Raw genomic sequence first — 72,089 nt, forward strand, 5'->3', positions numbered from 1 at the left:
AGGAGTACCTGAGTTCACATCTGGCCTCAGACACTTAATAATGACCTAGCTGTGTGACCTTGGGCAAGCCACTTAATCCCATTTCCTTGCAAAAACTAAAAAAGAAAAAAAAGAATTTATTTTTCCTCATTTAGAAAATGACTAATCTGTAAACATGTTTAACAAATATATATATATATGTGTGTGTGTGTGTGTGTGTGTGTGTGTGTGTGTGTGTGTTTGTGCAAATGGATGAAAGAAATAAATAAAAATATTATTTTTTTGTTTGTTTATATGTGGAAGGAGGGTAGCTTGAACAGAGAAAAGGGTTTGGGATAGATAGAGAATAGAAACAGACAGAGAGAGAAGAAAGATAGAGACAGAGAAACAGAGACAGATAAAGAGAGGAAGAGAGGGAAAGAGACTTAGAGATAAAGACATAAAGAAAGACAAAGTTAAGCCAGTTCATTAACTGGCATGTATTAAGCACCTACTATGTGCCAGGCACTTTACTAAAGATTGAGGATACAAAGGAAGGCAAATGACACTTCATTCTCTCAAGAAACTCATAGTCTAATGGGAAAAAACATGCAAACTATGGATATGCAATATATATATATATATATATAGACAAGATGAATTGGCTTTAAAGAGGATCAAGAAAGATATCTCATAGAAGATGGGATTTTAGTTGTGACTTAAACTAAGGAAAAGAAGCCAGGAAATAGATGCAAGTGGCAGAGAGTGAGTTGTGGGCATGGAAATGTTAGCAATTCCTGGCGTCTGGAGATGGCATGGCATCTGTGAGAAACAGTAAACGGATCATTGTTGCCAGATCAGCATATGTGTGGAGGCTGAAGGGGTTAGAGAGTAAGAAAACTGGAAGTGTTGGAGGGCATCAGCTTATGTAGAGCATTGCATGTCAAATGATTTTACATTTGATTCTTGAAATGACAGGAATCTATTGAAGTTTGTTGAATGGGGTGAGTTGGCAGGGTCAGAGCTGTACTTTAGGAAGATTCATTTCCATTCAGAGAGGAGGATGGACTGAAATGGAAAGAGCCTTTCTTGGGGCAGCAGGACCAATAAGCAGGTTTATTGGGTAATTGCAAGAGTGAGAAAAGGAGGATCTGCAAGAGGGTGAGAACAGGAAAGAAAAGAGGGAAATATGAGAGAAAGTTAGAAACAACAAGGCCCAGAAAGTATTTAATCATTTCAAAATATGAAGATAAACTCGAAGAAATTACAGTAAAGTAGCAGAGTTCTGCTATTTGCATTTTGAATTTAGCAAATATTTTTAAAAAAGAAAGTTGTGTATAATAGTTTTAGGCAATCTTTTTGCTGTTTAAGTAGAAGAAAGTGCTCATTTTCTGTGGAATTTGTCAAGTTCTCAATTATAAAAATGTAATAAAAAAGAAAGTTAATGAGTTCTGTTGTTGAACATGTTCAGTCTGAAATGAGTTTCATACACTTAGTTGGAAAATACAAGAGACAGTCGATGAGGCAGGACTAGGACTGAGGAGACTTTATTGAATTTTATTACCTGAAAACATGCTTCTCCCCGCCCCCCACTTCTCAATCCAATGAGACCTCCTTGTGAGCTGATTGCTTGCAGGACACAGTAGCTTGTCTAATGGATCAATTCACTCCTAGGATGAATCAAACAGATCTTTCCTCACAACTGGCTCATTACCACATTCAACTACCCAGTGCTGCTAACTCCCACCCCCCTATTACCAACTCTGGTCTCTGAAGGTACCTTGGACAGCTCTTTCAATATTTTTTTTTTTTAGATTCACAATGTGGTAACCAACTCCATTCCATCTCTAACAATTCACCTATTATCAAGATAAGATAAAAAGAAATGGATAGAAAGATTAATAATAGAAAATGAAAGTTTGCTGATAGATAAAATTACAAAAACAAACGAAATAGTTATCATGTGTCTATTGGGAAAAAGCCTATGTTCTCCAATATGTCCTCCAGATGGCTGTCAAAATTGACGTTCCTATAATTCAGGGATCACTAGGTCACTCTTCTGCAAAAGGTTCTTAAAGCTCACTATCACTTTTAGGATAAAACAATATCCCCGTCTGGCAATTAAATGATGTTGCAACATGGCTCCCACCTACATTGCTAGTCTAATTGTAAAACTACTGCCCTCTGGGTATTCTTTGTTTCAGTCAAACAATTCTATTTACTGCTCCCTACAGGTGCCATTCTGTCTCATGCCATTGGGTCTTTGAATACTGTAAGTCTTCCTGACTTCCTCACTCAAAAAGTTGAAAGGGAAAAGATTGGCAGACTGTCAACTCAGACTTCTTGTATTCAACCCCAGTTCCAGCCCCAAAACTATTTAAAAGACTCTTTGTCACTATAGTACTAAATCCTCAGTCAATCATGGCTTATAGGAGGCTCATCAAGAATCCATTTGTTAGGTTGAAAGCAGACAGGAGCCATGACCCAGTTGACAATAAACTGCCAAGAAAGACGTTCATCACACAAACATATTTGCATACATATACACACATGCATGCATAATAGCGTTGTGTTTATATGTACATCCACACAAATAGATGGATATATAGATAGATAGATATATTAGATAGGTAGACAGGCATGATGGATGATAGCTAGATAGATGATAGATAAATATAGATACATAGATATAGATAGACGATAGATACACATATATCATACATGAGTATCATACACCAACTCATGAACATGACCCCTCACATGAATATAAGTTCCTTAAGGAAAAGGCTATTTTCACTTTTTCCTTCTATCCAGAACTAGTTATGTAGTGAATTCCTCATAAATGCATACTGATCCAGTGTTTCATTGAAACACATAAAGTAACTTCTAAAAGTTATATGCAAAATTATTTCAAAGTATATAACAAATAATTTCTGAAAGATGAGTGGCCAAATACCAGTGAAGACCGAGAAGGCTTACATAATTCAAAAGTACAATGGTGGAATATGTAGAAAGTAGCAAATAAAGTTATTTAACTGAAACAAAGGATACCCCAAGAGCAGTATTTTGCAATAAGACTAGTAATGTATGTAGGAATCTTGTTGCAATATCATTTAATTGTCAGTTGAGGATATTGTTTCATCCTAGAGGTAATAGTGAGCTATAAGGACTTCTTCAGGAGAAAAGTGACTTAGTCATCCTTTTACTTTTGGAATATCACTTTGGCAACTGTGTAGAGAATAGATTGGAAGAGAAAGATGAGAGGAGTAGAAACCAATTAGAAAGTCATCATAGGAAAGAGATAATAATGGACTGACCTAAGCAGGAAGACATCTGAATATAGAGAGGGCAAAGATATCAAAAATATTATAGAATTAGAATTGATAAAATTTGGAAGCTGATTGGTTATAGGGAAAAAGAGAGAAGGAAGAAATAAGGAAGTCTCTAAGCTTACAGATTTGGAAAATGAGAAGAAATTTGTTGCCTTCATCAGAAATAGAGGTGTTTGGAGGAGAAGTGGGTCTAGGGAGATGTAAGAGAGAATAGGTTACAATTGGATGGATAATCATGATGATAGATGACATTCATTTAAAACTTAAAGGTTTTTCAGGGCTGGATAGGTGGCACAGTTGATAGAGCACTGGCCCTGGAGTCAGGAGTGCCTGAATTCAAATCCAGTTTGAGACACTTAAGGTAAGCCATTTAACCCAGTTTGCCTTGCAAAAACCTATAAAAAACACTTAAAAGATTTTTCAAAGTATCGGTTTTCATTATGTCAATTGATTCTCCTAAAACTCTGAAACAACACATCATGAAGATTTACTTGGCCAAAGTCTGTTTCTGTTAGAAATGACTTAGTAGTGGGTGCTGGGGTAACTAGGTGGCCCAGTGGATAGAGCACTGGCCCTGGAGTCGGGAGTACCTGAGTTCAAATCCGACCTCAGACACTTAATAATTACTTAGCAGTGTGGCCCTGGGCAAGCCATTTAACTCCATTTGCCTTGCAAAAAAAAAAAAAACCCTTAAGAAAAAGAAAGAAATGACTTCGTACATCATTCTTCTACTCAATGAAGTTCAGTATTGAGGAAGTTGTTGGTTTTTGATTTTGGCACCAAATTTGAATCTGTCTCAATAGAATTTCCATCCATTTTCTTTGTTCTGTATTCAAAGAAAAAAAGGTTTTAAGCATGGATTCTGAAATGGGCTCTGGGTCTATTTTCCAAAGTCAAGTCTAAACACATACAGAAAAGCTTATCATCCTCTTGCCCTCGGGAAGGTGGCTGTTTCTACCATGATAACTCTCTAAGACCATCTGCTAGGGAAAAAAGAAGTTGATATTCATGTCCATGGAAAGATCAGGAATACATGCCAATGAAGTCTTCTCACTTTGGAGAATTGTAGGGTGACATTGATTCTTTCACTCAAGAGAATACAAATTCTCCTGTTTTTGTCTTTTTATTCATTGTCATCCACCAGACATTTAGTCAATAGGCATTTTTTGATTAATATAGTTCTAATGAATATTTATATAATTATAACCATAAATCATTATGTTCTCAGTTGTTTTATTTTAGATTTTTGCAAGGCAATGGGGTTAAGTGGCTTGCCCAAGGTCACACAACTAGGTAATTATTAAGTGTCTGCAATCGAATTTGAACTCAGGTCCTCCTGACTCCAAGTCCAGTGCTCTATCCACTGCACCACCTAGCAACCCCAATGTTCTCAAATGTTAAACGACATTTGGGTTAGAGGTAGCAGTAGGATAGATTTGGATTCAGTGTACCTTGGCTCAAATCCCAGTTATTCCATTTAGTGTAAGTTTGGGCATGTTATCTAACCCCTTTTAGCCTCAGTTTCCTTTATATCTAAAAAGTAGACTTTCAATCTACATACTTCAAAAAGCCATTCCAGTTTGAAATCTCTAAATTTAAACAGTATGTGCCTTATTTTAATTTGCTCTAAAAAGATGATTTTTAAGATAAAATTATAAAACTACTCTGAAGGTTATGGTATCCTTTGTACAGAAATTTGTTCACATTCCAGGAGTTTTCTTCCCATTTGGAATAAGCTGCTGTAGATGCCACTCTGATTCTGCTTGTGTTTGCATTGGCAGTCCTATATCACCAACTTCTAAAATGCCAGGAAGTCATAAAAGGAGTTTAAAGTGAAAGATAAGCTCCAGGTGCAAAGCTGTGCCAACAGCTGGAAAAATAACATGCCATAATATCAAATATCAGGTTGAGAAGGAATCTATACCAGGAGAAATTCAAATTCAAGCTAAAGAGGTTACATCAAACAAAGCCAAGTCAATGGTCTTTGAATTACAAAATTTCAGAGCTGGATGAGTCAAGTGGTCAAACATTTGAGATAACATGCCAGCCCTCCAAAAAAAAGGGTCCTCTTCAAAACATCTGACTAGTGGTCTTTTTGTCATAGCAGCTAGGTCTACAGGTTTATAATTAGGGAATGTAAAATCTAAAAAAAATGGTTCATTCAACTTTGAGTTTTCTCTAATTGTTAGGATTTTTTGGTTTATTTGTTTGATTTATTTACATTTTTTCTTTGCCACTGTCATTTGATTGTTGGGCCATTAGAGACCAATCAGCATGTCTGGTATCTCTACTTTGTGACAACCTTAAATGTCCTCGACTTCAGCTTGCATGTGTCTTCTGAATCTCTTTCCTCAAAACTAAAGAACCCTGGGTGTTCAAGCAACTTTTAAAATCCCCTTCTCTCTTAAAAGTTCTTACAAATCTCTTCATTAACTTAGACCTAGGCCCTCTTATTTCTCTTTACTTTCAGAGGTTCTTAACCTGAGATCAAAGAAATGTTTCTAGGTTATATACACACATCAACAAATGCTTATACAAGATGGATAGATAGATAGAGGATTTTGTTGGTCCAGTGTTACCCACAAAGCTCCTCCCTAAGAGATCAATAGAAAAATAGAATTTTTCTTCCATAAAATACTTTCAAAAAATACTATTCCACTTCACCCTTCCCCTTTTTCCAATTCTCTTTTTTTTTTGAATAAGGAATAATCACATAGTCTAGTCACTAGTTTCAAAATTACTCAGTAAACTTAGGTGGTAAAATATGATGTAGTTCAATGAATCGAATCAAATCAAGAAAAACCAGCAAAAATTAATTGCCTACAATGTGTATATTTAGCATGCAATGTCGCTTTTGAAAATTTGCCTGTTTCCTAATAACATCATCCATTTTAAATAATATAAATAATATTTATATTGTACTTTAAAGTTTATACAATGCTTTTATTTTATTTTATTTTAATTGATATGGATATAAAAGTAGATATATGGTAATGAGGTTGTATCCTCTCTGTATGTATATACATATATGTGTTTTACACAATTATACATATTTTGTAAATATGAAATATAAGATAATATTCCCATGTAAATTGCAATGAGTATTTACATTCATTTATTATCTTTTAGTGTATTCCTCTCCTTCAAATACCTCAAAATGTTCCCAATCATGTCATCACCAGTTAAAATATTCTTTTTGTACAATTCCAAAGTTAGGTCATTTTTTCATCTCAGTTCTCTTTAATGTTTTTCCTGCTTTTTAATGTTAAAATACAACTTCATTGTCTCTGTTTTCTTAGAAGAAGTTTAGAGTTTGCTATTTAAAATATATTTGCAGATCTTTTCCATTTTTATTTTATTATCCTTCATTTCCTTTTTTAAAAATGCTCTTGGGATATCTTTACTAATTTGAATATTTTTCTTAGCTTTATTGTAACTGGTTTTACTCTTCACTGTTTCTATCTATTTTATGAGGTGATTTTTTTTCTGTAATTCTTCACCATCTTTCTTTTTATAATAATACTAATGAGTTTATGCAAATTGAAAAACAGTTTTGCTTTTGAATTTCATATTTTTCCTCTGGGTTAGAATACCAACTGTTTGTTGAAAAAATATTTTTAGTCTCCTTTCATCTGTTTCTTTGGGGATTTTATTTATATTAGCTAAACTTTTGGATAAAAGTGCTGTAATCAATAATTATGGCCTTTCTTTCCCACCCTGACTATGCTTTGACTTTCTAGACTCTACCTAGATGCCTCAACTACAATCTCATCCAGGAACCTCTCTCAATAACCCGAATTTCCTTGCCCTGGAAATTCTGTCTTCATTGAGGTCTTCTAACCCTGGAACATCCCTTTTTTCTTTGGTCATTTCTTCTCAGTGCCGTAATTTAGGGAGCTACCCAGGCGAGCCAACCTTCATTCCCTTCCTGTATCCACTTCTCTCCAAACTTTGATACCATGGCCCAAGTTGGATACAACTCTATTTTTGTTCCCTTTGTGTATGAACTTCCTCTCCTAGAATATTATCTCCTTGTCTTTCTTTTTATTGAATTTATATTTTCAGGACAAGTTCTTTTGTTGCCTTAGCTTTTATTTCTTCCATACATATCTCATTTTTCATAACTAGCAAGTTCTCATAAGAGATTTAGTTTTTTAGTTGAACATAATGTATTTACACCAATTCTAATTAATTCTTTTGTCAAACTACATTTGATCTTTGCTCTAACAAATCCACAATATAAGTATCCATCTGCAGACAGTTTATTCAAGAATGTTTCCCACATTAAGTCAAACATTATTTCCTGACCATAAAAACTAATTAACTTTTAAAAATATTATTTCTGGTTTTATTTGTCCAGTAACTTCTGATTATTTCCTCAAAGAAAGCATCATAATATTTAGGTCTGGGGATTGTGTATGTACTCAAGAAGTTTTTTTCTTTTCTTTGTTCTTCATCCATATTTTTCAATGTATTTTCATCATATTCACCTGCCACTGCTTTTTCATTGAAATCACTAAATATCAAAGGGTGTGACTAGCTGAGTGTATTTTACATGTGCATGTCTATATTAATGTGTGTAAATATACAGATATATGTTTGTATATGTAGAATTTCTCATTTTTGTTGGATCCTTGTGGTATTTCCCTAAGTTTTCTTTTTTTTGGGGGGGGTTTGCAAGGTAATGGGGTTAAGTGGCTTGCCCAAGGTCACACAGCTGGGCAATTATTAAGCATCTGAGGTCAGATTTGAACTCAGATACTCCTGACTCCAGGGCCGGTGCTCTATCTATTGCACCACCTCGACTCCCTTCCCTACCTTTTCAAAAAAGATTGTGATATAGGCTGCAGTTACTTGTATGACAATCTTTTTGTAACTATTTCCCAAAGTACTGCAATAAGAGAAGCTGAACTATAATGTGAAGCAATGTTTATTCTTATTGTCACTGAATGCATTACATATGAGAAATGGGTCAGGTTATAAGGAGGTAAATTTACAATTGATATACTTCCAACAAATTAGCATTATCTAAAAGTGAAATAGGCTGCCTTGGGAGGTGATGGGTTTTCCTTCAGTAGAGATGTTCAAAGGAAGTATAAATTAGCAGACAAGATTCTTGCTTGGATATGGATTAGATGAAAAGTCTACTAAGGTTGTTTCCAACTATGAAATTATGTAGTTGCTTGTCTTCACACAGGTGGAGAGCATAGAAACCCCAAGTATGTCATCAATTGAAGAGACCAAAGGAAATAGAAGCATTCCCAACTAGCCAAAAGGGTCAGTCTTCTTGAAATTCAACAGACTATTAAAAGTTAAACCCAAAGAGAAGTTTCATTCATAGAGTGCCCTGAGAGAGGGGAGGAAGGAAGAAGAGAATGTTTGCTCCAGCCCTAACCTTTCTTCTACTGGTCTGCAGTAATGAAGTAGTGACATTGTTGTCCACCCCATTTCTGTATTTCTCTAAATACTTAAGATACAATATATATATATATATATATATATATATATATATATATATATATATATATATATATATGCAAAACAGTGGGAAGAGAGGAAGAATAACTGACCTAGAATTCAAGAACCCTGGAAAGTGCTTCTGGTTCTGCCAGCACATTGGTTTCTTTGCTGTTTCTCAATATTTCTGACTTCCTGCTTTTGCTCTATATTTTCCTTATGTCTGAAAGTCTCTTTCATACCCTCTACAGGAAGCCTCCTTTAGCCCCTCTTAATTCTAGTGTTTCCAATCTTATGATTATTTCCTATTTATGTTATCAAAAGAAACACAAGAGGCATAAATTTAGCGAATCCACCCCAAATGTCACAAGGTCTATTTGTGTTTAATAGTAACTCATATAGTTCTCACAGGAAAGCCCCCTGTGGCTTGGCTCTACCAGAGTGAAGTCAGTTTGTCCTCCTCGAGAACAGACAATAACCATCAATTATCCTACGTATAGCTTGCTCTGTATATATTTGGCTGCATAGTGTCTTCTCTATTAGATTGTAAGCTTGTCGAGGGTAATGATTATCATTTGCTTTTTTGTATTCTCAGTGCTTAGAACTGTGCTTCATATAGCGGGGACACTTAATAAATGCCTAGTGATTAATTTTTTAATGGCCTTGGCCACAATTTTTTGGGCTTTCTTCAAGATGCATCTCAGATCCCATCTTCTACAGCTAGTGCTTTCTGTTGTAAATTGCGTTCCATGTACACTGTCTATGTCTTATACATACATATCTCTTCATACATTTTCAATTGCATTAAAATGTGTACATCCTAATTTAGGGCAAGGACCATGTTGGCCTTTCTTTATATCCCTATTAATACCTCAATTTTGGGCAAAAAGGAAGATTTAATAAACAAATACAGACAATTGTTAGTGAACTTGAAGGCAGGGATTTCCTTTTATCTTTTTTTATACTCAACTTTTAAATCTAGATGTTTGGCACACAGTAGGTATCTTATAAATTTTCATTAACCAATTGACTGACTCAACTTCCATATCATGCCATTCATGAAGAATGTACTTTGAACCTCTGGCTGATTCATTATTTTCTATATTCCTTAAGTTGATGACCTCCCCAGTTATCATGTATTCAATTATCATTTCTATCGAAATAACTCCTGAATCTCAATATACAAAAATTTCTGTCTCTTGAAATTCAGTCATGCATTTCCAGTTATTTAATGGATATTTCAAATTGGATGTCCTGAAGGGATCTCAAACTCAAAGCACCAAAATTTAAACTCATTATTTCTCCCCCAAACCCACATTTCTTCTGAACTTCCCTGTGACTATCAAGGACTCAGTAATCTTTTTGTTCTCCCAGGCTTCAAATTTTGGCCCTGTCCTTGATTCTTTCCTCTTATTCACAGCACATATCCAATCAATTGTCAAATCTTGTCATTTTTACTTCTACAATACTTCTTCCATCAATCCCTTTCTCTCAACTCACATGACCATCACCCAGGTTCAACTACTGAAGACCTAATTCATAAACTATTATCACAATCTCCAAAGGGGTCTCTTTCTACTGCATATTTCTCCTTTCTCTTCTCCATAGCTCCCATAGAAGCCAAATTAGTTTTCCTATAACATAGTCCTGATCATGCCCCTTCCTTCCCAGCAAAATCCAATGGTTCTCTATTCAGATCAAGTGTGAGCTCCACTCTTTAGTTTCTGAGTACTTTCACAACCTAATGGCAAGCCACCTTTTTCACTTCATACTACTACACGATGACATCCAAAGTGACCTTCTTTTTCTTCTTCCCATCTTCCTTTGCATACCTTTGTACTAATCATGTTCTAATCTACCTCAACTGCAATTTGTAGGATCCTTCATTTCCTTTCAAATTTTGCTCAAAAAGAATTGAAAATAGAAGGGATGCCTATCAGTTGGGGAATGGGTGAACAATTATGGAATCTGAATGTTATGGAGTACTAATGTTCAATAAGAAGCCATGAATGGCTGGACTTTAGAGAAGCATGGAAAGAATTTCATGAACTGATTCTGAGAGAAGGGAACAAGATCAAGAGAACATTGTACATAATAACAACAACATTGGGAGCTGATCAACTATAATGATTTTGGCTCTTTTCCACAGCTCAAAGAGTTAGGTCAACTCTAGGAGACCAGTTATATACAACACCATCCAATCCAGATGGGGAAAAAAATAACAGAATCTGAATGATACTATATTCACATTTTTAGAAAGTCTCTTATGTTTTGCCTTTCTATCCCATGGTTTTCTTTCTTTTCTCTTAGTCCTAATTCCTTATACACAAAATGACTAATAAGCAAACACGCTAATCACAAATGCAAATGCACAATTTTTAAAGACTGTTCACCACTGAGGGGAAAGAGGGTGATAGAAAAAATGTGAATATTTATTAATATTTTTCATTTATTAATATTTATTGTTATTAAATATTATAAAGAGGCAAGTGAATGAATGTTGAAAAACTTTCATAACATGCCATTGGATAAGTAAGATAAATATCAATAAAAATGTTTTCCTCATGTTATTCTTTCTAGATAAAACATTTCCTGATGCCTCCAACTTCAAAAATATTTTCCTCATATTTATTTCATGTACTTAATCTATATTTTATCCCTCCTAGACTATATGATTCCCTGGGCCTTCCTTGCTAATTCTTTGTATTCCAAGTTTCTAACAGTGTTTTTTTTATTTTGAAAGTTCTTAATTTTTGATTGATTGCTTGATAACTGTCAATGAGAGATGTCACTCTGGGAGTCTAGGAAAATAAATATTCTGAAGAGAATGTAGGCAACAACTGGAGCCTTCTCTTATCCCTCTAGCCTCCTCGAATACATAATAACACTGAGTTCTTAAATAGAGATTCAATCTGAGAGTGCAGGAAACTATCTTTTTTGGTTCGAAGTAAAGGAAGTCATTCCATGTAAATAGACATGTATTCATGGGTATTGGTGAATATGGGTGTTGGTTGTTTGTTGCCCTTCCCTCTAGAAGAGGACCAAATTCACATCACTAAGTTAGAGCCAAGTTACAGGGAGTCTGACTGTGACAGAGAAGACCAATATGAGTTTCAAATGCTCTACACAGGCCAGACAAAAATAGGCCATGTGAACACTTGGGATGGATTCTCTAAATGTGTTTCCTTTGAGCAATTTCAATTCTGCTTTGTACATAGGAAACAACACTTTCTCTGATGAGGGTATGCCATGATGGATGGTTCTGTGCCAGTTCCTCCAATATCATGCAATCAATTCCCAAGTTCTTAAGAGCAACCCTGAGAATAAACCTGAATGATGTTTCCTGACCACAATGTAGTATTTGTCTTTTGTGAATTCTCCATAAAATAGTCCTTTAAGCAAATATACATTGGCATTCAGACCATATGGCCATCCCAGCATTCTTTGCAATAGATTCTAAATCCTTCACAGTTTTATTTGAGGAAAGACTTGCGCCTGTTATCTTCTCCTGCCAGGTGATCTTCAGAATCTTCCTTAGACAGTTCCAATGGAAATGTATGGGTTTCCAAGGTTGGCACAGGGTTACTCTCCAATGTAGTCAGCACATTAGTTCTGCACTCCTTCAGTTTAGTAGTCAGTATAATTATCTTTTCTTTTCCACACATTTCTTTGGAGTAAACACTGAGCTAGCTCTGCAAGTCAATACATCAGTCTCCTTGCCAATGTGTGCCTCCCTGGAAAGAAAACAAACAAGATAAGTGAACTTATTCACAGTACTCAAAACTTCATTTGTTGTCATCAAGGTTCCATATGTGGATGGCATGGTGCTAGCTGTTGAAGCACCTGGGTTTTCTTGGTGTTCATTGGTAGAACAAAATGAGCACAAGCACCTAAGGATCAATTCATATATTTTTGCATCTCATTTTCAGAGGCTTCAAAGAGCACACAATCATCTGCAAACAAAAATCATTCACCAACCCTCCCCTTTCATTTGTAGCTTTATCACACTGAAGAATTTACCATCAAGTGAGGTAGCTGACTTGGATGTTGTAGGCTTTTTTATTGAAGGCATTTGACAACATAAACATCATGCTAAAAGGACAGTTTATTACCCTCCACTGATAATTGGGACAGTGCAAGAGCATCATCCACCATTCAGAACCCAGGCAAGAATGCCATAAAAACCGTGATGTACAATACCAACGAACCTCTCCAGGCACCCAAGGTTTGACATAATTTCCCATAAATCCTCGTTTTTGATAGTATCCTAAAGGCATGTTCAAACTGACACATAGTGACCACAAACTTCTATTCTACTCATCATTTTTTTTGAGTCATCAGGCAGCAAATACTAAATTAACTCTTTCCTGACCTTTTCAGAAATCATATTGGCTCTCAGGTAGATGACCCTCTTCTAGGTGAAGGATCATGTGAATATGTATGTATGATACAAAGAGAAAGTGAGAGAAATCTAAGAACAAGTTTCACAGTCTCCTAGGTCCTCCCTCCTTTTTTTTTTTTTTTAGGTATATCATGTCAACAATTTTATAGATATTGAAAGGATTCTCAGTGGGCCACTGAACAAAAAATTTTCCAGTCTTAGTTTGATGGGGCAAGACCCATGTCTCCAAGCTTATCTCCTGACCCTCTTTTCCTGCACCCAGATAAACTTCATGGGTTCATTGTAGGTGCTTTATGAATGTTTGCTGATCAATTGATTCAGGTACTTTCTTATTCCCATAATTTTCGCCTACCTTTAAATCTAAGTTCAGTCCCTCCATAACCTTTCTGCTTAGCTTTTTAAGGCTCCTCATAATTATTGGTCTTCCATGAATCCTTTTGGATTGTCTCCAATCCAAAGATGGAAGTGGCTTAGTATTTAATGACTTATTATCTAGTGGTGAAGGAAACCTCAGATTTCAGTTAGCCCAACCATCCCCTTTCATAGATGAAGAAATTAAGGCAGCTGCAAAATAAATGGTTTTGACTGTATTAAATTAAAAAGTTTTTCACTAATAAAATCAATGCTGCTAAAATTGGAAGAAAAGAAGAAAACTGGAAACAATCTTCACAAAAAGAAGTTCTGATAAAGGTCTCATTTCTAAAATACATAGAGAATTGCATCAGATTTATAAGGTTATAAGTTGTTCCCCAACTGATAAATGGTCAAAGGATATGAATAGACAGTTTTCAAATGAAGAAATAAAATCTATGTACAACCATATGAAAAAAAATGCTCCAAATCATTATTGATTAGAGAAATACAAATTAAAATAACAAAGAGGTGTCACCTCTCATTTAAGAAACTGGCTAAAATGAGAAAAAGGGAAAATGATAAATATTGGAGAGGATATGGGAAAATTGGGACATTGATGTATTGCTGGTGAACTTGTGAAATGATCCAACCATTCTGGAGAGCAATAAGGAACTATGCTCAAAGATGTTTATTTCCTTTTATCCAGCAATTGTGATTCTAGGCCAATATCCAGAAGAAATCACAAAAGTGGGAAAAGGTCCACATGTTCCAAAATATCATAGCAGCTCTTTTTTGCAATGGCAAAGAATTGGAAATTGAGGGGATGCCCATCAATTGAGGAATGACTGAACAAGTTATGTTATATGACTACTATGGAATATTATTGAAACTATAAATGGTCGGACTCTCGAGAAGCATGGAATTACTTAGGGGCTCTGATGCTGAGCAACAGGAGCAGAACCAAGATTACAACGTACACATTAACAACAACATTACGAGATGAACAACCTTGTAGGATGTAGCTCCTCTCAGCCATTCAGAGAGCTAGGACAACTGTATTATATTGTTTCTGTACAATGATATCCTCATCCAGAGGAAGAAAACAAAACAAAACAAAACAAAAATTTTTTCTATCTTCAGATCTGATGAACTCTATAAATATTATCTTTTATGTATTTTTCCCTTAATCCTAATTCATCCTACTGAAAATGACTAATCTGCAAACATGTTTATCAAACCTTTGTATGTACAATGCTAACCTGACTGTTCACGGCTGAGGGTGGGAAGGGAGTGTGGAAGGAAATTTTCTAACTTAGAAATATGTATGTGGAAAAGGATGAATGCTGAAAAACTTTCATCACATGTATTTGGAAAAATAAAATATCAATTAAAAAAAGAAATTAAGGCAGACCTGAGGAAGTGAAGGGACTAGTCACACTGAAATAAGTATCAAAGTCAAATAATAAACCTTGGTCCCCTGAATCCAAAATAATGTTCTTTCTACTACAGGATACCAAAACCCGAATTCTCAGAATACTTAGCTTTTGTCTCTCTCAACAGGGGAAACAGGAGGAGAGATTAAAGGCTGACATTCTGCTCTCTTCAGAGTGAAGGAATGTCATGTTAAATGTGTATCTATTCTCTTCCTTAAATATTACTAATCTAGGGCACATAGTTTTGATTTCAAGCTAACTCCTCAGCTTACTGTTAATTAATGACAAAAGGATCACCCAAATTTGATATCCAAAATTTCTCACAAAATGGCAGATCCACAATAAGCATAAATAGTTGGTGCCAAAGAAACTTCCTTTCAGTACTTGCCATTAATGTGATTCGGGGCAAATCACTTAACCTTTCTCAGTCCCATTTTCCTCATCTATAAACTGAGATAATTATAAAATTGCACTTCTCTGGCTAATTGGAAGAACCCAATGAAATAAGACATGCCCCTAATTAGGCAAACCTTAAGTTATTATATAAATGCTAGTTATTGTCTCCTGCAGAACCTGGTTTTTATAAGATGCAAATTCTCTTAAAAATGCTCCAATTAAGAATTACAAAAAGACAATGATATTGTGGAAAACGAGATTGATTTATGATATGTTCAACCTTATGCCTCAATGGGCCAAAGGTCAACATGCCACATTTTCTGAGAACACTATATGTCCTTTTTAAAAAAACATCAGTTGCTGTTGGGAACATGCTACAGTCTAATCACACATAAAATGTAGCTTTGGTTCCCCTGCAAATGAGGCAACCCTCAGGTGGAAGGTCTGCCATCACTAGAAAACTGCAGAGTAGAGAGAAAATGAGGAAATATGACTGGAGGTGAGCTCTTAGAAACCATGTGACAAGGAGGTAATTATAACCAAGTTTATAGAGAATTTCACTGGAAGGAGGTGATTCATTTTTTGAGAACCACCAGCATCCATTTCTAAAGCAAAGTTTCAAAAGGAATCAGCACTTTAAAAGAAAGAAAAACTAAATAAAATCCTGAAAAGAATATGTGAGTTAAAGCTTAAATATGTCTGTTAACGTTTTCTAAAGAAGAAGTAATTGTACGTTTTCTCTGGTGATTCACTCTTGTCTTGAACCTCGATCAGATCAATTCTTTTTCAGACAAATGACAAATAATAGGAAAAAAAGGTGCAAATTAAATGTTGTTTGTCACCCCCAAATTACCCAATCCAGCACAGATTCGTGACAAAGATAATTTTATTTTCAAGCATCCTAGAAAGGATAGATAAAGTCTAAATGCTGCAGTAGCACAAAACCCTATTGCTGAGTGTGGGGAAAAGTAAATTAAGAATAGGCAGTTGGTGCCAATTCTTTCTCTCTGTTCTTTTGCTACATGATAACGCTGTTGAAATTAAATTGATTTGTTGGAAATGCGATTTAATCCCGAGTTGCATCCTGCTTCAAGTTAAGTGTCTTAGTTGCTAATAAACCTTCAAAATTAGGATCATAAATCTAAACGCCATGGAGACTTCAAATGCCATGATCTGCCTCAATTTAAAGATAATGTTACCAAGACCCAGAAATGAAAAGTGAATTGCACGAACCCTATTGGCATTAAGTAATAGGGATAAGAATTGAAACTGAGTCCTCTAACTGCAAAAAGCAAATCTTCTGAGGAGAGAAAATTGTTTGAGAGACCTAGTTTTGGGATATTTTAGTCATCTTGTTAGCAGGGTTATCAATAAAAGGATGGTTATTTGGCCTTCTCTCTTAGACCAAAGATGTGGTAGGATTCACAGATTATATAACAGGTGTTCAAAAGGGGGCTGAGGATTATCTCTATATTTGGACCCCCCCCAGTCTTGGGCTAGGATTTGTCTCCACCCAAACTTGAGTAGAGCATAATGGATTTCTCCACCTTAGATTGAATTTCTTGTAAGATTGGATGGGGTCTGACCAAGAGCAAGAAGAGTTAATTCAATCTCACTCTCAGTAATATCCTTCAAGAGACTGAATATTAAAAGGACTTTAGAAGAAGCAGGAAACTCTGAATTTCCTTCCCCCAAATAGTTAGTTATTAATAATAATTTTAATAATTTCTCACATTCTCCTCTCATCCCATACTTTTTATTACCTTGTATATATTTGGGGCTAATTATCTTCAAAAAGGCTGCCTCTACTCAATCCCCCCCATATATTGTAGATTCCTTGAAGCAAGGTGCTATCAAGTTTTTTACTCCAATCATCTAAAATACATTTATATGTTATGGGATTGAAATAGATTTCATTGGATTAGATTGGGTTGGATAATTGCATAAGGCAAAAAAACAGAAATGATACACTCATTGTGAAATCAGAAAACCAGGGTTTTTAATCTGCTTGATACCAACTATATGACTTTGGGAAAGTCATTGTCCCTCTCTTTGGAATCTAAGAACAAAGATGTTGAGCTAGATAATGTCTAAGGTCCCTTTGGAATCTAAAATCTCATCCAATCACAGATTACCCCCAAAAATGCAGAGTTTAAATGAGATGTCAAATATAGCACGATTTCTCTCCTAAAGGAAATTAAAGTCTCAACAATCAATAGAAAAAGTATATATAGAAAGGAGATGAGTTTAGGTGAATCTGAGAGCATAAAGAAGGGTTATATTAACAATGTTGTGAGATAAACACCCTTGATGGAAGCAGCAGTTCCTCTCAGCAGTTCAGAGAGCTAGGACAAATTGGTTATAGTCGATGCAGAGGAAGAAAAACAAAACAGAGAGAGGGGGGCGGGGAGAGAGAGACCCAACCTATCAGAATCTGATGACAACTTTAGAAAAATTATCTCTTATGTATCTTTCCTCTAATCCTAATTCCTCATACAGAAAATACCTAAACTATAAACATGTTTATCAAAAATACGTATGTACAATGCTAACTTGACTGCTGTTGGGAAGGGAGGGTAGAAGGAAATTTTGTAACTTAAAAATATACATGTGTATATGGAGGAAAATAAGTGAATCAAAGAAAAAAGAAAAAAGGATCATGTACTATAAACCTGGAAAACTAAGCTAAAGTCAGATTATGAAGAGCTATTAATACACAACAAAGAAAAAAAGCATAAAGAGCACTAAATATTACATTGAAAACTATGGGTTAAAATTTTACCTGAGACACTGGTACCTGGGTGACCTTATTGAAGCTCCCTATCTAGACATCAGTTTCCTCACCTCAAAAATGAGCTATAGACTCTGAATTTCCCTCTTCCTCTAAATCAAGAAGACATCATATGTGTTTTAGGTGATAATAAAAAATTCCTAAGTTTCTAGAACAGATTGCTAATATATAATCAAGCATGTGCTTAAAGAATATCAATTTGATAGCAGGGTGAAAATAAATTGTAGAAGGGAAAGTCAAAATGTAGAAAAATCATATTGATGTATTGCAAAGGACATAATGGGAGTTCATACCTGCATGCTGATTGCATGAGTGGAGACAAAGGACAAGTGGAATAACAAGAAACACTGGCAAGATCAAAACAATACAACTCGGCGACTAACTGAAGACATGATGCAAGGAGGCTGTTGGATTGGGAATGAGGAAAGACTGTAGACTTCTGTCAGTAGGAGAAAAATATAAAAAGTGATTTGCCGGGCGGCTAGGTGGCGCAGTGGATAGAGCACCAGCCCTGGAGTCAGGAGTCCCTGAGTTCAAATCTGGCCTCAGACACTTAATAATGACCTAGGCATGTGGCCTTGGGCAAGCCACTTAACCCCATTGCCTTGCAAAAAAAAAAAAAAAAAAAACCCTAAAAAAAATAATATTAGGGGCGGCTAGGTGGCGTAGTGGATAAAGCACCAGCCCTGGAGTCAGGAGTACCTGGGTTCAAATCCAGTCTCAGACACTTAATAATTACCTAGCTGTGTGGCCTTGGGCGAGCCACTTAACACTGTTTGCCTTGCAAAAAAAAAAAGTAATTTGCCTAATTGAGAGAAGTGGAATGTCATGAAGGGAAAGAAGTATTTTTGTTCTGGACATGTTAAGTTTCATATGTACATGGGACATCCAGTAGGAGTTCTCTAATGAAAATATGGTCATTTATGAATGCAGCTCAGGAAACTAAGGCTATATCTCTAATACAAAGCAGTATTGAAACATGAGGATTTGATAAGAATACCTAGAGAAAAAAAATTAATGGGGCCCAAGAACACACCTCAAGATATAATATTCATTAGGAGTGAGACAAATAATTGAACCAATGAGTCTGAGGAGTCCTCAAACAGGTAAGAGTAGAACTGAATGTTTAAAAACAATAGAGTGTATAGAAGAAAGAAAAATCATAAACATTATAAAATGCCAGGGTGGCTAGATGACGCAGTGGATAAAGCACCAGCCCTGGAGTCAGGAGTACCTGGGTTCAAATCCGGTCTCAAACACTTAATAATTTCCTAGCTGTGTGTCCTTGGGCAAGCCACTTAACCCCGTTTGCCTTACAAAAGGCTCAAAAAAGTGGAAAATTATCTTCAAAGCATGTCCTCAGATAATGAGTTAGCTGTCCAGATTTTCAAAACTTTTGGGAGAACCCAAATTTGGCAACCTATAAGCATAGGAGTTTAATTTTAGATACCTGAGGAAATTTGGAATAGATAATTTAAAAAATTATTCATCAACATCTAGAAAAGGAAGCAGTTATTACAGAGTCACCATGACTTCATCAAAAATAGGTCATGGAAGACTACATTTAATTCATCTTTGATAGGGAGACATATATTTGAAGGAGTGAGTCTTAGATGAGAATAATGTGGATATAATTTACCTAAATGTTAGCAAAGCATTTCATATTATTCTTATGAAAAAGATGGAAAGAAGTGGGCTAAATTAATGAGTCAAATGCCATTTAAGATAAAAGCCAAGGTAAACATATATACCAAGGATACCAAAGACAGAAAAATAGCTTTAGTATACACCAAAATATCCAGAGCAGCCCTTTTCACATTATCATTAATATAATGATATATGAACTAGAAATTAAATGGATATTCATCAGTTAACTAATGGGTAAAGAAATATTCTTTCAAAAATATAAAGGAATAGTTCTGTGCTATAAGAAATGAATGAGACAGTAGAGAGAAAAATTAGAACTGATATAGAAGTGTTGTCATCCAAAATAAAATACATAAATGTCTATAAAAATGTAAGTGGAAAGAACAACATTTATTCAAAGAGACTAAACTCTGTAGTCAAAATGAATAAGCATAATTTATAAGAATATATAATATAATATGTCTTCTCCCTTGTTTGAAAAGGTGGCCAAGTTTTGGTGCAGAACTTTGCATACACTGTCAGACTTTATTGATGTATTGATTAATTGCATTAAAATGTTATTTTGCCTTTTTATTTTTACTTTTGCTTAGAATATAAGCAATTGTATACATATGTAAATAAAATTTGTAAACATCAATTGCAAAAACGTGGGGCGGCTAGATGGTGCAGTGGATGGAGCACCAGCCCTGGAGTCAGGAGTACCTGAGTTCAAATCTGACCTCAGACACTTAATAATGACCTAGCTGTGTGGCCTTGGGCAAGCCTCTTAACCCCACTGCCTTGCAAATAAATTAATTGAAACAAAGGTTTAAAATTTGAAAAAAAATGAAAAAATGAAGGGAGATTGAGGAGTGTTGAGATCATTTGAAGTGTAGCATTAGTACATGAGGGAGTTAGGGATAAATGGTCTTAATTTTTTCCAATGAAGTATAATTTGAACTTCTGTTAGGAGGGATGAGCAGTTATAGGACAGGTAGAGTAAGGCAGAAAGATAATTTGTGGAAGAATTTCTAATGGTAGTGGATGATAGAAACTATCAGAAAAGAGTAAAAGATGAGTGTGTGGTAGTGAGAGTTCCATTAGAACTGCATAACTACAAATTTGTAATGAATTCAGTCAAGGATTCAAATAGAAATAAAAACATTGACTTATTAGGTTAGGTCTGAAAAAGGAAATACAAGTAATAACAAGAGGGCAGGAAAAACAAGAGGACAGTTATTGGATGAATTGGTTAGCCATAGAGCTAGGAGCTGGAAGAGGGAAAAAGTGGAGACAGAACAGTAGTCATGGCTAAGAGAATCAGAATACTTGGCTGTGACTAGACAATGCATGAGAATAGAAAATCCTAAGGAAGACATGAAGCACAGAGTCAAAGGGTAAAGAAAGAAACTACAGATTCATTAAGAATCAAAATATAATTGCAACTTTAATTAATTAGCAATTAATAATTGGTATAAATGATGACCCAGGCAAGATACTCTATTTGGTTATCTATGTCCTTCCATCAGTCCTTCAGAGAACATAACCATGGCACAAGACTTCAGGGGTTTTTGATGTTTTGTAGGAATTGAATTATCTCCTACTTTTCATTCCCACTACACAACTTGTCTTTCCTTTTCTGGTCATATAAATTTTCAGTGATGTTTTTTGTTTGTCTTACTCCTATAATACGGTAACCAATTTTATCCACCTTTCATTTTTTTTTTAATCCCCCATCATGTCATCTGAATCTTCTGAGACCAATTCATGATTCACAACCATTACTAGTCATATAATGTTGCATATTAAAAATGGATTTCACAGAATCAGTCATTTGAAAGTAAAACTCCATGTCCCTAATTTTGTTATCCAGTTCCAATTCCACCATATATTTGAGTTTACACTATGAGTCAGTTCACTTTGTGAAATTTTCAGGAGTGGATATATTTTGAAGAAACCTTTTTTAAAAAGGAGGGGAAAAAAAACCTCTCTAAAGAGCATTTTTCTGTCATCATTCCTTGTCACAGCAGATACTTTCCTCTTCAGAGACTATTCATCTTCCTCTACTCAGCATGAAAGCCTTGGAGAAAGCCCAAGTTCTATTGAAATGGATGGGATGATTTGATTTATGACAGGAAAAAAATGGGCCTTTCGTTTGCTTTTAAGTCAGAAACATCTTGTACCGCCAAGATAAATGATGACAAGGAGTGTAGGGCCAAGCCAGGTGGCTCATGTTGTGTCCAATTAGAGATTCAAATTTTAAAAGATTGTTTACAGCAATTTCACAGGAAGAAATTTGCTATGCCCTGCCTAGGGTACCATATGCATCCATTTTGGACCGTTTACTGTTTGTTCTATTCTTTTGCAGCAAGGGATAAGATTTTCTTTTTAAGATTGAACTGCCAAATCAGCCATGTTCTCAAATGGAACTGCAGAGTCATGGATCGTTTTCTGGAGGCCACAGAGAATCAGGTCTCTAGATCAACATAAAAGAGAAGAATTATCACTCCTTCATGGAATGCCTAATTGTTTTATTGCACAGCTCAGATACAAGGTTCTTGTATTCTTTTCACCTACTCCCCTACCTCATTTCACTCATGTCCTGCTTTCAAAAATGACTTTATATTGACTCTGCATATGGCCTTAACTTTCTTTTCTGGTTCATGGAGACATCATCAGTGAAAGGTAACCTCCCTTAAGGCATTTTATTTTCTTTTACAAAATTGGGTAGATTATAATATATTTTGTTAAAGAAGGAAAAAAGGAATAAAGAAAGGAAAGAAGGAAGGAGGAAAGAGAAGGAAGAAAAGCAAAGAGGAAGAAAGGTGAGGGAAGGAAGGAGTAAGAGAATGAAGGAAAAGAAGGTAAAGAAGAAAGGAAGGAGAAATTAATTCCCTAGTTTTTATAAACTCTTGAATCAGTTCCACATATGGCTTCATAATGACCTATAGAGTAGTAGTACAGGTCAGATTTGAGCTCAACAACAAAGCCTTCCTAACTCCAGGTCTCACATTCCACCCAATGTACCATGTAGCTGAGAGACAAAATTTTTATAACTTTGTATTTTAATAAGTTTCTTCCCTCAAGAGCTTTCATTTTACTAGGATGATGGTTTATGCTAGATACATAATGAGTTTAATCATAGGCATATTATAGTAGAATCAAAGGAGAGGCTCAGACCAAGAGCTCAAAGATAATTTGTGATCGGATAGCATAATTGCAGCCAAGTGAGAGGAAGAAAAAGAGGAAAGGTTTCCTAGAGTGTACTATGTGACTTGAGTCTTGAAATAATAGAAAAGTTATGAGAAAGGAAGATGAAAGAGTAATTCTGCAAAATTGAGATCTATATAATGGCACCTGGCACATGTACCACTGTTATCTGTATATGGAGGGAGCTGAGAATTCTGTTTCTCAGAATGGGTCTTGATAATGTGTACTAATACTAATAATACTTGATAATATGGTAATATGTACTCTAATGGCGATCCCTTAGAGAGACTGTGGAATATTTTGAGGGTGCTAGCCATTGGTGAATGGTAACCATTGAAATTGGGAATTATCCCCAGGGGAAGGGCATGAATTCAAAAGGACTAATTTGACCTCAGCCATGTTTTTGGACTGTTAACCTTTAGTTCAATCCTTTGATGACTGTCTGGTAAAAGACTGTGCCCTAAGAATTATAGTCCTTTCTTTCCCCTCTGTGACACTATGAAAATGAATCTGATCCTCTTTCCTCACTATCAATGATTCTTTTCTTCTTATCTTAGGTAAAGGGGATTAATCCAGAGGCTCCAATCCTGAATTTTTTAAAAATTCAAGAAAGTAAAATTCTGAGAATATAAAGAAAGATTGAAGACAACCCTGCTCTCAAGGAGCTCCCAGTTCAATGGGGAAGACAATATTCAAACAACCACCTACAAATAAGATATCTGAAGAAAGAAATAGGGGAATGTAGAAGGTGGTACTGTGATGAAGGAAGACTAGAAGAGATTAGCTATTGTAGGGAAAATTTTCACTGCCTCCTCATTTAGGAGGAAGAGATAAAAAGGGACACCATCCCATATATGGGAGTCAACCATTGGAAATAATCCAAATAGGAGTTAGAAAATCATGTATGAGGGACATAATGGGACAAGTTTCATTGAGTTGCAGTTTATGTGCAGAAGAGTAAGGTGTAGGAAAAAAACTAGAAAGATATAAAAGTGTCAGTTGATGAGGATTATTTCAGGTAATGTCAAACATCCTAGAGGAAATATGGAGTGACCAAGTGTTAAAGAACTGGTGGAAATATGGGGAGGGAGAGAAGGAGCCAAGCACATTTTAGGAAAATCAATTTGAGAGAAGTTTGAATTGAAGTAAAGGGGGACCTGAATAAGGTAGACTAACCATCAGGATTGCAATAATCAAGCATGTAGTGATAAACTAGGGTGGTTGCAGTAGCAGAGGAAAGAAGACCTGGTACAAAAGATAGAAAGATGAAAGCTACAAGTCTTGAGAGATAGAGAAGAATAATGGATGTTACCAATATTGCGAACCTGGGGCTCTCAGAAGATAGGGAGATCCTCAAAGTAATAAAGAAGTTTAACAGGGAATAGGTTAGAAGTGGGAGAAAGAGGATAATTTCCATTTTGGACATATTAATTTTATGATGTCTATAGACATCTAGTTACAGATGGACTAAAAATGGTTGGAAAACAAGTCAAGAGAAAGGTTAGAGTTGGGCAAGTAAACCTAAATACTCTCTGCATAGAGATGATCAGAGAAATCACAGAAGCTAATGATCTCATCAAGAGAAATGGTATACAGGAGGGATGGAAATTCAGGGAAGCCTGGAGGAATTTGCATGAACTGATGCTGAGTGAGATGAGCAGAACCAGAAAAACCCTGTACACCCTAACAGCAACTTGGGGGTGATGTTCAACTTGGATGGACTTGCTCATTCCATCAGTGCAACAATCAGGGACAATTTGGGGCTGTCTGCCACCCATCTGTATCTAGAGAAAGAACTGTGGAGTTTGAACAAAGACCAATGCCACTAGGGGTGGCTAGGTGGCACAGTGGATACAGCACCGGCCCTGGAGTCAGGAGGACCTGAGTTCAAATTCGGCCTCAGACACTTAAAAATGACCTAGCTGTGTGGCCTTGGGCAAGCCACTTAACCCCATTTGCCTTGCAAAATTCTAAAAAAAAAAGAAAGAACAAACACCAATGACTATTACCTTTAATTTAGGGGGGAAAAACTGATATCTTATTGTTTGATCTTGCTGTCTCTTGTACTTTATGTTTCTTTGGATATGATTTCTCTCTCATCACATTCAATCTGGATGAATATATACCATGGAAACAAGTAAAGACTGGCAAATTGCCTTCTGTGGGGGGTGGGGGGGAAGTAAGATAAGGGAAAAATTGTAAAACTCAAAATAATAAAATCTTTGGAGAGAGAGAGAGAGAGAGAGAGAGAGAGAGAGAGAGAGAGAGAGAGAGAGAGAGAGAGAAATGGTATAGAGGGAGAAGCAATGAGGACCAAAAAGAAAGTCTTGGCAGAATCTGAGATTCTGAGTCCTTTCCAGATTTTGTTAGAAAGAGGGTATAAAAAAGTTCAAAGTGTATAAAAAAGAAGGTGGTGTTTTATCTCAGAGGCAGTAAGGAACCACTGGAACTTCTAGATTTCAGAAATGGCATGGCCTGAAATAGACTTTTGGAATATTATTTATGCAGAAGATAGAGGAAAAGTAGAGACAGGCAGCAGGGAGATGAGCTAGGCCTCTACTACAATAGTTCAGAAAAGAGATACAGAGACCTCTATGAGAGGGATGGCTATGTTAGTAGAGAGAAGGTGCTATGAGAAATATTAATGAGGCAATACAGTGTAGTGGATAATATTGGATTTGAAATCAGATTCATTTTTCACAATTCAAATCTGGACTCAGATTAATCAACTATGTGACACTGAGCAAGTCATTTAATCCCATTTGCCTGTTTCCTCATCTTTCAAAGGATCTTGGAGAAGGAAATGGCAAACCACTCCAGTATCTTTATCAAGAAAACCCCAAACAATTTTGGGGTATCTGTGATGGAGAATACCATCTGTATCCAGAGAAAGAATTGTGGAGTTTGAACAAAGACTAAAGACTATTGCCTCTAATTTTTAAAAAATGGTTATCATATTATGTAACTTTTCTATCACATATTTTAATTTTTTCCTTACTATTTATGTCTCAACACATGCAATTTAGATCAGTGTATAGCATGGAAACAATGGAAAGACTATCTGACTGCCTTCTGTGGGTGATGGGGGATGGAGAGAAAAGCAAGACTGGAGGAAAATTGTAAAATTCAAAAATAAATAAATAAACTAAAATTAAAAAAAAGAAAAAAGAAAAAAGAAAACCCCAAATGACATCAAAAAGACATGACTGAAAATGATTCAACATCAAATTAAACAAGGAATTCAGAAACTTTAAGGACTTGGGGGAAAGACAACCACCATAGTGGTTGCCCTTTAAAATCGACTTACATTCTGTTGTTCTTACAGTGGTGTCTAGGGGTGGGGGAGCAAAGTAACTGATTTTTTCCAAAATTAAGGGGAGACTTTTGGAGGTACCAGTAAGTAGCCAGAATGATCACACCAGGATGGCATTTTGGAAGGAGAGGAGTTCTGGGAATGACTCCTTTCAGAATGTGTCAAATCAGGCAATAGCTAGAAGGTTTAAACTATCTATTTGGAGAGCTACCTAAGCAACTCAGTGGCTATGGCCCTGAGACTGAGCAAGGAATTCCATGAAGGTGAAACGGAGAGCCACTGAGTGGGGACCTTTGGTATAACAATACTTTTCTCAGAAAAATTCTGGGAAATCTCATATGTGCACAGATCAAGAGTTGGTGACTTGGTGGCTCCACCACCAATACCAGATGAACAATGATTAAAATGAACAAACATAAGGTAGGTCTACCTGATCATGGGCTATTAAACTTGTCTCAACATTTTAGCTTTAGAAGGAGGGTACCAGAGTGAATTGGACTACTTAACAAAAAAACATCATCTTCTATGTGTCTTATAGCCTTTCCATTAAAATGAGCCCACACACAAAACAAACGCCATCAACCAAATTCCAGACCAAAATAGTATCTTTAATTTTGCCCTAAAAAGAAAAAAACCTCTAAATGACTGATAAATTACACTATTTAGTAGGATGCTAAATTACCCCTATTTAGTTATACATTTATGTAATTTGTCCTGGACAACGGTCTTCACTGTAAAATCTAATGGAAGTTTTCTTGAAACCCAGCAATTTGCCACTTTTTATTTTTATTTTTTTTATTTTTTAACTTAAGAATGCTCCTCAACTGTGCTCTTATGACCACTCCATCCACTCATTCAAGCTTCAATCCAATATATTTAAAATATATTTTTATTTCATTAATTATTCTCCAATTTCAAATCAATATAACATTTAGCAACAACCATTTTTTGTTTTAAAATTTTTGAGTTAAAATTCTGAGTTAATTTTCTCCCTACTTCCTTCCCCTAAATGCTCCTTGAGAAGCAATCGATTTGATTTCAATTATATATGAAAAATTATGCAAAATGATTTCTTTTGCAACATAACTAATATTGCAGCTATTTTGAGGTGGCAAGGAAATAGAAATCAAGTAGATGTCCATCTCTTAGGGAATGATTGAGCAAATTGTGCTGTGTGTTTGTGTGTGTGTGTGTGTGTGTGTGTGTGTGTGTGTGTGTGTGTCTGTCTGTCTGTGTGTGTGTGTGAGATGGAATACTACTGTTCTGTAAGAAATCATGAATTAAAATACTTCAGAAAAGCCTGGAAAAACTTGCATAAGCTGAGTGAAGTGAGCAAAACTAGGAGATCATTGCACACAATAATGACAATCTGGTGTGAGGATCAATTAAGATGGACTTAGCTCTTCTCAGCAGCTCAGTGATAAATAATAATTCTAAAAACTTTGTGATGGAAAATGCCTTCCACATGCAGAGAAAAAAAACTATAGTGTCTGAATGCAGACCAAAGCATGTTATTTTTCACTTTTTAAAACGTTTTTTCTCATAGTTTTGTCCCTTTAGTTCTGATTCTTTCTTCATAACATAACTAATATGGAAATATATTAAACATGATCATAGATGGATAACCTATATCAGATTACTCACTGTCATGGGGAGGGGTGAAGGAAAGAAAGGAGATAGAAACCTGTGGAACTCAAAAGTTTGCAAAAAGACAAATATTTTAATTGTGAAAAAATAAAATAGCCTTCAAAAGTAAAAGAAATAAACATAATTACTATAAATATATTTGTATGACTAGGTCTCTTTCCTTTTTCTTTGATCACTTTGAGATACAAACCTAGTCGTGATATCATTGAGTCAAAGGGTAGGCATAATTTGATGGACCTCTGATATAAAACAAAATTGCTTTCCTGAATGATTGGAATAGTTTACTACTGCAACCGTACATCCATGTCTCATTTTTCCCCATCCTCATTCATCATATTGCCATTTTCTTTTCTAGTCATGTTAGACAAAATGATAGATATGAGGTGGCAAAACCCAATATACTTTTACAAACTTTTCAATAGAAAACAGGCCTGACTTGGTCTCCACTGTGCATCACCCTCATTGATTTCACAGCATTAAGAATTTAAAAGGGACTTTAGAGTATTCCATCTCCTTCCTTAATTTTGCTCCCACTTTCCTTGATTTCCTCTAAGCTTCAACTCAAACTCCTCTTTTAACAGGTAGTTTTCCCCCCATGTCACTTAGTGCCTTTCCTCTCTTATTCCTAAGAAATTTTGTCTTTATCTTGTTTATATGTATTTGCTTAAATATTGTCTTTGTTAGATTATAAGCTCTTTGAGAGAAAAAAATATATTTTCCTTTTTTTTTTAGTATTCCAATGACAGCATAGAGTCTACCATATAGGAGCCATTTGAATACCTTTTATAACTAATTCCCTACCTTTAACATATGAAGAAAAAGGAAATGGTCTATTTATAATCAGGCAGGTAGTAGGTGACTCTGCTGAGACTCAAGCCATTTCCTTTGTTGCCATAACTGGTACTCTTTCCACTATCAATCATGTTAGATAAGTAGAGGTGCCTCACTTTTGATTGGAAGTCCATTAAGGGAAGGAATTGTAAAGTGTCATTTGCTCATCTGGAACCAGTCCACATAACGGGCATCTGGAAACCTTTAGACTTATTGTGTAATGACAGACGATGAATTTCTTTTGATAATAAAAATAACAACTATAGAACTATTATCTTCTCTTCAAAAAAAGTGACTTGGCTAAAACACCAAGATATGGGCTCATGTCTGAATGGGCTCAGGTGCAAAGAATCTCCTAACTGGAAGGGCGCTCAGAGTTATCTATTCCAACATGTAGGCAAATATAAACACCCATTCTAATGTTTCAATAAATGATCCCTTATATCTAAATCTTGGACTGACTTCAAATACAATCATAAATTGAAAGATCTGAATTCATATCACAAGTTTCATGTGAGCCAATGGTGTGATTTGACAACCAAGAAGCATGAAACATTTTTATACTGAATAATAATAGAGCATCCAAGAATAAAAGGGTGATAGTCGTACTCTACCTTGGCCAGACTCCATCTATAGTACCAGAATTAGTTCTGGGCCCCACTAGTCAGGAAGGCATTAATACCCTGAGGAGTGTGCAGTAAAATTTTACCTGTTCGATAAATTGATTACTTCTCAGATATATTGTAGAGGTGTTTTTTTTGGTATAAATTGACTACTTAACTCCCTTCCAACTGAGATTTTGTGAAATGGTGGCCCTTGGACAAGGCTTCAGTCAAGCTATAGCTCAGGGCATTTTCACGCTGAAACATTCATCCACCATGTTCTTCCCCTTCTCCCATAGGTGAGTTTTTTCATGGGCCTCCATTAGGAATGGATCTAAGTTAGCTTCATTCCATTCTGACTGTCTTGAGTTATTCCACTGCAATTCAGCTGCCCCTTACCCTGAAACTTCCCTCAAGACTGGAGACCTTAATCCAAGCCAATTCCATTCAACCATTTGTGGATTGTTTTTGTAGTCTTCCACTTGAGGAAGAGTTCCAAGAGAGGTATAATCCATTCATTTGTCTATAGTACTGATATACTGGCTTAGACATCTTATCCTGACCCACCTCCTACCACCACTTTCCAATATACTTTATAAAAAAAATTTGAGTTTTATCCATTTGTTTTATTCTTTTTTTTGTAATTTTGAGTTCCAAATTCTCTCCCTTCCTCCCACCTCTCTGAGAAGGTAAGCATTAAGATATTTATCATACATGTCAAACTATTGAAAACATTTCTGTATTAGCCATATTTCAGAAAAAAACAAGAAAAATAAAGTGAAAAATGAAATTTATCAGTTCTCTCTCCAGAGGTGGATGAATTTTTTTCATCATGAGTGCTTTGGAATTGTCTTGGCTCATAGTATTGCTCAGAGTAGTCAAGTATTATTTAGTTGATCCTGATTACAAGGTTGCAGTTACTGTGCATTCTTCTCCCTTCACTTTGCATCAGTTCCTATGCTTCTTGCCATTTTTTTTTCCTAAATCACTTTCCTCATCATTTCTTATAGCATAATGGAACTCCATCACAATTACATGCCACAATTTGTTCCAAACATTCCCCAATCAATGAGCATCCCCTCAATTTCAAATTCTTTGTCACCATAAAAAGAGCTGGTATAAATGTTGTTTTACATGTATCTCCTCATCCATTTTCTTTGATCTCTTTGTGATATCAATCTAATGTCTATTCTCCAGAGTGTTGTCCAGAATTGTTCTCCAGAATGGTTGGACCAGTTTACTAGTGCACCACCAGTTTATTAGTACCTTTTTCCCCTCATGCCCTCCATCCTTTGCCATTTCTCATAGCTGCAGAGTGGTATCTCAGAATTGTTTTAATATGCAACTAGGTTTTGATTTCTTCCTATGAAAGCTGATTCTTTGATCACTCAATTGAAGAATGGTTCATATTTTTATAAATTTGACTTAATTCTAAGTTCAGTATATATATATATATATATTGAGAAATGAGATCTTTTCCAGGAAAACTTACTGTTTTTTTAATATTACTTCATTGTTCATGGTACCATTTAGGAAAATAAAGTTTTCCTGATTCTCTCTCTTAGATTCTTTTCCAACTCTTTATTTTAACTATTGTATATGTCTTTCTGTTTCAAGTGTGTCTCTTGTACACAACATATTGGTATTTTTAATCCTTTCAGTTCTGTTATATGCTTTTGTATTATGGATAAACTCATTCCCCATTATGATTATAACTGCTTTTTCCTCTCCATTTCATTTTCTTCTGTTTACCCTTCTCTTTGTATTATCTTGAGCTTCCTCAAAAATCAGTTTTGTTTTTCTCTCTATGCCTTCATTAACCTGTCTTCTCTTTCATTAACTCCCTCCATATCTCTTATCTCCTTCCCACCCTATTTCCCTATTTGAATTTCCCTATTTTTACACACAATTAAGTGTGGAAATATTTTCTTCCCTCTTTGAGATAATTCTAAGGAACATGAGGTTCAAGCATTGCTTGCCAGCCTCTCCTCCCCCTCAATTTCCTCATATTGTAAAGATTCTTTCCTTTATGCTTCTTTTATGTAGAAAATTTTCCCCAAACTACTTCTTTCTTTCCCCTTGTCCTGTCATTCCTCTTTTTGAAGCCTTCATTTTTTTTGGGGGGGGGGGATCATTACAACATAATCAACTCACATTCCATCTATGGAAACATTTTTAAATACCCTAAGTAATAGAGGAATTACATGTATAATTAGGAATTACATGCATAATCTTCCTGTATAGGAATATAAACAGTTTTTCTTTGAGTCTCTTATGATTCCTCTTTTATCCTTCTCTCAAATCCTCTGTCAGATTTTCCATTCAGATCTAATCTTTACATGAGTGCTCTATTTTATTAAATATATATTTTCAGGGAAGCTAGGTGGTACAGTGGACAGAGCACAGACCCTGGAGACAGGAGAACCTGAGCTCAAATCCAGCCTCAAACATTTAATAATTACTTAGCTATGTGAACTTAGGCAAGCCACTTAACCCTATTGCTTTGCAAAAAGCTAACCTAAAAAAATATTCATTTTCCCCTAAAGCATTATATTCAATATTGCTAGAAAAGTGATTCTTAGCTGTACTACTATGTCTTTTGCCTTCCAGAATATTATATCCCAAATCATCCTCTTCTTTAATGTGGAAGCCATCAAATCTTCTGTGATACTTTTTGAGACTCCACAAAATTTAAAATGTTTCTTCTATTTTTTTCTTTCACCTAGAAATTCTGTAAATTGACTACTATATTCCTGGTAATCTTCATTTTATGATATCTTCCCAGAGAGGACCAAAAGATTCTTTCAATTTTACCCTCTGAATCTAAGATACTGGGGCAACTTCTCCATAATTTCTTATGCAGTCTAAACTTTTGTTTTTGATTCAAGCTTTCAGGTAATACAATTTTTTAAATGATCTCTCTTCAATCTATTTTTCCAATGAGACAATTCACTTTTTCCTCTAATTTTCACATTATTTGGAACTTATTTGCTTCTTAATGTCTCATAAAGTCATTAATTTTCACTTGCCCAATTCTAATGCTGAAAGAATTATTTTCTCCAGTGAATTTTTGAATTTCTTTTTTTCCCATTGAATCAATTCTGATTTTTAAGGAATTCTTTTTTCCAGGGAATTTTCTATTTGATCTGTTGTGCTTTTTAAGTTATTTTTTTCAGTGAATTGATGTGCCTCTTTTTTTTAGGTTTTTGCCAGGCAAATGGGGTTGAGTGGCTTGCCCAAGGCCACACAGCTAGGTAATTATTAAGTGTCTTAAGTCTGATTTGAACTCAGTACTCCTGACTCCAGGGCCAGTGCTCTATCCCCTGCACTACCTAGTTGCCCTGATGTACCTCTTTTACCAATAAATTAATTCTGTTTTATAAGGTTTTAATTTGTTTTTTAAAATTTTTGTTCCTTTTTTTAAACCAACTATCAATTCTCTTTACATAACTTCCTTGAATCATTCTCATTTCTTTTCCCAAATTCTTTTTTTCATTGCCACTTATCTCTTCTCCTTTAACTTTTTCAGGAATTCTTGCTGGCTTTAAGACCAGTTATCATTTTTCTTGATTTTTGTAATTGTTTTATATTGTTATTTTCTTCTAGGTTTATGACTTGTTCCTTTTTTAGTCTATTTCTTTTTTCTTTTTTAGATTTTTGCAAGGCGATGGGGTTAAGTGGCTTGCCCAAGGCCACACAGATAGGTAATTATTAAGTGTCTTAGGTCTGATTTGAACCCAGGTACTCCTGACTCCAGGGCCGGTGCTTTATCCACTGCACCACCTAGCATCCCCCTCTAGCCTATTTCTGACTTGAACTTTATGTTAAAATTAGGCTTAGTTCACCTGGGAATGAGGAGATACTGTCCCAGACTTCAAGCTTTTCAAGTTTCTCTTTCACGAGCTAGTCCTGGGAATCTCAAAGTTTTTGATAATGCTGTGTGGGATAAAGTTTTGAAATGTCTTCAGTAAAATATTATAGATTGAATTTGATTAACTATGTGCCCCTTCTCCCTTGACAAAGCAAACTTCTGGGATATTGGTGAAGAGTCAACTGACCTCACCTTATCTGTTGATGTCTAGAGAATCATTCAGTTCCTGGGACTAAAGAGATAATCTGGCTTCGGTTTGAATTTTATGCTCTTTTCCCAAAATTAGTTTGCTTTCTTTGAATTCTCTGCCCCTTTCCCTAGGGTAGTTTTCCTGTTTAGATTGTAAGACCACATTCCTCATTAAGGAGGATGGGTCAGTTGGGGGGTGGGTCAGAATCGAGTTAGGATAAATGTGATTCTTGGGCCTTTTGCTTTTGCCTCAATCTCTCTAATTGATTGTGGCCTGTTTCTCGAGAAATGAATTAAGCCTTCTCTTCATACCTTGAGAGATCTCCTAAATTTATTTAAGTGGAATTTGTCCCACACAATGCTAAGGTAGTCTGATCCTGAGAGAAATGTGGTCACTGGGCTTTAGGTTGCACCCTAGCCAGGAACTATCCCGACTTCTGTACAACACCATTCACTAAAGTTCCTTTTTGCCTTGGAACTGATAGCAGGGACACTGTTTCCTTCTAATCAGCTGCTAGTACTTTTCTCTGTCCTGAAACTACCTTAAATTTGTTTTTATGTCAGGTCTTCCCTCATAAGAATGCAAGCAATGCATTATGGATAGAGTGGTGACCTAATCAAACTATTTTGGAGAGCCATTTGAAACTATGTTCAAAGGGCAACAAAATTCTTTGATTCAACAAAAGATCTGGATCACAAAGATGTCATAAAGAAGGGAGAAAGGTCTGTATGCACAAGACCATTCATAATAGCATTTTCTCTGTTGGTAAAGAATTAGAAATTGAGGATATGCTCATCATTTGAGGAAGGGCTGAACAAGTTGTGGCATATGTATATAATGACATATTACTGCTGTATGACAATGAACAGACAGACTCCAGAAAAACCTGGAAAGACCCATATGAACTGATGCTGAGTGATGTGAACAGAGTTTGGAGAACATTGCATATCTTATCAGCAATGGTGTGTGATGATCAACTATGATGGACTTAGGTTGCTTCTGCAACACATCGAGCAAAGACAATTCTAAAAGATTTGTGATGAAAATTGCCATCCCTGGGGAGGCTAGGTGGTGCAGTGGATAGAGCACCAGCCCTGGAGTCAGGAGGACCTGAGTTCAAATCAGGCCTCAGACACTTCATAATGACCTAGCTGTGTGGCCTTGGGCAAGCCACTTAACCCCATTGCCTTGCAAAAACTAAAAAAAAAAAAAATGCCATCCTAATCCAGAGAGAGAACTATGGAGTCTGAATGCAGATTAACACATACTCTCTTCATCTTTTTAATTTTGTTTTTTGCTTTTCTCATGCCCTTTTCCCTCTTTTTGTTCTGATTCTTCTTTTACAACATGACCAATATGGAAATATGTGTAACACAATTATATTTGTATTATCTAAAAATAAAATAAATACAAAAATAAAAGAATGTAAATTCCTTGAGGATTGGAATTATCTTTTTTTTGTATATTTGAATCCATCTATATTTTATCCACCACCCTTCATCAGTGCACATGATTGAGGAAGTTCTCAATAAATATTTGTTGCTTATTCTTTTGACTGTTGCTATTGTCCTTTACTTGGTAGTAGGGGAAACCATCTAGGCATTGGATTTCATCAGGGCAGAAACTTCCTCCACTGATGCAACTCAGCAACCAGAGAAATTTTCCAGGAAAACTACAAATAACTTTTCTGTATTCTCATAGTTATTATATTTCAGAGGCAGGACCTGAGCTCAGATCAGTTTGCTCCCAAGATGGATCATCTCTGGACAAAGCCTTGTTTCTCTTCCACCAGATTTAAGGACTTCTGATCTTTCATTTGCAAGTGGTACTTTTGAAAATTTTCCCATTTTTTTTACTCTCTCAGTATGATTCCTGGTTAGGGAATATAGATTGGATATGATTATTATAAATGGATGACTATAAGTTTCCATTTTTGGCCTGAATTGTCACTTTATATCAACATGACTGTGTTATTGCATATTTCGAAGGGAAGAATCATTTTTACTCTTTCTGATCCATGGGCATATGAGACTTTTTTATTGTTGTCACTTTTATATCTGTAAATAGGACCTTGAATTCTTATTTATATTAAATTCTTTAGAAAATAGACAAGTCTAGATTTTTGAGTTAAATAAAGAAGAAATGAAGATCTGAGACAACTTAGAGACAGAATCAGACTAAGAAAGACAGTGACAGAGAAAGCAACCAAAGCAGAGGGAGATGGAAACAGATAAAGTCAGCAACAGAGAAGGGGGGTGGGAGACAGAGAGAGGGAGAGAGAGAGAGAGAGAGAGAGAGAGAGAGAGAGAAAATCATTCATTCAAATATGCATTTATGCTTCATTTCTGTCTTCTGCTTTGGAAATTAACCAGACTTGTTTTTGTAGAATTAATTCCACAAATATGAAAGACGTGCATGAATTTGTGAGATAACACTACTTTAAGAGATGAAAACTTCCAATTTGCAACTGCTTAGCTGGCAGTCAAGATCCCTCCTCTCTTCTCTTGGGGGTGTAAAAGAAGCACACCTAGGTGAATCACCTCTTTCAGTTTTAAAGGAAAATGTGTTTGTGTTTGGGGGAACAACAGAATAGCATGAAGCATCCCAAGGAGAAATGCTATCAAATGTGCAGTGAGGAGAAAAACCTCAGTGTCAGTCTTATTCTTGAACTATTAACAATATGACCAGCATCAAATTGGATGGACTCTCATGAGGATTCAGAATATTAGGAATTCTAATACAACAAGGACTGAACCACCTTGAATGAAATGATTTCATTTTTTTCTCTCCCTTAATTTTCTTATCTACCTTAACACTTTTTTTAGGTTTTTGTAAGGCAAACGGGGTTAAGTGGCTTGCCCAAGGCCACACAGCTAGGTGATTATTGTGTCTGAGACCGGATTTGAACCCAGGTACTCCTGACTCCAGGGCTGATGCTTTTAACTTAACACTTAATTTTAAATTCAAGAGTATTTGTGAAATGAAATCAGAACAATTGGTCATCACAATCATCAGAAGAAAATGAAGCATTTTATGTCTTCTTCAATAAGCTAAAGAGGACTGAGAACATAGTAAATGCTTGGGGAACTTCTGATGAATGAATGAGTGAATTTATGAATGAATGAGCAGGTTGTCCAACTGAGATGGGCTTCAAGTGGTCCAGCACAGTAGAGTAGAAAGCAGAGCTACAAGTGGGGGACAGTGATGGGCACTTGTCCCAGGGCACTGAAATTTAGAGGATCCTAACAATATTTACAATCATTCAGGAGGCAGAAGTAACTGCGTTTAAAAGCTAGCAAAAATAACTAATGAAAATAAGATTATTGTGTTGGTCCTTCATTCCCGAAGGAGACCATGACAAAAGGAGATGATGCCATAACAAATTTATGGGCTGAATTTGAGTGAGGGGGGTTATTCTAAATCATCAGGCTCACTTTCTCCTCCACAGAAATCTGGGTCCAGTGGCCAGATATGAATCAGGATAGCTGGAGATGACCCTAGATGGAGGGCATCAGGGTTAAGGGACTTGTCCAAGATCTTACAACTACTGTCAAGTGTCTGAGGTCAAATTTGGACTAAGGTCCGCCTGACTCCAGGATTGCTGTTCTATCCACTTCAACACCAAGCTGCCCCAAATTGTGAATGAAAATAAGGAGCTTCCTGATGGCATTTCCTCCCTTCTCCCATGCCATATCCCAGGTGGACAGCTCCTTAACTGACCCTAACTTGGTCCTTCCCACAGTGACTTCCCAATGGCATCTTCAGTGTCCAGAAACCTTGTGTCTTGTGGTCTAAGGTCTCTCTCTGCTCTTATAAAAGTAGTTTTAATACAACTTACCCAATTGCCATTTATCCATTCATCTTTCTGCTTATGGCTCTCTTGGAAAGAGCAGGAGACTAAGAATCTGGAGGCTTGGTTTTAAATGTGAATCCTTTATTCAGGACTTTTAAAGTTTGCAGAGCTCTTTACCCAGAATAGAGTAAGTATGTTAAAAATACTTGTTGCTAATTGATCATTTCATTGGAACTTTACAATATCCCTGTGAGTTAGGTACCAAAGGTATTATTCTTCCTCTTTTTCAGATGAGAAATGAGAGGCTCAATGGGCTTAAAGGTTTGCTCAAGTTCAACTACCTAATGCTGCTCTGGCAATTTTAACACTGGGCAGTGAGATGGCACAGAGGCTAGAACACCAGGCCTGGAGTCTCCTCTTGGTGACTTCAAAGATAACCTCAGACACTTACTGGTTGTGTGATCCTGAACAAGTCACTTCCCAAGTTTCCTCATCTATAAAATGAAAAGAAAATGGCAAACCACTCCAATATCTTTGCCAGGAAAACTCCACATGGTGTCACAAAGAGTCAGAAACAACTGAAATGACTGAACATCAACAAACATTATCAATAATATTGGGGGTGGGGTTCAAACCCCCCCCTCCTGCCTTCAGTTCAGCAATCTATCTGCTAGGAGATTCGCTTTCATCCAATCCAGGCAAGGCCTTTAATACACAAGATTACCTCTTCTGATTTACTTTTCTTCTCTGGGCCTCAATGACCTTATCCGTAAAATGAATGAGTTTTAAAAAAGAATCTCCTCCAGCTTCAATATTCCTTCATGTCTATGAACCTTAAGAAAGAGTTTCAGTGAATGTCTAAGTTTTGGTCAACTTTATCCGTGTTAGTTTATTTTTTTCCTGATCACTGCTACCTGATCTTCTTAGTCCCGGGTCAACGCCTCTGACACAGTTGAATTACTTAGGACTTGGCTGGAGAGAGAATGGGAATGAGAACCAGAAAGCTTGCCTTCACTTTTAGCATCATTATTATTTATTGTTAATGATTGGAACAGCAATAAGTCACATTTAGACAGCACTTCAAGATTTACAAAGGAGGAACTCTATAAGATAAGGAACAAAGTAGCCTGCTCTTGAGTCAGATTTTGCAGATGAAGAAAATGAGGAGCAAGGAGCAAAGTGACTTGCCATGGTTGCAACACAACTAAGTTTCTCAACAAATCTATGAACCCAGGTGACTAACACATCATCACTTCAAAGAAACTTCATACCTTTTATCTTCATTCTTGTAATTTTTATTTAATATTAATTATTCTTCAGTTACAGGTAAAAATTATTTTATCATTCATTTTTTCACAGTTTGAGTACCACCTCCACCTCTCATAGAGAAGGTGAACAATTTGTTATTGGTTACACATGAGTTGCCATACAAAGCATTCTAATGCTAGTGGCTTCTATATAAAAGGGCAAGCAGCACTGCCCCTAACTAGCTATCCAGCATGGTGGAATGGGCCTCCATGTTATATGGTGCAGTCCTATCTTCCCTTAAGCAACACAGCCAGACTATTATTTGCATGTGGGGTCAGGAAGTATACTTTTTTGATCATTTGTATTGTGAAAAGTCATAAGTAATATAATAATAATAATAGTTAGCAACTTTAAGGTTTGTAAAACACTTCATTAATTCCAACTAATTCATGGATCCTCATATCAACCCTGTTATTATTCCCATATTACACATGAGGATATGGAAAAGGTTTCTTTGTTGCTTAGTGTCTGAGGTAGGCATTGAATTCAGGTCTTCTTCAATTCCAATACTGTAGTCTGTGCCATTAAATCTATCTTTAGATCATTAATTCAGATCCAGGAAAAAACTTCATTGGTCATCTAATTCAATCTCCTTATTTTATAAAGAAACTGAGTCCCAGGGGGACTAAATGGTTTGTCCAAGGTCATGAAAGCTCTGAGATTCAACCCCTCTAGGGTACCTTCCACTAAACTATGCTGCCTCCCAGACATCTCCAAATAGACAAACTCACTCACTTTTCCTTATTTCCTGTCTTTCCCCTTTGCTCTGTATTTAATGGTAGGAAAAAAAATTTCTGCCTCAGAAAACTGAAATAGCAACAGGCCAAGAGCAGACACAGACCCCGCCTGGCTCCACTGGACTGAGACAGTGCCAAATACTTGTCATCAAGCCACCAGGAGAACATGGGAAGAGATCGGGGCTCCAGTCACTGCGGCTCAGACTTGTGACTTGGGTCATTAACCCCCTCTGGCAATGGGAACCGATAAGGACAGAAAGCCAAGGAAAACCAAAATGCCTGCTGGGAGACAAACCGCAGGGGAGGCGGTGGGGAGGTGTTGAACCATATTGCACAAGTATCTTGAGAGGCCCAACTATCTGGGGATGGGCGGCGAGGAGGTGAGTGGATCATGGAATGAACGGGGTCAGGACAACATTGTGAATTTATGACTACTTGATCACTCCAACCCTTCCTCTCCCATCTACCATGCCATTCCAAACCCTCCAAACTCCAATTTTCCCCATTTCTTTAAAAACAAAACCCAAACTCCCATGTTTGAAACTTCAAATGTTTCATAAAATGACTTCTACCTACCTTTTCAAAGCCAATTAGACATTACTTTCTCTCTCTTTTTTTTATTCCAAGAAAAAAAACTGGGTTTTTTGCTCTTACCTATACATGACCTATGTCCATATCTTTGCCCAGGCTATTCATCAGGCCAGGAATGTACTCCCCTATCCCATAACTTCAGTAACCTAGAATTCTGAGCTTCCTTCAAAGATCATGTCAAATCATTCTTTTATAAGATTTCTCCTTATCATTCTATACATTCTGATTTATTTTGCATTGTTTTAAATCTATATTTGTTCATTGAGTTATGTAGATCTCTCCAGAGCATCAAAATCTTTAAGAGTAGAAGGTATTTTGTTCTAGTCTTTGTAAGTCATGGTTCCTGTCACAGTAGCTAGCAAAAGGTAGTTGTGTGATAAATGCTTACTGATTTATTGATTGTTTAAAGAAGGGACTGGCCAATGGGGACACAACCCTTCAGGCATATACAATATACTCTTTCTGGCAATCCAAATGAAGGGTTGGTGAACCTGAGTCCAAAAATTTGTGATAGAGGATTCTGTTGCTTTGTTACTTTGCAACTTGCACACCTGTCTTCTAACTACTTTTCCGAACCACCTCATCACTGATAAAAAAAAAAAAACCTTTTCATTGAGACAAAACTGATTGTGTAGATAATGAAATGATGACCTTCATTTCTCCTCCTTGTGGCAAATGAGGCAAGAACCTCTGTGCTTTAAGTATGGGGTGGGGGGAGAAATAGTCAATCATCTTATCACCCTACATGATAGCCATGTGGCCATGGAAATATAGTCTTGTTCTATGCAATTTGTACTCTTTTCTGAACTTAAATAAATTAGCACTGGAGATGAAACAAATAATCAAGTAATGGTCCTGTAACCCTTGAACTAAGGTCCCTTAGCAGACAAAGCCAACAACAGCAGCATGATCAAGTCTGAGAAGCCATAAAGAGATCCTTTAATCATTTCGGCATTGACTCAGTTGACCAATACCATATTTGGCAATTCATCTCTTGGGTCTGAAGTGAACATTCTGGGGAATCCTCAGAAAGAGAAAAGGACTTTCTGGAATCAGAAAACAATGGCAATGGAGATAAAGTAGATGTTTTGTAGTGATCACATTGTTTGAGCCTACTCTTTCCAGGAACTGAGGTTTGGAGAGAAGAGAATGGGCTCCTGGTTTGGGATGTTAGACTCTGCTTCATGCCTTCCCAGTAAATATTCCTTTGTAAAATCTAGCTGATGTTAAATGATTAGTTGTTATTTGGGAAAGACTAACTGGACCATTGATTTGGGAAAATCATACAAGATGGGGATTTAAAATTGATAGTATTGGGGGAAAAATCATTCCCAATCCTTCTTGATACTGGCACTAATAGTCTTCTAGAGGACTGACTTGCTAGATTAAGTGTGGGCTATGTATATCCCCAAGAAGTCAAAGCCAGAAAGAAATGGTCTATATACACTTGCATAGTAAGAGAAGCAATTTTCTTGTGATTGCAAAAAAAAAAAATTTTCAAATTGACCTTAAATGGGTGTCCAAGTATTGAAGAATACCAGAAAACACTGTGGTATAGGAATGGAGTGTAACAATTGTGAACTGATGCAGAAAGAAATAAGGACCAGGAAAATAATGTTGACAATGGTTCCAAAAATGTAAATGAGACTGATGTAAAAAGAAAGAAATCAAGTGAACTCAGGTTAAATGCAGTATTTAATCATACCGCTCCAAAAAGGAACAAAATTGTCTTCAAAAATGAAGTGATAAAAGAGACTTCAAAGGTCACCCTAAACAAATCATTTAATTATTTTTTGAATTTTCTATTTAACTACATACTAACCAAATGTCAACAAACATGAACATATCAATATTCAAAGAAAACCAAAACAGAAACCTGGGAATGAAACTGTGATACAGTTTTATTAGCTGGTTTATTTGTTCAAAGATTATATAAATTATATAAATTTAACAGGTGAGTAACAAATGTATCCTTTCCATTTGTGCCCCTTTCTGGACTTTTATTTTATTATATATATATACATATATATATATATATATATATATATATATATATGTATGTATATGTATATATATGTGTGTGTGTGTGTGTGTGTGTGTGTGTGTGTGTGTGTGTATTTTATTTCTTCCCAACCTCAAAATCATGGCTTTACCTCTTACTCATCCTGAAATTTCCCTCAGTTTGTGGGGTCTCCTTGTCTTAGGATGACTCTTCTTAAGTCCATCACCTCCACAAATGCCACCCTTTCTCCAATTAGTGATTTACTCTGGGTATTCCTCATCTGTGAAGGAGACCAGGGCAGGTATGCCTTTATTCTTTCCATGTCTTATTCTTGGTTATCCTTGGACTTCAGAATCATGAGTTTGGTAACTTCATCTTCACTCAACTCTCACATTTCCTCACCTGTTTTCTCTTGTCTTCCCATAGAAGAGTTGGAATTCTTTAAGGGCAGGAATAGACTAACTTTTTGTTACTATATGGATTCCTGGTGCTGAGCACAGTCTGACACTTGTTTTTCCTTTTTTTTCCTTTTTTTTCCTTCCTTCCTTCCTTCCTTCCTTCCTTCCTTCCTTCCTTCTTGTCTTCTTTCACTCTTTCTTTTTTTCTTCTTCCCTTCCTCCTTCCCTTCCTTCTTTTCTTTCATATTATATCTAAAGTAAATTGAGACTCAGAGAATCAGACTTTCCCAAATCCACTTAAGTATCAAGCAACAAATTTAATTCCAAAACCTATGCTCTAAACCCAAATCCACTGTATTTTGCATTGTACAACACTGCCTCTGAATATAATAGACAGAATTTCTATCCAGGTATGAGTTAGAAAAAAAGGTATCTTCTAACTTGTAAATTCTATGATCTGTGAATTCAATGAATTGAACCAAACAAAATCAGTTAATCATGGAGTCCCAGATAGAGATGAATCCTTTTAGATCTACCTTGGTTTGCCAAGGGCTAAGTAGTAGGTTCCCTAACCTCACACAACTAATATACAATTTAATGATATATACCAATGGAAGTCTATTGTTAATGCCACCTCAGTGGCACCCAAATGATGAGGAAACATGGCAGGTCTCTCAATAGTGCCATCCCTTGGGATTTGTTTTTCACTAGTGCATTCTTTCTCCCGCTTGGGCATCTTTGTATGTACCCAGATAACTACTCTGCTGTTTCCAATAAAGGGGATTAAATTTCATAAGTAAATGGAAGGATCAGAAGAAATAACACAATCTCCCTCAAATACCACTGTGTGTGATTTGGAAACCGTAGTCACATTCTTTATCTAGGAAAAGTCATGGAGAGTGTGGAGAAAGAGGAGAATATGCAAGAGAAGAAAGAATAAGACATGTGGCTTGGGAAATGATTGAGTTTGTTGCATTTCTAGTCTCTACTTGATTTACTTTTCCTAAAAGGACCAAAGTGAAAAGAGCTGGAACAGCAATTTCTTACTTTTAAGAAACTGAAAATATAGAACCATCAAATTCTTCAGTGACGTGACCTTCTGAATTAGTTTGCAGATGGCTTCTCTCAGCAGATGTGAATATCCCTCATCTATTCATAGCAATTGTAAACATAATTATACTTCTCATTTGCAGGGTAATTTATATTGCTATTTCGGGCTACTGGGAGAGACTTATAGACATAAGAGTTGTATATTTAAGATAGACAGTAGAATGGATTCCATAAAAGAACCACATTGAAGTATGAAAAAACATTGTCTTGGTCGAAAATGGACAGACTGCAACTGGAAATTCCCATTTCCCAATCAGAATCATTGAATCTCAGACTTTAAAATAGTGACCCACACATAGTAATACTTGGTATGGATAACTCAGTGGTGCAGTGGATAAAATATCAGACTTACAATCTAGAGGAACTGAGTGCAAATCTGGACCTCATAGATTTGACCCTTACCAACTCTGTGACCTTAAACTAGTCAGTTAACTCTGATTGCCTCCCATCCAAGGCCAACTCCAGTCATCCTGATTCACATTTGGACACGCCAGATGGCTCCAGAGGATAAAGTGAGGCTGGTGGCTTTGCACAGCACCTGCTCACTCAGATCCAATCCAAGTGCATGTCATGGCATCACCTTCCAGATATCATGGTCTTCTTCAAGAATGAAGGACAAACAACAAATGTGTAAAAATGCAGATTGATTCATTGATTGATTTGGAAACTGCAGGACAAGTAGATGGCACAGTAAAAAGAGCATTGGGCCTGAATTCAGGAAGACTCATCTTTGTGACTTCAAATCTGGTTTCAGACACTGACTATATGACCCTGGGCAAGTCACTTCACCCCAATTTGCTTCAGTTTCCAGATCTGTAAAATGAGCTGCAGAAGCATTATCTTTTCCAAGAAAATTCTAAATGGAGTCACAATGTGTTGAATATGACTGAAAATTATGGAGCAAAATTGGGAAGAGAGGTTAGAGATCACCTAGTCCAGTACATATCTGGACACAAATTTCCCCTACAGTATTTGCTACAAGTGGCTATTCTAACTCTGCCTAGAAACCTCAAATGAGTGAGGGGTAGCTACCCACCTCAAGAAGCTTCTACTTTGGAACAGTTCCCCTAGTTAGGGTAATCCTCCCTGATATCAGCCCTCAATTGGTTTCTGCATTTTCCACCAATTTTTCCTCCATTCTGACTGTGGGGTCAAATAAAACAAGTTTCATGCTTCTGCCATGAGGCAGCCTTGAAGACAGCTCCCATGCCGGTTCAAGTCCTCTTTTTTTAGGCTAACAATCCTCAAGCTTTTCAATTCATCCTTCCGTAGAATGTTTTCCCAGTTCTTCATCCCATTTTGATTCCATTTTGAAGTTTTATTAATTGAAAACAATAGTCATTTGTACTTCCTTTTCCAGCTCCTTTTACATATTAGATAATTGAGGCAAATAGGGTTAAATGACTTGCCTAGGGTCCCACAGCTAGTAATTGTCTGAAGTCACATTTGAACTCACAAAGTAGAGTCTCCCCTGGTTTTAGGCCCAGTACTCTATCCATTTTTTTTGGCAGAAGACCTTTAAATTTCAATGATTTTAAATTTCAATGATATTTCATCTTCTTATATTTTCCCAGTTTTCTATTCTATAGGCTCTTGCTTTGGAACTACTGTCTGTAATCTAGCATTTAGTGATCTCTCCTAATTTTGCATCATTCATAACTTTTAGAAGTAAATCATCAATGAAGCTCTCCAAATCATTTATATCTGACAGTTCTGTGATTTCATCAGTGTGGAGATTACCTCTAAGAGTCCTAATTGGAATCCATTAATGCCAGTAAACCCCATGTGACTCTTGCTTATATCTTCTTATAAGTCCTAAAAGTCAGTTTACCCAACATGATGTATGCTTCCTCAAAATCCCTTGATACTGGTGCAGGCAGGCTGTCTCTTGATTACCACTCACTTTTTCCTCATTATTCTCTCTTATCCAATTCTATCCTATTCGATTCCATTCTACCTATCCTATGCTTCCTTATCCTATCCTCTCCTATCTCCTTCAGCCACACAGCTCCATAAAAATACTCTCTAATCTCATTTCTTTTCCATAATCTTTTAAGGATCACATTTAACATACTATTTAATTCCATAATGCATCTATCCATTACCGTAGGGATAACCTATAATTTAATTCTTTGGAGAACACAACTTACCAGGAATGACAGATTAGGGACCACAACTACAAACCAAAACATCTAAAGACCTCATCATCCCTCTTCCTTTTGTACTTTCCCAGATATTCACATGAAGGTCATGGAACATGCATCTCCTCAATCCTCTTTTATTCAGCAGAAGGTCATCTGAAAAAAAGTACCTTTCTTGCTAAATATTCAAGTAATTTTCTGTGATTTTAACATATTTACCTTAAATAAAGTGCATCTTTAAGTAATACTTTTGCCACTGAATCATTTCTTTCATAGACAATAAGAAATCTGAACAATGCAATGTACTCTTCTTGGCATATTTCATTCAGTTATATAATTATAAAGATATGATTAGTTTTAAAATGTCATTTATGAAAGCCTACATGTTCTCTCTTCTACCCTTGGTGTGTGTGTGTGTGTGTGTGTGTGTGTGTGTGTGTAATTTGGTTTCATAAAATTTTCTCGGAGAAGGGAAAGTAGGCATATGACTTTAATTTTCAATGGTTTTATTGGTTATCTCTCAAATATATTAGTAGTATTAAGACCCAAGATTATGTTCTCTAGTCCCTTGTATCCTCCATTTCTTCTGATTGCTTGAAAAATCAAACTCCTCAAAATTCTCCAAACCATCTCTTATGGAATAGAACTTCTCTCTGTAGACTTATCTATTTCTTTTTTCCTCTAGCAGCACATTGGAAACTGAGGTGATGAGTCCAAATGTGGTGATTGCAGTACCATTTAAAAAGGAAAGACTTTGTTTGAGAAATCTTTACAGATCTCTAGTTGTCATCTGTTAGTTTTCTCCTTCCAATTTCCCTCTTTAAATAACTTGGAATGATTAGTTCAATTGTAGCTCTTGCCAAAATTTCTAGAAGCTGATTTTCCCCTGCAATTTCATTGTTTTAAGAAACAATAATTCCCATCATCTTTCACCATTGTCCTTAAGATTTTAAAATAAATTGTACCCTGAACAAAATGACTGTTCAATTTATTTTTTCAGAGGCATTATATGCAATTGAAAATGATTGGAAGTGACCTGATGTCCAAAAATATGGTAATAATTATATAAATGGCAGCATATTATAATGCCAGAATGCAATAATGGGTCACAAATTCCCCATCTGAAAATAGAAAGATTTTCATTAGATGGCCTCTGAGATCCCTTCCAGCTTTAAATTTATGACCTGTGATTTTTCATTGAATTAAGACCAACAAGTTGGGGGCATTTAAAGAAACCAAAGAAGATGTTTTATGAAATAATGAAAAGAATACATATCACATAAATGTTAGCCATTTTTATTATTAAAATTAGTCAAGTTTGAATCCTCAAACTGAATGTCAAATCTTCAATTGAAAATAAATCATTGCCAAGTAAATTTAGTTGGTTGTATTCCTGTAAAATTATTTATGTTTAAAATAAATTATATATATATATATATATATATATATATATATATATATATAATTTAAACCCAAATTATAAAGTGGACTTGTTTTTGGAAGTAATATCTCCCATCTGCAAAGTAACTCATGACAAGAAATACAATAGGGTCAGTCATTGAGCCTTGTGCAATTAATTTCTCCAATTGACATAATGAAATTAAAAAAATATGAGGAGCGAGTAGCAGGGACAATGAGGTAATAGAGAAGCTCCATTTGTAATTTATACACATAACTTTTCAGATGTTGTGCATTTTATGCTTTTGCAAAGATGTGAGATCTGGATACATATGGTATTCTCCATCAGAGGTACTCCAAAGAATTAAGTTGTAGGCTATCCCTAGGGTAATGGATGAATGCATTATGGAATTAAATCATATGTGAAATATGATCCTTAAAAGATTATGAAATAGGGGGCAGCTAGGTGGTGCAATGGATACAGCAGTGGCCCTGGAGTCAGGAGAACCTAAGTTCAAATCCAGCTTCAGACATTTAATAATTACCTGTGTGACCTTGGACAAGTCACTTAACCTCATTGACTTATAAAAACCTTAAAAAAAAGAAAAAGAAATGAGATTAAAGAACATTTTTTGGAGTTATGTGACTGAAGAAGATAAGATAGGATAGGATAGAATAATGAGAAAAAAGCAAATGGTAATCAATAGACAATGCTTCCACAATGATTTATCAATGGGCATATCAAAGACTTTCCTTATTTCTCTAGCTACCAGTTCCTCATTCCCTAAATATTTTGCATTCATCTTATAAATCATTTGAAATTTATAGATGCATCTAGTACCCCTTCTTGCCTCTTCCCCCCAACTCATACTCATACACATTCCCAGCCTGCAGATTCCAATATTTTCTCTATTACCATTCATCATTCAGAGAGTATGAAGAACATCCTAGAAGACTGAGCATCAAATACAATATCCCTGAGCTTTAAAAAGTTAGCTAACTCTTAACCACTTTGTTTTTTATTAATATTTTATTTGTTTTCCATTTATAAGCAAAAGTAATTTTTTGTAAGATTTTTTTGCAAGGTTTTGAATTTTATATTTTTTCTGCCACCCTCCCTTCCCTCCCCCATCCCCCCACACTGAAGGCAGTCTGATAATCTTTACATTACTTCCATACCATACAGTGACCAAAATTAAATGTATTGAGAGATAAATCCTCCTTGAGGAGAAAATAAAATATTAGAGAGAGCAAAATTAGTAGTAGTACATAAGACATAGTACATAAGTAGTACATAGTACATAGTACATAGTAGTACATAAGACACTTTAAAAAAAAATTGAAGGTGGGGCAGCTAAGCAGCTCAGTGGCCCTGGACTCAGGAGGTCCTGAGTTCAAATCTTACCTCAGACATTTAATAATTACCTAGCTGTGTGGCCTTGGGCAAGTCACTTAACCCCATTGCCTTGCAAAAAAAACAAACTGAAGGTAATTAATAGCCTTTGGTCTTTGTTTAACCTCCACAAGTCTTTCTCTGGATACAGATGATATTCTCCATCACATTATCCCTGATTATTGGATTGATGGAATAAACAAATCCATTAACTCTCAACCACTTTGACCAGAGTTTTGTAAGGGATGAAAGATGAATAGAAATCCATTTGTCTTCCTCCTGGACCCTGGCGATATCCATTGGAACAGAATCTAGCTATTAGGCTAACTGAAAGTCAAATGGGTCAAAGGGCAAAACATTGAGGGGAAAGGTTCAACTGACAGTCAAAAAGAGAGTCCAAATGAAGAATTGAGCCCCAAATAATGATTAGACTAGTCCCAAAGAAGCAGAATAAAGACACCATGAAAATTAATTTTTATGTGCCCCCAAATAAGGTGTCCCCTACTACTGTAGTCTATGTATGTTCTTAATCTTTTCTGTTGGCAATGTGTATCATTTTAGAATAACAAAGCACACCTCCTCAAAGTTTATGGAGGAATTCTGTTCAAACTGTGTCTTTCAGTGCCTTTGCAATGACTTAATTGGCATGAGCTTGTTGAAAACAAAAGGTAAACAAACCAGTGAGCTCATGAGCTGTATTTTCAGAGAGTATATTCATACAGTACACCCCAAGGCCAAAAGTTTGAGCATAAGTTGGAAGGGGCATATAAGAGAGGGTACTATATGCACATATAAATTTAAACTATGTACTAGATAAATGAAAAATATTTAAGGAGAGATGAATTAGCAACTGGAGAAACAAGGAAAGTCTTCATATAAATACCACCCTTGAACTTTGAAGGAGAGTTTCTAGAGAAGAGAAGGCAGCTCTAAGATTCCTTGCAATTCTCAATCTATTGTAATGTTAACAATGTCTCTCCTCCCCCTTTCCAAGATCATTATTCAAATCTTAATGTTATTTTAGATTGCAAAGGGTTTGAGGTTGACATATTTTCCCTAACTATAGTCTTCCCTTAGCTGTCTCCAAAATTTGAGATCTCCTCTGCCTCTGTTGTCTCTCATTATCATGCACATTAAGACCAATTGCTATTTTCTTAATTAAAATGACCACATTTGGTTTGGGAGAGCTGCAGGAAGAATAAATAGGTCAGAGTAGTTCCCACTTTGGAAATTTCTTGCCCAGGTTGACTTGGCAGAAAACCAGACTCCTCGCCTCCTGGGTCTGGTGCAAGATGGAGCTTTCTGAATTGATATTTAATTGATTTGAATATATGAGGGCCACTGATGTTCCATTTCATGCATTTAAATTATCTGGGTTTTCTTTATGGATATGCTCTGAGGTGCATATTTCTTGAAGGACATACAGCCATACATATATATGGATTAAAAATGAATGAAAAAGTATATAAATTTAAAATAACTTGGCAAGAACATTGTTAAACAAAAAAAGCTGGTAAGGATATCTTTGATAAAATGTAAACTGTTTAGGGAGGGAGCAAACAAATAGAAACAACCAGCTCCAAATGCAATGTGCAGTTCATCATTCTTCATTCATGGAAATAGTGAATTCTGTCACCAAGAGACACTGGGTATTCAGATGAGGGCAACAAATATGTCCAGGTGGAAAACTACCTGGACCTCAGCAGAGAAGAGAAATCATAGATGGTCTGCCTGGAGGACAGAAGACTTAGAAGGATGTCTTAAAGGATCAATGAGAAATTATATTTGTTCCATTTAACCTTAGGGAATCTATTCACCAATGAGGAAAAAAAAACAGATTTAAGAAAAAAAGCAAAACAATGACTTCAAAACAAACAAAAAGAAACAAAACAAAATCTTCCTAATAATGAGAGGTCTCTAAAAAGTAGACTTGAGTGTCCCCAATCATAGCTTCTCCCCCATTGGACATCTACCTGCAGAAGGTTAAAGCCTACATGATAATGAAGGGATTCCTACACTGTTATATGTGGGACCAAGCGGCTTCAGGGATTTCAACTGGGAGGCTGAAACTATAATTTAGGCCTAGAACAATGTACCACATTTGAACATGGCTATCCAGATTCATCTTTCTAATTTTTTACAACCTGCCAATGTTAGGCTATACTGTTCAGGGCTGGCATCGGATCTAGGAAATAGGAAAGTCCAAAGATTCCAATAAGATTGGTCTTAGGGAAAGGTAATTTGAAGAATCACAAAATTTCAGAGCTAGAAGGGACCTCAGTGGCTTTCCAATTCTTCCCAACTCTATTTAAGTCCATTCCCCTAAAATCTAGGAATATGGACTTAAAATCACTCTTAGTCATAGGCTAACAAATTTCAAGAAGAATCAAAAGCTTGGGCAAGCCACTTAATTAGTTTTCTTCCGATTCATTTTCCTCTTCTATAAAATGACAAAGGTGATCAGAAAAGTCTTGCTCATTTCTAAATCTATGACCCTTTGATTAAATTAAATTGATTTATTTGATCTAATTAATTTTATTCTTTTCCACATAATGTAAATGTTTAAGGATATGCAAAATATTTACACAATATTGGAGACAGCTAGGTGACCAAGTGAAGAGAGGGGAAAGCATACTGAATCTGGAGACAGAAAGACTTGAATCCAAATCCTGAGTAAGACACTTAATAACTAGGTGACATTGGGCAAGTCACTCACCTCTATTTGCCTCAATTTCCTCATCTGACAAATGTGCTAGAAAAGGAAATGGCAAAACACTGCAATAGCTTTGCCAAGAGGACCCCAAATAGGGTCATGGAGACTAAGACAGAACTGAAATGACTGAACAGTAACAAAAAACATGGAGGTTCAACTTACTTCAGAGGGGTCATAGAAAGAACAGGTGGAACATTACAAGTCATTAATTCTTTGATTGTATAGACAAAAATACTGAGGCATATAAAGAGAAAAAAAAACATTTATGTGAGTTTTTCAAGATTATTCAGATACAGGGAAAAGTTAGATGTTGCAGTGAATAAAACACTGGTCCTAGAGTCAGAAGGACCTGAGTTCAAATTTGACACAGACAATTGACAAGTACCAGCCTGGGCCAGTCAATGAATCCCAATTATCTTACAAAAAAAGAAAATATTCTGCAGGTATGAAGACAACCAGATTGGATTCAATCCCAGTTCCACTGACTCCATATGCAGCACTTTTATTTCTACTTTCCCCATGTTCTTAATTCTGTGTGTGTATGTGTGTGATGGTCCCCTTTGGCATTCTTGTGAAGTTCACCTCCGAATAATGTTTTAAATGCAAATTAAATATATAGAATTTTAAAGGAAACCAATTATGTTAAAAATATATAGATAGATAGATATAGATATAGATATAGAGATAGAGATAGAGATAGAGATAGAGATAGAGATAGAGATAGAGATAGAGATAGAGACAGAGATAGAGATAGAGATAGAGATGATATAGATATAGATATAGATATAGATATAGATATAGATGATATAGATATAGATATAGATATAGATATAGATATAGATATAGATATAGATATAGATATAGATATAGATATAGATATAGATATAGATATAGATATAGATATAGATATGTATATATATATTTGAGCTTTTGGGAGCAATGGGGCTGAATGACTTACCCAAGGTCATACAATTAGTAACTATCAAGTGTTCGAAGTCATATTTGAACTCAGGACCTCTTGACTTCAGGGCTTTGCATCACAAAGCTGATTCCAAAATTTTAAATTTTTTAAAGTTAATGTACCCCAGGATAAAGACTTGCCATACCCTACTACTTCCTCTTAATAACTAGAAAAGACAGTACACTGCACTAATTATGCTTTTTTTAAGTTTATTTTTTAAGAAATGAAATATGGCTATTTTTTCTTTTACTGAAGACAGGCAAAGTACTGTCATTGAAGCAAGTTTAACTATGAGTAGATATTTTATTGGAATGTGAATCCAGTTTTATGGTTGTAAGCCTCATTCTAACCTAAGACCAAGTCATTAAAATCAGCACTTGGAGCACAAATCACTTGGGTACTCATTTCTCCGGGAATAAGATTATCCCACTGTTGAAATGAAGGGGATATTTAAACCTAGTCCAACAAGATGGAAAGTGATGCACAGTGAATAGATGTATCTTCTGAAAGATTCCGTCATTTAGGTGATGAATTATTGCCATTATTCTTGCTAATTGGTGATTTGCTTTCTCTAAGAATTCAAAACTTTGCCGATTGATTTATACCACAAACACAAAGTCCTGTTTCAGGGAAGCATTGGCAGTAATTTTCTGAAGTGTTAAAACAAGGTTCAGGTTGTACAGGCAGGGAGGGAAGGAGATCTAGAGACACACCTTGCCAGACTCAAGCAGACGATAGAACTGACCAGGCAGGGCTAGTTTAGCAGGACTTCACTCCTGATACAAACTCCCCAGTTTGCCATCTAAAGTCTTCCTTGACCTGACTCTACCCTGTGTTTCCAAGCTTATTACAAATGGCTTCCCTTGTGCCAGCCAGATAGTCTTGATAATCCCTATTTCCTACGTTCTTTGTACTATCTCCAAACCTCTGCCCAGGTTGTCCTTCATTCTAGTAATACCCTCTGGATGTTTGTCCTTTGTTCTCAAGGAAGAGCAGGACATCAGGGAGATGACGCCATGACAAGCACACGAATTGCATGTGAGTCTGAAGGGGCTGTACTAAGTCACCAGCCTCTCTTTTTCCTCCAGAGCCATCTAGGTTCAGTGATTAGATATAAACCAGAATGAATGAAGATGACCCTGGATGAGAGGCAATTCGGGTTAAGTGACTTGCCTAAGGTCACACAGCTAATAAGTGGATTCAAACTTCTGTCCTGACTCCAAGGCCAGTGCTCTATCCATGGTTCCACCTAACTTCTTTCAGTTTAGTCCAAGTCATTCCTCCTATGCTCCACTTCAATTTGAATTCACTTTAACATTAACTCATGTGTGTGTTTATCTGCAGCGAGGTGGTGCAGTGGATAGAACACTGACCTTGAAGTCAGGGGGACAGGAGTTCAAATCCAACCTCAGCCATTTACTACCTGTGTGATCTTGGGCACATCACTTAACATTCATTGTCTCATGCCCTGGGCTACCTCCACCGTCCTGGGCCATATCTGGCCATTAGACCCAGAAATCTCTAGAGGAAAAGTGAGGTTGGTGACTCAGCACAGTATTCCTTCATTCTTCATGGTCTTCCTTGAGAATGATGAACCAACATCATCATGTCATCGTGCTGTTTCTACCATTAGCTGCAAGCTTTTTGAGGCCATGGCTCTTTCATTTTTGCCCTTGCCCCCCCTAATGACCTTAGCTTAAAAAAGCCCAAGGTCCCCCACTGCATCTGGAGCCATCAGTAGTCATCCTAACCTATGGCTTGTCCCTGGACCCCTGAGACTGATGACTTTGACAGATCTTCCTCACTTAAATCTAATTCATTTTCCAGTCATGACATCACCCTCCTGATGTCATTGGTCCTCTTGGAGAATGAAGGACAAATAACAACACCCACCTAGCAGTGTTTGACTCATAGAAGCCATGATGGACTTTTAACCAATTCTTGATGAATTATTCATCAATCCTGACTCAGAGCAGCTCTCCAGTCTCTAATCTAATCCACATTGACTCTGTCTTTGACTATCTTTTCTTTTTAATCTGGGACCATGAATAGGGAACATTCCCAGGTATGTGGGGATTGAAATTGTATGCAATTAGATTTTCTCTATATACAGTCATTGACTTGTTTATAATGAAAAACAGGAAGACCTAGGGGCAAATGGACATTTGTGTGGGAGGATACACATTGATTTATGAAGCCTACTTCCCTGGGCTTTCCATTGTGGAATGTAGAGAAATACTTAAGGAATGCTTACATGAATTACTGAAGGCTTGAGTTTACATTTAGATTTATGACCAATATTGTAAATATATAACCATGTATTTGGTTTACAGAGAGCTGATGTGGAAAGGAGTTTACAAGGAGAGAGAGGTGAGGGAGAGGCAGAGATATGAGAGAGAGAGAGAGAGACAGAGACAGAGACAGAGAGATAGACAGAGAGACAGAGAGACAGCAAAGGGTAGGCTGGTACAAGGGAAGGCAAAGAGATAAAGATGCAAATGGGGAGAAAGGATAGACTAGTTTGATTCATCAAGGTTGAATCTTCTGTATATATATATATATATATATATATATATATATATATACACACACACACAGAGAGAGAGAGAGAGAGAGAGAGAGAGAGAGAGAGAGAGAGAGAGAGAGAGAGAATAATTTCTCCATCTTGGATTACTTCCTCATCACTTAGATTCGGTTCCCTTTCCCCATTTCTGTGTGCTGACAAAATAAGGATATGATGTGCTTTCATCTTCTTAGGGAACTCCTGGTGGTAAAGTTGTAGCCACCAACAAGCACAATTTTTTCTGTAATTTATAGCCTAAATTAGGTTCTTGAGGTCATTGAAAGATTAATTAGCTTGCTGAAGTTCACATAGTCAGTGTGCTGGAGATCAGACATAAATTAGGTTATTCTGATTCTAGCCATCATTATAAAAAATTACCTCTTTCGGTTATTTTTATTGGGGTTGGGGGCAATTTTTTAATTTAAATTGAATATCCATTTGTTATAGTACATGGTGAAAGATACTGGTAAGAAATTACAAAGTGCCTTTTCAGCAGTTCCTACAAAATGGGAATTTCTCTTGCATTTCTCCCCGCATGATTTGAGTACTTAGTTCTGATCACGGAATTCTTGTAACATCTCCTTTCATACTCTTTGCCCTCCTCCTAATAACCCGAATGTGACAGAGGGAAAATTCATAACAAAATGGTAGATGTGATTATAAAACATAAGGTAGACCATGAAAGGTATCATGGGGGAGTAGGTGGGACCTAGCTTTGGAATGAGGACGTGCTGGCAAATATTTAGCAACCTGCTCGCTGAAGAAAATGTACACCTGATGCAATTTTAAGTTGAATCTGCATTAACATTTTCTACAGGTGGCCCAATAGATAGAGCACTGACCCTGGAGTCAGGAAGACCTGAGTTCAAATGTGACCTCAGACACTTAATAATTACCTAATTGTGTGACCTTGGGCAAGTCACTTACCCCTGTTGTCTTGCAAAAACAACAACAAAAAACCACATTTTCTTCATTACTTTCTTAAATCTGCAAAATCAACACAACAATAAAACAAGACCCTGCTAACTAGCTATATGCCAGAAAATGGCAGATGTTCACTCTAGGGCTGAGTTGTCTCATGCAAAACGGAGCAACCTTTTCTCTGACTTCAGGTCTTCCATCTCCTGCTGTACCTGGTCATAGAGGGAGGAAGAGGAGGGAATTGATGAGGAAGGAGAATTCTTTCTCTCAAGAGGAAGGTTCAACTCCCATCTTCTTCTGCATGCTTTCCTTGCCTAATCTCCACTCTTCAGAAAAAAAGGAGGAGATGGAAGACTCAAGGAATTAGGTGACAGAAAATCTTGGCCGGTTTTCTTACTTGGGAAGGCTGGCCAAAATTGGTGGTACTGTTGAGTCAATTTTCTGAGGTCCCATTGGGGTTTCCTTGGCAGAGATTTTGGAATGGTTTGCCATTCTTTTCTCCAGTTCATTTTACAGATGAGGAAATAGGACAAGAGGAGCAAGTCAGGGTCATATAGCTAGGCCATATTTGAACTCAGAAAGTTGAGTCTTCCTGCCTCCAGGCCCAGCATTATACAAAGCAATGGTAGGAGATGGTAAACTCTTTGAACTGTTTGGAGGCATATAGAAGATTCCCAGGACCCTTGCTGCCCCCTCCTCTAAAAAATGGAATTTCAGTTGTGACCTAAAGGAAACAAGGGAATTCAATCAGTGCAGTTGAGGGAAAGCATTACAGACATGAGGGACAGTTAAAGAAAATACGGAGATGGGGTGTCTTGATGCTGTTACTGTCACTTGCAGGAGAGTGAAGTATATAAGAAAGTCTTCTTAGGAGTTGGGTGAGGTCTTGGCAAACAGAGAATTTTGTATCCTGGAGATGATAGAAAGTCATTGATGTTTATGGTGGAGGGAGTAGAGGAATTGATATGATCAGACCCGAACTTTAGGAAAATCACTCAGGTCACTCAACAGATGATGGATTGGAGTGTGGCAAGAACTGAGGCAGACTCCCCATTGGGCATGCTCTCTCCATCCTTTATTTTCCTTGTGCTAAGCATATTTCTGTTGTTATAAGATTCTCTGGTAGAATTTAGCAATCCTTACAGAGCAGAAAAATGTATCTTATATACTAAGACCATATTTGTATAAATACTTATAGAACTGAATTTAAAAGGAGGGGCCATTTTAGAAAATCAGAATAATCATAAGAGTTAGATCTCTCCATACAATAATGAGACTCATTTGTCTTTTTCCACCTTTTTTTAAGACAGGTTTTCCCCATCTAACCCAGACTAGAAGTTCAGGGCCCATTACTCATGGGAGCTGAATCATATTACTAATCGACATAGGACTTTTGATCTCCTTCATTTTTGACCTGGGCTGGGTCACCTCTCCTTAAGCAACCTTGGTGGTGCCCAAAGCTGGACTTTGTGTGAATACTGAATTGGTTTAACCCAATGTAGCTCAGCACTCCCAAATTTAAGGGATTTAAGTCTTAGCCTCCACAGGAGTTGGGATTATTGTTCTGCACCTCCAACCAATTCTAATTCTTTCTTTTACAGATGAGAAAACGAAGGCAAAGAGAATTTCAATTATTCTTTGAAGATCATAAAATAGTAAATACCAGAGTCAAAATTGGATAAATCCATTTCTATGGCTATTGCTAAACCTGAAACCTTTTTCCCCTTCCCTACAGCTGTATATCTATGTCAGCTTCTACTCACTGTCAGGGACCTTTATCTGCATGATAAGAATAAAGCATGGAATACCTCAGGAAAATAGGAAAAGGAGTTTAAATCAGAGAATTGTACTCCAAAAAACATCCAACTATAACTGCAAAGGAAAAACATACACCCAATTTAACTTAGTTCCATCTATTTGAATTCAATAAATATTCATTAAATATCTGCTCTGTAGAAGACATAGTTCTGGGCAATGAGGTATAGAGAAATAAACAGGGCAATTATTGCCTTCAAGGAGATTAAATTTTATTGGGGTCAACTACATGGACCATAGACATAGACAAGGAAACACAATTATATCTACAATGCTAATGTGAAGTGTTGGGAGGGGCAAGATGAAAAAGGGCATAAACTCATGAGGCAAGAAGAAAAGACAGTTCAGCCAGGAAATAGTAGCAGGTGAAACTCCAGGACAAATGTAGAGCACCGGATTATATTTAAAGGGCCTGAAATCTCAATCCATGTCTTACCTGTATTTCATCATGAACATGCCTACATCATGTCATCTCCCTTCTTCCTCTCTAAAATGCATGGGTTAGATTGAAGCATGGTTGTTCAGCCTTTTAGACTTTCTGAGAGATATAGTCTAATCAAAAGTTGACAAGGGACACATATAGAATATATATATATATATATATATGTAGAATTTAATATTTATTTATGATTAGCATAATGCATATTATTAGTGAGTATAATAACAAAATTCAATAAAGTATCATAATAAAAGATTTTTAAACAAAAATAAGCCTATGGTATTTTTAATGTGAACATTAAGTCATTTTTGATACAAGTGCTTCTGATTCTGGTTCTTGTCCTTTGCTATTGAAGAAGTCCAAAATGACAACACTACCTTTGAGACAAATTATAATGTGTCCATGTGTTGCTGATTAGACCAATATAGAATGCTCTGTCACAGGTCAGTGAACTTTTGAGGTGCTTACCCTAAACTTATGCTTCTCATATTTCCTTTGAACTCTACCCATAGTGTCTTACTTAAGACAGACTTTCGGGTATCCTGGTATCTCTTCTTCTGACCCCCTTATGAGTATTTGCCCAGTGTGAGTTCTACATAAAATTGTCTTCTTTGAAGCAAACGTCTCACATTCTAACCACATGGACAGCCTGTTGTAGTTGCCCTCTCTGTAGTAAGGCTGGAATGCTGGGCAGTTGAACTCAAGAAAGGCCCTCAGTGTTTGGTGTCTTCTCCTGCCAGGTGATCTTCAGAATCTTCTGACAATTTAAATGGAAGTGATTCAGTTTCCTGACATGGCACTGGTAGACTGTCCAGGTATCATGGGCACATAGCAATAAGATCAACACAACAACTCTGTAGATCTTCAGTTGGTAGTCAATCTATTACCTACTCCCTCCCAAGCTTTCTTTCAGAATCTCTTTCAGATCTAGCTCGGGCAATCTGTGCCAACCTCATTGTCCATGTGTACCTCCCTGAAAAGGACATGGCCAAGGTAAATGAACTTGTCCACAGTACTCAAAACTTCTCCATTTGCTGAAACTGATGTTTCTTCATCTGGATGGTTAGACCAAAATTAGCATAAGCAGCAGAGAATTCACCCATGCTTTGTTGCATCTTAGCTTCAAAGACTATGTGTGCAATCATCTGTGAGCAGATCCTGCACCAACACTCCCTCCACTTAGGTCTTGGCTTGTAGCCTTCTCAAGTTGAAGAATTTCCCATCAATGCAATAGCTGACTTTGAGGCCATCCTCATCCTCATCAAAGGCATTTGATAACATTATTGAAAACATAATGAAAACATTATGCTTAAAAAGTAAGGGAGCAAGGACACATCCTTGTTTTACTCCATTGGTGAACGGGAAGACTTGAGATCATCCTCTATGCTCCTGGCATTTTTCCTTGAGTTGTCAGGCAGCAAACACTATATTGACTATTCCTCTCCCCTTTCTGAAGCCACACTGACTCCCAGAGAGGTGACCACCTTCCAGGTAAAGGATCAGCCTATTGAGAAGTATTGGCAAGAATCTTACCAGCAATGATTTAAAGAGGAAACACTCCTGTGATGGTTATAGGACAATCGAATACCTTTACCTTTATAGAAATGGATGAGGTAGGCATCCCTGAATTCTTGGGGGAATAACCTCTTCATATCATATAACCTGGAAAATTTCAGTCAACTTTTAGATGAGCAATGGACCCTTTACCTCATAGATCTCAGCTAGAATACAATCAGGACCAGGTGCTTTGCCACTTGAAAGGAGCCTAATGGCATTCACAATCCCTTCTTCAATTGGAACTTCAAATAAAGACAGATTGATGTCAACTTGAGATGAATAATGACTTCTGCCTTGATTAATGATAGATTGTCAAGAATGCTATAGAAGTCTTCAGCCCAACGCTCTAAGATCATGTCCCAAACATTGTAGTTCCACCAATGTGGTTCCATCAGCACTGAGTAGTTGAGATGCCCCAAAGTTCTTTGGCCCATAAAAAGTTTTAGGGAATCATAAAAGCACTTTGGATTTTTCCTGTCTACATACTTTCATCTGTCTTCTTACTGAACCAAGAGTTCTGTCTGTCTGTCTCTCTCTCTCTCTCTCTCTCTCTCTCTCTCTCTCTCTCTCTCTCAGCTTCATTTGTCCTTTACTTTTTTTAGGGTTTTGTTTTGCAAGGCTATGGGGTTAAGTGGCTTCCCCAAGGCCACACAGCTAGGTAATTATGAAGCATCTGAGGCCGGATTTGAACTCAGGTACTCCTGACTTCAGGGCCAGTGCTCTATCCATGGCACCACCTTGCCGCCCCGTCCTTTACTTTTGATGGAATTAAATGCTGCCTTCTTAGAAATGAATGAACTATCCTGCTGATAAACCCTGTGGAGTTACTGTTTTTCATTTAGCAGCTCCTGTATTTCCCCATCATTTTCATCAAGCCAGTCTTGATGCTAAAAGAGTGTTCTGACCCAAATGAGCAAACGCAGTGCTGTACACCTAATCTCACTCTTTTTCTGCTTCACTTTGTTAGCTCAGTTTTCTCTGCAATTTAGCAACAAACTATTCCTTCTGAGAGCAATACTGTAATCTCTTTTTTTAAGGTTTTTTTTTTGCAAGGCAATGGGGTTATGTGGCTTGCCCAAGGCCACACAGCTAGGTAATTAAGTATCTGAGGTCAGATTTGAACTCAGGTACTCCTGACTCCAGGGTCGGTGCTCTATCCACTGCGCAACCTAGCCACCCCACCCTAATCTCTTGTCAGTAATTCTTCTGGTAGTCATTTTGCTTGGAGCTGCCAAGTGGGTTGAATGTGAATCTTTAGCTTGGAAGGTGTAAGTCTGTCATCAGGTCAGCACTCTGGACCACACAGCAGAACATCTATATCTAATTTGATAGAGGTTGTAGAGATGCAAAGCAGATTTTCAAGATGCTCATCTGAAATGTTTGCTATTTTTACTTTCTCTGTGTTTCATATGGGGGGAAAGTTGTTTGCAAATATGCAGACTTCCCAAAAGGGATATCATGAACAGAACATACTCATGAAATATTCGATGCTTTTCTTTTGCCAGGTATAACTAATAAAAGTCCAGTAGAGACATCTGAATACATTTTCCCTTTAAATTGCATATCTGATTGGCATTCTGTACATTCTGTTTGTAAGGTTGCAGGAAACCACTGATGTCAACTAAGAATGGAGTAGCAAATAGTCTGAAATGTAGTTGGCATTTTCTAAAACCTTGAAATCTATTATAAACATTCGGTGACAAAATAGCAATTTATGCTATATACGACAAAGTTATCCATTGCAATTATGAGTCATATAATGTCTTAAAATAAAAATCTTAATTCCTATATGCATATATTTTGTAAAAAGTAATAATAATAATAATTATGGTAGCCTGTGAGACTATATAATATTAGCTACATGAAAAAGTCAAGCCACATTTAGTTAAGAGTTAACTTGGTCAGGGGCAGCTAGGTAGTGCAGTGGGTAAATCACAGGTCCTGGAGTCAGGAGGACCTGAATTCAAATTTGACTTCAGACACTTAAAAAAAAACTTAACTGCCTATGTGACCTTAGGCAAGTCACTTAACCCCACTGCCCTGCTTAAAAAAGAAGCATTAACTCTGTCAGTGATGTTGCAACAGTCCCACTTGGGCTCACCCATTTCTTGATTTTCTGGGTACATAAATTGTGCACGAATAGACATGCAGCTTGTAGGTCATGGTTTGGATACAGCTGGACTAAAGGATGTTTCTTGTCCCTTACAGATTTAAATTATGAGCATAGTGACAATAAGTTGTTAAAAAAAATAAAACTAAAGACGACCTTTGAAGAATACATTTGTTGTTATTCAGTCATTTGTCATGTTCCCATTTGCAGTTTTCCTGGCAAATATAATGGAATGATTGACTATTTTCTTCGTCAACTCATTTCCATATCAGTAAACTGAGGCAAACAGTGCTGAGTGACTTGCCCAAGATGACAAAGTGTCTGAGGCCAGTTTTGAACTCAGGAAGAAGAATCTTCCTGATTTCAATCACACTGTTCCAACCACTGTGCAACCTACCTGACAAAGATAGATTGGGGTTATCAAAATTCATTCCTAGGAACTTTGCCTACAAGTTTTGACTTAAAAAAACCCTCATCCTCCCCACTACCAGAACCATTTTCTCAAGCTCAACAATCTACAAAGATCCTATTCTGCAATTTTCTTCTTCTCAGAGGAATAATGGCAACCAGATGGCCATCACAGCTAGGTCTACCTCTAGGAAGATAGCTGAAGTGTTATTTTATGGATATGCTGACTTAATGGTATGCTATAAACACAACTGCTCCCTTACATCATGGGCAGACCGGACAGATGACTTGTGAAAATGGGAAGAATATTGGCTCCAAAGTGAAACCTGAGTGTATCTGACTTGCTAAGGAGAAGCCAGTAAAATCTGCCCCAGCAGGCATTCTTAGTTTTTGAGTTTAACTAAAATGGCAAATTAGATAATCATGATATATTTGTCCATAGCTATGAGTTATGGAAAAGGGGAAAAGGAACTGAAATAACATATTTTCTAATACTTGCTTATGACTATCCTCCAGGTGCTCTTGGTTTCAATTTATCTCGTCTGGCAGTAATTGCCCAAACTCCCTTTTTACATCTCCCATTTTGGGGGCCTTTGTTATATATCCCATCCTAGAAAAGAAGGCCTTCCTCATCTCTAATTTTAGAAATGCTCATTTTTCTTTAAGGCTTGGATCAGGTACCACATCCTATGTAAAAGTTTTCTTCCTCTAAGCATTAAGTAAATCTCTTGCCCTTTTCAAAATAGCTCCTAGCAATGATGTTACAGTGAGAATTCCTTTCCTATTGAGCTGGAACTCAATCACAGAGAAGGCCTCCTCTGACTGATTTTCAAGCTTCTGTAATACAGTACTGGTTCATTTATTTAGGTCTGTACAAGGGGATCTTGTCTTTTTTTCTCCTGGTAAGATGCTAAAATATTCAAATACAGAATATGATTTATCTGATCTTTGAGACCTTGTCATCAGATATAGACTCTGATGGATAGAATAAGGAAGTAAATCACAGTTCAACCAGAAGAAGGAAACTTCACCTGAGTCTGAGTTGTATTATCTACAAAATAGAAATAAGAGATACATGCCTATAGTGTGAGAAATATGCTTTCAGAGGCCTTATATTCTACTGTGATTTGGGGAGGCACTTAAATGTTTTCTTTTGTTTGATTTTTCAGGATTCACCCCAAAGACAATCAAATCCTCTGATTTCCGAAGGCCATTTGAAAAACGTTTCACAGATTCTCATGGTAGAAAAGATAGATGGAAAGAGATATGAAATTGAGGGTAGTATTGAGAGAATCTGGAACAGATAGAATGGACAGAACCAACCCATGGTGATTAATGGGTTATTGTCAGCCGAGACAGGGTATCTCAGATATCTGACATGTTCAACATTGCTTTATAAAAAGAAAAAAAAATAGTTCCTGCCCTCAATAAGCTTACCCTATAATGTGAGAGACAACTTATAATAATAATAATAATTATTACTTATAATAATAATTATTATTATAACAATGATAAAAGTATTTATAAAATATGTCTGTTTCCAAAGCACACTACAAATATTATTTCATTGTATTTTCACAATAGCCCCAGAAGGCAGATAACTTTATAAATTAGAGAAGAATTTTACAGATCAGGAAACTGAGGCAGGCAGCGGCTTTGTAACTTACTCAGGATCAAATAGATAACAAATAACAAAAGCCAACATTGAATATAGTCTTGTTATCTTTAAGTCCAATATTTTACCAGCTATGTCACCTAAATCTCTCATAAATAATAATAGCTAGTATTTCTATGAGGCTTAAAATTCATTTTTATATGTTGGCATCGTTCATCCTTCAACACTGAAAAGGGTCATTGGCATTACAATGCTGAGATCAGGGCAGAATGTGTTTGATGATGATTGATTAGATTAGTACCAAGTTGGAAAGCTTTCCACAGGTTGAGCACAAACAGTCCATTTGAGCTTTTGGGATGGAGATGTCTCTAGATTTACACATCTCACATTTCCATGCTTATAGATCACCACATGGTTTTCATGCAGACTCACAATGTGTGGTGGTTCTGTGCCACCATAGGACCATGTCTCACATGTCTCACAATCAATACTAAAGTTTTGCAGAGAAAACTTGAGAATGTTCTTGGATCACTTCATCTGACCTCTGTACTGGCCTTATGTGAAGTATCTGTAAAAGTCTTTTAGGTAAACATACACTTGACATTTGGGCAATGTGACCAGCCCATTAGAGTTGCCCTCTCTGCATTAGAGTTTTAATGCCAACTAGAGAAAAGACTTCAGTGTCTGTTACCTTATTTTCCTAGGAGATTTTCAGAATCTTCCTAAAATAATTCAAAAAGAAGCAGTTATATATTATAGCATCTACCCATTGCTTCTAATTCTAACATTAGGTCCCAGATGAACAACCCAGAGATATCTCTTTGCCATCACAGCTTTTCAATATTTAAAGAAAGCTGTCATGTCCCCAGTAAATCTCTTCTTTTGACTTCTCGGCATTTCTCTCATGACCCTCAAATGGCATGTTCTGTTACCATTTTATATTACTTCATTCAAAGTCCAATTTTTCAATATTATTTCTAAAATGTGGACTTCACAAACCAATGCTCTTCCAATGCTAGTTGTGAAAACAATGGACCACAATATCACATTTTTAAATTAAGCTAAACCTGAGCTCATAAACTCTGGAAAAACACACTCCCTCAATCTCTACTCCCCAAATTAAGGGCTATGGTTCCATATCTCTGTACAAAGGACCATAAAATTATTGGTGGCAGCCAATGAGATGCCACAGTTTACATTATAATTTCCTTTCCCAATTCAGGATGTTTGCTTCAAGTCGCAACTGCCAAGGATCCCACTGGGGGAGGAATAGTGCCTTATCCAGATATTATCAGCTACAGACTTTCATAAAACAGGAGATTCTCTCTCCCCTTTCCAGGATGTTGTGCCATCTTGTGACTGTTGATACAATGGAGGTTTTATAGTTGTCATAAAGGCAAGGTTTTTCCTAAGGAAGAAGATAACATTTTTATATTCAGATTTATAATTATGATCAGAGGGCAAGAAGCAGAATTTGTCACAAGGAACACAAAGACAAGAGTGAAATAGTTTCTGCCTTCAAGAAGCTTATATTTCATCTAGGTGACAACACATAGGTGTTCAATCTTTTTTTTCAGACATGTCCCACTTTTTATGATCCTATTTGGGGATTTCTTGGCAAAGATATTGAAGTGAATTGCCATTTTCTCTAGCTCCTTTTATAAATGAGAAAAGCAAGACAAATAGAGTGAAATGACTTGCTGAGGATCACACAGCTAGGTCTGATTTGAATTCAGCAAGATGAGTCTTCCGGACTCGAGGTGGGCACACTATCCATTCAACCACCTATCTTTTGGACCTATACGCTACTGTGTGGCGAATAAAAGTCATTTAAATGGTTGCTAAGCTGAAACTGAGTATATTTATAAAACAAATAACCAAAGGAAAAACTAATGGTCTCTCTTTTCTGGTGGTGACCAAAGGAAAAAATAAGGCTCTAGACATTGGATCCTATTGTTCCTACTGTGTCTGTGAGCTCATAAAACCTCTGCTTATTTGCCTCATTAGGTTTTTACTTTCCAGCTCTTAACAGAATGAGTATCAAGACAGAATAGACAAGGTTGTGACCTTCTAAGATTTGAAAGTTCAGAAGAATCACCAGGCTTCCAGAAATCTGATCCTGGGAAAAATCTAGCCCTTGACCTACCCTCACAAGGGATGCTGGGAAACAATGTTCCATGTTCTATAAGCAAGAAGTAAGCTCAATGTTGGGAATGATATCTATAACTATCCCTTTAAGTCTGACACTTCTTTCCTCAAGGACCAAAGTTAGGCCTTAGTTTTGTGGGAGTCAGGGGGAAGATCATTTTGCATTTCATAATCTTTTTCTGTAAATTTCCCCTAGTAAAAACAAGCTGTTGTTAATTGTTTATTCAATATGTAGGAAAATTCAACTTGTAAAATTAATATTTGAGACACTATTGACATGTCAGATGTTCATAGCACTGTGTACCTTACAAGGTCATCCCTTACAACTGCCAAAAGCTTCCATTTATATAGAGTGCTCCAAAAGTCTTAGTGCACTTTTAAGCTATCAAAGAGTAAAAGTGCAAAACATTATTGAGATATATTATATAACATTTCATATATATATATATATATATATATATATATATGTATATACATGCAACTAGATAGGTAGATAATATATATTTGCACTTCAAGATTTTCCAGTCATCAATGGAATGAATCAAGGATGTGTCCTTGCTTCCATGCTTTGTATCAGGATGTTTTCAGCCATGTTATCAAATGCCTTCACTGAGGATGAACTTGGCCCTCAAGGTCAACTACCACATTGATGGCAAATTCTTCAACTTGAAAAGACTACAAACCAAGAGCAAAGCGGAAGGAGAGTTGGTATGTGATCTTCTGTTTGCAGATGATTGTGCCTCGATGCAGCCTCTGAGATGCAACAGAGTTTGGATCAATACCCTGCTGCTTGTGTTCATTTTGGTTTAACCATTAAGACCAAGAAAACCCAGGTGCTCCATCAGCCAGCACCACCCCATCCATTATGTGGAACCATCAATGACAGCAAATGTGTTTGCTAAGTACTGTTCACTTACCTTGGTAGTGTCCTTTCCAAGGAGGTACACATTGACAATGACGTTGACACATGGACTGCCCGAGTTGGCTCAATACTGGGGAGACTCCAACAGAAATGTGGGAGAGAAAAGGTATTAGATTGACTACCAAAATGAAGATCTATAAAGTCAATGTACTGACTTCACTGTTATATGCTTGTGCAACCTGAACAGTCTATCAGTGCCATGTCAGGAAACTGAATCGCTTTCATTTAAATTGTCTTGGGAAGTTTTTGAAGGTCACCTGGCAGGAGAAGATACCAGACACTGAGGCCCTTTCTTGAGCTACACTGCCTAGCTTCCCAACATTACTACAGAGAGGGCACCTACAATGTGTGTCATTAGAATGCCAGACTTGGCTAACCAACAGAACAACTATTTTATGGAGAACTCCCACAGGGCAAGTACTCACGGAAGAACCGATACCAAGATAGTCTGAAGGTCTCATTGAAGACCTTTAGAATTGAGTGTGCAGCGTGGGAGACACAGGAGCACCCAGCATGGCCTGCCCTCATCTGTGAGGGGGTTGCACTCTATAAGCAAGGCAGAATGGAAGCAGCTCAAAGGAAATGTGCCATCCATAAGTCTAGAGTCCCCACCCCAGGTGTTCACATGGACTATTTGTGTCCAACCTGTGGAAGAGCATTAAAAGCTCATAATGTTCTGATCAGCCATAGGTGACCCAATGTAATTTCTCTCAAACATAGTGATATCATTTTGAACTTCTTCGATAATGAAGGAGAAGAACCAACCATGTACATCTTTACATATTGGTGTATATACATATTTATGGGCAACTAGGAGATGCCATAGTTCATAGAGTGTCAGGACTGAAATCAGGAAAACACATTGTTCTGAGTTCAAATCTATTTTCAGACACTTATTAGTTGTGTGACTCTGGGAAAGTTACTTAACCTTGTTTGAGGATAAATGAGATTAATTGTCTTTCCCGGGCAATTAGCAAAGGTCTAAAGCAAGATTGAAACTCAGGGGGCAGCTAGGTGGTGCAATGGATAGAACACCGGCCCTGGAGTCAGGAGTACTTGAGTTCAAATCCGGTCTCAGACACTTAATAGTTACCTAGCTGTGTGACCTTGGGCAAGCCACTTAACCCCATTTGCCTTGCAAAAACTAAAAAAAAAAAAAAAAAGATTCAAACTCAGGGCTTCCTGACTCCAGACCACTATGACATCTAATGTTTAATTGTTAAGAGCTAAAATTCAATTCAATTTAGCAATTATTTATTAAATCCCTACTATAAAAGATGTTAGAAAATCTTCTACTTCAATTCTGAATGAAGGTGGAGAAAATCACTAAATTGTTCTAATTGAATCCTTTATCAATTTATGTTACCTAACCTCAATTAGGCCCTCACTGCTGCCATACTTCTCTTATAGACCCATTAGCTCTCTCTGTACATCTGCTCTCTCAAGCCTTTACATCCCTCCTCAAACCTCGTATACATCTCCCTCCTGCCACTCCCAAACAAGACCTTGCTTCATATTTCACAGGAAAAATTGAGGCCCTTCACCAAGACCTCCCACCTCTACCCTCTTGTTCATTTTCTATCACTTGATTGCCCTGTCATTCTCTTCTCCTTCATCTTTGTTTCATACTATAAAGTGCCTTACTCCTTACCAAGTCCAACCCTCTACTTGTTCAAGGAATCCCCATCCATCCAGTCTTCCCCAAGAGACTGTCCCTTCTCTCATCCCCACTCTCATTTATTTGCAATATCTCCCTATCTCTGGGTCCATTTCCTACTTGCTTACAAGCACGCCCAAACCTATTCTGACTTTAAAAAACCCTCACTTGATCCTTGTATTCCCACTATCACCTTATGTCTCCTCTTTCTAGCCAAATTCCTCAAAAAAGATCAACTATTATAGATGCAACCACTTCCCTTTAACTCTGTTTTTAAACCCCTTATAATGTGACTTTAACCTCATCATTCCACAGAAACTTCTCCTTCCAAAGTTATTAATAGTCTCTTAGTTGCCAAAACCACTGCTTTTTTTCTCAGTCCTCAATCTCCTTGATCTTTATGAGACCTTGAACACTGTTAATCATTTTCTCCTCCTTGATGCTTTCTTCCTGGTGACTAGAGAGCTGCACATTCCTGGAAGTTAGAGGATTTGAACCCCAAACACGGCCTGAGCTCTGGGAACACCAGAGCAAAAGACAGGACAAGGTTAGAAACAAACCACTGCAAAGGCATTGCCTGGTCTGTAAAAGCACCACCTCCACCAACGGTGACCCAGTGATCCCAGCCCCAGCACAAAAAGCTTGGGACTATACTTCTGATATCCCAGAAGCAGAACTCAACAATCACAATGAGGGAAAAAAAATCCTAAGAGAATGCTAACCATTAAGTTACCATGCAGCTGGAGATAATACAAATGCCGTCTCAAAAGAAGAAAACAGTGACAAATTACCTATATGGGAAGTCTCAAAGGAGTCTATGAATTGGACTTAAATATAAAACCTCATAGTAGAGCTTTAAAAAAATTTAAAAGCCAAATAAGAGAGGAAAAAAATGGGAAAAAGAAATGAGATTCATAGAGAAAATTATGAAAAATTGAGCAAATAAATCAACTCATTTAAAAATAAAATTAAACTGGCAAAAGAATGTAACTCTTAAAAAGATAAAATTCAACAACAGGAAGAGGAATGCAACTCATTTAAAACTCAAACTGAACAACTGGAAGGGGAATAAAATTCCAGAAAAAGTAAAATTAATCAACTGGAAAAGGAAACAAAAACTAACTGAAGAAAAAGTAAAATCCTAATAATGTAATTGAATAAATGGAAACTAATGAATCTATGAGACACCAAGATTCCATCAAATTGAAGAAAATGTAAAGTACCTTTTAAGGAAAACAAACAACCTGAGAAATAGATCCAGGAGAGATCATTCATGAATTATAGGTTTAGAAGAAAAAAAAGAGTCTGAGAAATCTTTCAGGAAATTATCAAGGAAAACTATCCAAATATATTCGATCAAGAAGACAAAATGGCCCTTGAAAGAATACACAGAACGCCTCTAGGAAGAGGCCCCAGGATCAAAACGCCAAAGAATATTATAACCAAATGCCAAAATTCTCAAGTAAATGAGAAAATACAGCAAGCAGCCAAAAAAGAAGCAATCCAAATACAAGGGGAAAAAAATCAGAATTTTACAAGACTTATCAATTTCAACATTAAAGGATCAGAGGGCTTAGAATAAGATATTTCAGAGGTCAAAGGACCTTGGATTGCAACCAAGAAGTAACTACCCTGCAAAATTCAGCATAATCTGTAGGAAAAATGATGGATGTTCAATGCAATATTTATAAAAATACATACATGGGTCAGCTAGGTGAAGCAGAGGATAGAGCACCAGCCCTGGAGTCAGGAGGATCTGAGTTCAAATCTGACCTCAGACACTTAATAATTACCTTAGGCAAGTGTGTGTGACTTGTGTGAACTTGTGCAAATAATTTAACCCCATTGCCTTGCAAAAATAAAAAAAAATACATATTAGCAAGATTGGCAGAAGAGGAAATAAAATACTTACAAGATCGCATTTCAGAAAAAGAGATTGGTCAAGTCTTCAATAAACTCCAGATCTAGATGAAAGTATAAGTGAAATCTATCAAACATTTAAGGAATAATTAATTCCAATTCTGCATAAACTATTTTTTCTTTAAGATTTTATTTATTTTGAGTTTTACGACTTTCCCCCAATCTTCCTTTCCTCCCCCCCAACAGAAGGCAGTCTGTTAGTCTTTACAATGTTTCCATGGTATACATTGATCTCAGCTGAATGTGATGAGAGATAAATCATATCTTTAAGGAAGAAAAATAAAGTATAAGAGATAGCAGAATTACATAGTAAGAAAACTTTTTTTCCAAATTAAAGGTAATAGTCTTTGACCTTTGTTCAAACACCACAATTCTTTCTCTGGATACAGATGGTATTCTCCACCACAGATTGCATTAACTATTTTTAAAAATTGGAGTTCTATCAAATTCCTTTTATGAAACCAATTTGGTGCTAATACCTAAACCAGGAAGAGCCAAAACAGACAAAGAAACTTAGAGACCAATCTCCCTAATGAATATTGACGCAAAAAAGTCATAAATAAAAAACTTAGCAAAGAGATTATAGCAAGTTATTACCAGAATAATGCACCATGACCAGGGAGGATATATACCAGGTAAGTAGGGATGCATTAATATTAGGAAAACACTCAACATGACTGAATATATCAATAATAAAACCAACAGAAATCATATGATTATCTTAATAGATATTGAAAAAGTCTTTGACAAAATATAACATCCATTTCTATTAAAAACCCTAAAGAGTATAGAAATAAATCAAGTTTTCTTTCAAATAGTAAGTACAATCTATCTGTCTATCTAAAATGATCAACAAATATTATATGTAATGTGGACGATTTCCATTAAGATCAGGGATTAAAAACTTTGACAAAATATAGCATTCATTTCTATTAAAAATACTAGAGGATATAGGAATGAATGAAGCTTTCCTTAAAATGATAAGCAAGTATCTGCTAAAATGATCAGCAAATATTATATGTAATGGGGATTATAAGAGCATTTCAAACAATCATCATTACTATTCAATGTCATTAAAAATATTAGCTTTAGAAATAAGGGAAGAAAAAGACATTGAAGGAATTAAGATTGGCAATGAGGAAACAAAACTTTCTCTTTTTTGTGGTACACTTAGAGAGCCCTAGAAAAATCATTTTCAAAACTTTGTGATACAATAAACAAATTCAGCAATGTAGTAGGATATAAAATAAACCTACATTAATTATCAGCACACACACACATGCACATATACATATATATATACATATATATATATATATATATATATGTATATATATATATGAAAAATAAAGCCAAAGGCAAGGACTAGAAAGAGAAATTCCATTGAAAGTAACTATAGATAGCATCAAATACTTGGGAATTAACCTCCCAAGACAAACCCCAAAACTGCAAAGCCACAATTACAAAATACTTTTCAAGCAAATAAAGTTAAATCTAAACAATTGGAAAAATGCCAATTGCTTGTGGTTAAGTCAAGTTTAAGTCAAGTTAATATAACAAAAATGACAATTCTACCCAAATAAAACTACTTTTTCAGTGCCATACCTAATAACTAATTTACTGAGATGCAAAATTCATCTAGAGGATCAAAAGGTTAAGAATATCAAATAAATTGAGGAAAAAATGTAAAGGAAGGTGGCATAATTCTACAAGATTTAATACTATGCTATAAAGCAGTAGTCATCAAAACTGCCTGGTCCTGGTTAAGAAATGGAGTAATGGACCAGTGAATTATGATAGGTAGAAAAGAAACAGTATTAAGTGACTACAGTAATCTATTTGGCAGACCCAAAGACATTAGCTTATGGAATAAGAAATCACTATTCAAGAAAAATTGTTGGGAAAACTGAAAAATAATGTTGAAAAATCTAGGCAGAGACCCTATAATAAAATAAATTCAAAATGTGTATAAGACTTAGACATTAAGGATGATACCATAGGCAAATTATCAGATCAAGAAATATCCTATCTCTCAGATCTATGGAAAGGGAAGAAA

The sequence above is a fragment of the Macrotis lagotis genome, chromosome 1 (assembly GCF_037893015.1).
Source record: "Macrotis lagotis isolate mMagLag1 chromosome 1, bilby.v1.9.chrom.fasta, whole genome shotgun sequence".
Classification (NCBI taxonomy): Eukaryota; Metazoa; Chordata; class Mammalia; order Peramelemorphia; family Peramelidae; genus Macrotis; species Macrotis lagotis.